Source organism: Cavia porcellus, unplaced genomic scaffold (assembly GCF_034190915.1).
Source record: "Cavia porcellus strain 051 isolate PalLab524CR breed Dunkin Hartley unplaced genomic scaffold, mCavPor4.1 scaffold_3, whole genome shotgun sequence".
NCBI lineage: Eukaryota > Metazoa > Chordata > Mammalia > Rodentia > Caviidae > Cavia > Cavia porcellus.
Genome location: NW_026947486.1, coordinates 40,540,313 through 40,612,401, shown reverse-complemented (window position 1 = coordinate 40,612,401; position 72,089 = coordinate 40,540,313). Strand labels below are relative to the sequence as shown.

The 72,089-nt window shown below is 37.5% G+C and overlaps 1 long non-coding RNA gene across 3 annotated transcripts; it reads left to right on the top strand.

The window, feature by feature from the left end:
• The first annotated feature begins 26,413 nt into the window (after window positions 1–26,413).
• On the top strand, window positions 26,414–57,366 carry LOC101789203 (uncharacterized). Of its 3 annotated transcripts, none has more exons than XR_010046596.1 (7): window positions 26,414–42,521; window positions 45,208–45,329; window positions 46,121–46,242; window positions 47,097–47,303; window positions 47,520–47,800; window positions 50,372–51,696; window positions 57,033–57,366. It is a non-coding gene; the product is annotated as an uncharacterized LOC101789203 (long non-coding RNA). The 3 variants fall into 3 exon arrangements; XR_010046595.1 differs by adding an exon at window positions 44,408–44,498 and having other exon boundaries at window positions 50,372–57,366; XR_010046594.1 differs by having other exon boundaries at window positions 26,415–42,521; window positions 50,372–57,366.
• Window positions 57,367–72,089: the final 14,723 nt, after the last annotated feature.

Genomic DNA, 72,089 nt, shown 5'->3' with positions numbered 1-72,089 from the left:
GGTCAGTTGCCTGGATTGCAGAGCTCTGTTTACCTGACTGTGAGAAAAAGCTTCTCTATTTTGCCACCATTCTGGAACCTCATGTGGCCACTGCCACCATTCTGGAACATGGCACTCTGCAGCTTTTCCCTCTGAGCAAATTTTTTCACCTTTACCATGAGGCTGCACAGGGTGGGGACCCACTTCCTGGGATGTCCCGGGTCCATCTTTCTTATCTCTCTGTTTCTCTTCAGGAATAAAAATCTCAACTCTGTCTTTACAATCCACAGCCTTCCTGGAATTTTCCTTCTGGCCAAACTCACAGTATTGGAAATTATCCTGCTGGGCTCTTTGCTCTTGATTCAAAACATAAAGCTGGCTGAAAGCCCCCAACAATAGCCATGCCACAGCCTCAATGTTTGATTGCTTTTTAATTTCTTTTTCAAGATTAATCAGTTCATTGCCCTTTGTCTCAGTCTCAGGCAAAGTCTGTTGGCAGGAACAAAATGTAGACAAACTTTCTGCCAAGCCATAACACACATCAAGTGGAGTCCAACAACCAATCCAGTCCTTCTTCTCAGCAGAAACCTCCCAAGCCTGGTCTTTACCATGAGGTTTTCTATCAGCCTTCTGGTCTCTGGAGCTCTGACCAGAATCTCCTCTACAGAACAGCCTAAGCTGCTCTAGCTGTATGCATCCAAGCAACATGTCCAAACATTTCCAAAGTCTGCTCACAAGCCATTTCCAAAGCTGCTCAAAAAACATGGTCAGATATAGTCACAGCAAATGACCCCACTCCTCAGTACCAAATTCTGTCTTAGTTACTTTTTACTCATCGCTGAGACAAAATACCTGAAGGCCAAGTTGGGAAAGGAAAAGCTTATTTCTTACAGTTTTTGGAGGTTTCAATCCACACTCAGTTGGCTCCAAGGCAGGCAGGCATGCCTGGGCTGCAGTTCATGGCAGCTGCAAACAGCAAACAGGAACCAGCAAAGAGCAAGACACACCTTGTTCCTGCCATTACATCACATTCTGACTCCACCCCTATGTGAGTGTAGCACTGACACCATGAATCCAAGCACTAGACAATGAATCAATCACAAATGCACAACACAAACTCATGAGGCCTGGGGACCACAGATACAAACCATGACACTAGTCTAAGTCTTTCCTGATTCCAGATGAATTTTAGGAATAATTTCTCTAGATGTGTGAGGTATTCTAGTGGTATCTTTATTGAAATTGCATTAAATCTGTATAGCAGTTTCAGGGTAATGGCTATTTTCACAAAGTTTGTTTTTCCTATCCATGAACAAGGAATGTCTTTCCATTTTCTGAGATCTTCTTCAATTTCTTTTTTCAGGGTATTATAATTTTCACTGAATAGATCTTTTACTTATTTTGTGAGATTGATTCCTAAGTATTTCATTTTTCTGAAAAAAGGATCCATTTTGACTTTAGTTTAATACATGGTGATAGACATGGGTCCAGTTTTAGTTTTCTATTGAGAAGGGTATGGCTTCTCATTTCTTTCTCAGTGAGTTTGTTGTTTGTGTATAGGAATACTATTGATTTTGAGCACTGACTTTGTAGCCAGATACATTACAGAATTTAGTTATTAGAGGTAGGAGTTTTTCAGTGGAATTTGGGGTAGTCCTCTGTGTAGAGTATCATGTCATCTACAAATAATGAAAATTTAACTTCTTTTTCTATCCTTATTTTTTTTTTTGTATTTTTCCTTTTTTATCAGTACCGGGGATCGAACTCACAACTGCCTGCTTGCAAGGCAGGCGCTTATGCCACTGAGCTAAATCCCCAAACCCCTTCTTTTTCTATCCTTACTCCTTTTATTTCTCCTTGTCTAACTGTGCTGGCTAGTATTTCCAGCATTAAATTGAATAGGAGTGATGATGGTGGACATCCTTGTCTTGTTCTTGATTTTAGTGTAAAATCAATTTTTGATCATTTAATATGATACTGGCCGTGGCTTTGTCATAGATGGCTTTTGTCATATTGAGGTAAAGACCAGCTGTTCTGATTTTCTGTAGAGGTCTTACCATGAAAAGTTGTTATCAAAAGTTTTTTCTGCTTCTGTAGAAATTATCATGTGATTCTTATTTTTGGCTCTTTTGATATAGTGGATTACATTTATTGATTTGCATATGTTGAACTGTCCCTGCATTACTGGGATAAGTCCCACCTGGTTGTGATGTATAATCTTCTTGATGATTTCCTGCATTCTGTTTCCCAGTATTTTATTGAGAATTTTTGCATCTATGTTCATTAGTGTGATTGGCCTGTAGATCTCTTTTTTGGTTAGGTATTTCTTGGTTTTGGTATTAGAGTAATACTTGCTTCCAGGAATGAGTTAGGGAGAATTGCTTCTCTTTCAGTTTCATTGAATAGTTTGAGGAGTGTCAGCATTAAGTCTTTCTTGAGTTTCTTGCAGCATTCCACAGTGAATCCTTTATGACTTTGGCTTTTATTTGTTGGTAAGGTTATAATCACATTTTCAATTTCATTAATTGAAATTGGGCTATTCAGCAGTTTTACATCTTCTTGATTCAGCTTTGGTAGTTCATATGTTTCTAGCAATCTGTCCATTTCTTCTGTGTTTTCAAACCTATGGGAGTAGAGTTTTTTGAAGTAGGTATTGATGATCTTCTGTATTTCCACAGGGTTTGTAGTGATTTCACCCTTTTCATTACTTATTGCATGAATTTTCGTTTTTCTTTCATTTTTAAAAAAAGGTTGTTGGGGCTGGGGATTTAGCTCAGCAGCATAAGTGTCTGCCTTGCAAGCAGGCAGTCGTGAGTTTGACCCCTGGTACTGATAAAAATGACAAAGACAAAAAAAATAAGGTTGTCTAGGGGCTTATCTATTTTATTTATTCTTTCCAAGAACAAAGTCTTTGATTCATTGATTCTTTGTAGTGTTTTCTTAGTCTCTATTGCATTGATTTCCATTCTGATCTTTATAGTTTCCTCCCTTCTTTTTGCTTTGGGCTTGAGTTGCCCTTCTTTTTCTAGACATTTGAGGTGTAGTATCACATTGTTTATTTGTGTTCATTCTGTTTCTTGGATGTTGGTATTCACTGCAATAAATTTTCCTCTGAGGACTGCTTTCATTGCACCCCACAGGTTCTGGTAAGTTGTATTTGTATTTTCATTTGCTTGTAGATATTGTGAAATTTCTTCTTTAATTTCCTCTGTGACCCAATATTCAGGAGTGTATTATTTAATTTCCGTTTTTTCTGGAGTTTTAGCAGTTTTTTTGTGATTAATTTCTAGTTTCATGACATTGTAATAAGATAACATGCATTGGATAATTTTAATTATTTTGCATTTGCTTAAGCATGCTCTGTTTTCTGTAGAGGTCTAGCATATGTTCTATTTCAGAGAATGTTCCGTGTGCAGCTGAGAAGATTGTGTATCTGATGTTGTTGGGTGGAATACTCTGTATACATCCATTAAGTTCATTTGTTCATAGGTGTGATTCAATTCTGTTATTTGCTTGCTGATTTTCTATCTAGTTGATCTATCTCTTTGGGTCCATGGTGTTTTAAGGTCTCTCATTATGATTGTGTTATTGTTTATTTTATTTTTCACTTCTGTTAATATTTGCTTTCTGTAGCAGGGTAATCCTAAATTTGGTGTATGTATATTTAAGATTGTTATCTCTTTCTCTTGCCGTTTTTCTCTGACTAATTTGTAGTGATCTTCTGAATCTCTTTGGATAATTCTTCGTTTGAAATTCACATTGTCTGAGAACAGAATAGCTACCGCTGCTTTTTTTGGGTTCCTGTTGCATGAGTTATTGTTTTTCATCCTTTGACTCTCAGTCTATGTTTCCTTTTGGATTTGATGGGTTTCCTGTATACAGCATATGGTTGGTTTTTGTTTCTTGATCCATTCTGCTAGTCTGTTTCTTTTAATTGGTGAATTGAGGCCATTTTCATTAATGGTTTTAACTGATATATATTGGCTTATTTTTCACATGCTATCTTTATGCTCTTGGTTCTTTACCTTTCTCTTCTCTTTGTTTGCCTTATTTAGTGGTTTTTTCCCTATATCTATCTAGAATGTCTTCCAGTGTTCTTTGCAGGTTTTTGTTTGGTGGTCATGAAGTTCTTCAGCTGTTCTTTGTCATAGAAGTGTCTTAGTTCTCCATCAATTTTAAGGAACAGCCTTTCAGGGTACATCACTCTCGGGTGGAAGTCATTTTTCTTCAGCATCTGAAATATTTTAGTCCATGCTCTTCTTGATTTCATTGTTTGTGTTGAGAAGTCTGCTATGATTCTGCTCAGTTTTCCTTTATAGGTGATCTGTCTCTCCTCTCTAACAGCTTTTAATATTCTGTTCTTATGTTGAATTTCTGGGATATTGATTATTGTATGTCTATGTGTAGTTTTATTTTGGTTATGGCTATTTGGAGTTTTATATGCTTCATTTATCTGTATTTCAGTTTCCATTCTTGACTATTACTTCTGTAAATAGTTTTTTATCTCATTTGTTTTTTCACCTTTTTCATTTATAGCTATCAATCTTATGTTCCTTTTCTTTGTATTATCTTGCAACTATTGAATTGTTATGTCCTGATTCCTAGATATTTTAAAAGATGTTCCCTTTCCTGTTTACTAGCTGCAATTGTGTCCTCAAGGTCTGAAAGTGTGTCTTCCCTTTCATTGAGGCAATTTTGCTAACTTTCAATGGAATTTTTGATTTCTTGGATTATTCTTTGCATCTGTTACATGTGTTCTGTTTGTTTCTTAGGTTTTTTTTTTTTGGTCTTTTTCCTTTTAATCGGTACTGGGGACCGAAATCACGACTGTCTGCTTGCAAGGCAGGTGCTTATGCTACTGAGCTAAATCCCCAGCCCCTGTTTCTTATTATTGTTCACTCCAGATTTCCATCTTTTTGCAGTGTTCCTCTACTTTTTGTAACTATGTCTTCTTTAGATGTGTTCAGCATTTCTTTCATTACATTTATCATTTCTTCTTTTACTTGGGAGATTATTTCTGATCTAAGTTCTTTTATGACTCCCTGGAGTTGTATCTTTATTGCAGTCACTATCATTTCAAGGGTTTCAGGTGTATGGCTTATATTTACTTCTATGTCCCTGTCTCCTAGGCTTGGTTGGGATGGGCCTGGGGGTTTGAGATTCCATTTTGGTCTTTCATTTTGTCATTTTCCTATATTCCCTTAGGGAAGCTGAAGGCAAGGTATCAATTGTCTCAGGCTGTAAACGTCTATCCCTACTGCGAGGAGTTTCCTCAGTTGAGTGGATTTTGTTAGGAATTACCAGGTGACTCCCAACCATTCAGGGTCACTGGGTGGGGACCAACTAGGCCAGGAGGACCTTCATTTGTGTCTTCTGGTGATGGAGGACTCTAGGTGTTGCACTACTAGTTGAGCAATGACCTTCCTGGGAGTTCTTCTGTAATGGGGGATACTGGGATGAGCCTTACCAGCTCTGAGCAATATTCCAATGCCCTACCATGGGATAGAACTTGCTCTGTGCAGTTTAAGCTCCATGAGGTGGGGCAAAGGCAGCTCTGGGACACTCCGGGTTCTCTGGGTGGGGGCCAACTAGGCCAGGTAATTTTTTTTTTGATCTTTTTCTTTTTTATCAGTACCGGGGATCAAACTCATGACCACACACTTGCAAGGCAAGGTGCCTGTGCTGCTGAGCTAAATCCCCAGCCCCTAGGCCAGGTAAATTTTCTTAAACATTTAGTGAACTGACCTGTGAACATATATGGGAATGGGACTCTCTTTATGAGCTTTTATTTGATTACTAATTCTATCTCTTTAAGTGTTAAAGATATATTCAGATATTCTATTGATTCTTGAGATAGTTGTTGGCCATTTTTGTTATTCTAAGAATTTTTCCTTTTTTTTTTTTTTTTTGATACTGGGGATCGAACTCATGACATTGCACTTACCAAGCAGGTGCTTATAGAGCTAAGCTAAACTCCTAGCCCCAAATTTTACTATTTCAATTAAGTTCTCCAATGTGTTGGCATACAATCATTCACAGTATATTTATTTCTACTCTAGTCTTTGTTACTTATTATTTAGTATGCTCTTTTTTTCTAGTTTGCTGAGATGGAAGGTTAATAATTTGAAATGCTGGGGGATTTAGCTCAGGGGCATAAGTGCCTGCCTTGCAAGCAGGCAGTCATGAGTTCGTTCCCTGGTACTGATAAAAAGGAAAAAAGACAAAAAAAATTGAAATACTATGTGAGTATATGTGTATGTGTCTGTATGTGCATGTTTTCAGACAAGATCTTATCTTGTAGGCTAGAGTGGCCTCAAACTTGCAATATTTCTGTGTGCTGGGATTATAGGAATGTGCCACTGCATGTAGGAAAGCCTTTATTACTATATGCATTAACAGCTATAAATTTCCATATAAACATTAATTCAAGTGTCATTTATAAGCACTGGATATGACATGTCTTTGCTCTCTTTCTTTCTTTGTATTTTCAAGAGAGCAAACCAAACAAAATAAAAATGCAATAAACCAATCAAAACAAAACAATGAAAGTGATACAGAACTTCCAAACAAGATAATAGGAAATCAACAATGGCTACCATAACATATCCTGTTATCTTCCAAATGGCTACCCATACCATCTGACATAATAAAATCAAATAAAACAAAACAATAAAATTAAATCAAGCCAAACAATGAAGGACTTCAAAACAAGATAATAGGAAATTAACTATGGCTTCTATAATGTCTTTGATATCTTCATAAAGCTGTCCAGACCATCAGACATAGGCATGTAAAATAAACCAAACAAGAACCAAGTTGTGGCCTGGGGATTTAGTTCAGTGGCATAAGTGCCTGCCTGGCAAGTGCAAGGTTGTGAGTTTGATTACCAGTACAAAACAAAACAAAATAAGAACCAAGTTGCTTCTTTACTTCAGTTGTTATCTTTTCAGAAATTTTGGGCATGTGAACTCTAATTTGTACTCCGGCTGTGTCTCCTGAACTAGTTCTGTGTGGGTTGGAGGCCTGAGATTGTATTTTGCTTCTTCATCTCAACATTTTCTTGTGTTCCTCTGAATCAGCCCATTGCTATATCTCAGGTGTTTCTTATATTGGCTGCCTGTCCCTCAGGGTAGTGGATGGAACTAGGCACCTGGGTTCTTCCAATCTGGGATTCCTGAAGTGGTAAAGAAGCACGGAGGATGGGGCAGTTCACTGACACTTCCCTGATAGTGGCAGGGCCTCAGCGTGTGGCTTCTTCTTCTGGCTTGTGCTGGGCTCACTGCATCTCTTTAGGCAGCTGGCCCAGAGCCTCGGGATGTAACTTCTTCAGGCCAGTGCTGGTCTCACAGGATGTCTCTAGGTCACTGATGTGTAGCCTAAGGGCATGGTTTCTTCCTCTTAACACCATTCATTCACAAATTTGGTTCAACCCTGATATTTCTTCCTCAATTTTCTGTCTAGTTGACCTGTGTATGACAATGGAGTATTGAGATCTTCTGTTACAACTGTGTTATTACTCATTTGCCTTTCCATTTCTACCAATATCTGTCTTATATAATTGGGTATTTCTGTATTTGGTGCATATATACTTACGAGATTTATGGTATTTATGCTATTTCCTGCTTTCTTATTGGCCCCAATCAATCTTGTGTTATTTTTCTTTGCTTTGTTTTGTAGCTGTTGAATTGATTTTTTATGGTCTCTTGCTATTTTTAAGATATCTTTCTTTCTATGATTGCTAGCTGAAATTCTGTCTTCCAGATCAGAAATTCTATCCTTTTCTTAGTTCAGTCTGTTGCATATACTTTCAGTAGAGGTTTCAATGTCTTGGATTTCTGTTTGGCTTTATTTCATGGATTCCATCTCTTCTATGTTGGGCTTTTTGTTTCTATCTTTTTCTAAGTCATCTATTCTTTTATTTTTCTTCTCTATTATCTTTTGATTTTTTGACCCATTGTTTATTTATGAACATATTTTTTAACTTCCATATGTTTGTGAATTACCCAAAATTCCTTTGGTTTTTACTTTCTACTTTAATTATTCTTACCATTTATTACAATCTCACCATCTAGTATAGGCTGGCTTTGAATTCGTTCTGTATCCCAGATTAGCCTTGAACTTGCAATCCTACCTGAGACCCCAGAGTTATGCAATTACAGGCATGTGCCATCATGCTTTGCTTTACTTCTTTTATTTTAAAAAAATTTTTATTTTAGGAGCTGGAGATTTAGCTCAGCAGCATAAGCACCTGCCTTGCAAGCAGGCAGTCATGAGTTCAATCCCTGGTACCGATAAAAAGGAAAAAGACCAAAAAAATTTTATTTTAAAGACAAAACCCAACAAAACAAAACAGAACAAATTCAATAAAAATAAAGCAGTTAAATTGGTACAGAACTTCAAAACAGGATAAATAGGAAAGCAACAATGGCTATCATAGTATGTCTTATTATCTTCACAATAGTTGTCCATCCCATCTGATATGGAATAAAAAACAAAACAGGATAAAACTAATCAAAGCAGAATATTGAATAAAGCAAAGCAATTAATAAGAACAAAACAAAACCATGAGAACAATATTGGATTTCAAAAACAAGATAGAAGGAAATTCCCCTTATTTGCTATACTGCATACTGTTATCCTATGTATAGATGCTCAGACCGCCAGCCCCAGTCTTGTAAAGTCAACCAAAGAATACAAGCATTTAGTTGCTTTTTGGACCTCAATTTCTTTCAAGTCAGCCACTTCTGGTGTGCAGGTTGGCAAACAAGAAGTACCAATGCCTCCTTCCTCCACACCATAAGTGACCAGTGTATCTGGAGAAACACAGGCTGTTATGATAGCTATTGAGGAGAAATGTAATTAGATGCCTGTGTACTTTGGTGTTCTAGTAACACTACAGGTCTATGGTCAGTGGTCTGATCATGAGTTTAGAGAATAGTGGTATGCAGGGTAACACTTGGGGGGATCTTCTGAGGGTTGCAGCCATTGTTGATTCCCTATGGGCTTGTTTTGGAAGTTTTATACCATTTCCATTGTTTTGTTGGGTTGGGTTTTATTCTCTTTTGTTTTGTTTGATTATGTCAAATCTGATGGCAGGAGCAGCTATTTCAAAGATAGTATGAAATATTATGGTAGCAATTTTGAATTTACTATAGGCTTGTTTTGAAGTCCTTTACTGAATTCATTGTTTTGTTTTTATAGTTTCTATCCTATTCTGTTATGTTTGATTTTCACTATATCTGAAGTTATCTTCAACTGTTTTGAAGACATCAAAAGGCATTATGATAACTATTATTGATTTCATATTTTGAAGTCTTATATCTTTTATACTAGTTTGTTTTGATTGGTTTTGTTTTATCCTCTTTTTAAAAACACCAGAAAACAATTGTCAAAATGACAGTAGTATGTGCTATCTATCAAATTCCCTTATATGTATATAAATTAAATTGTCCAATTAAAAGAAATAGAGTAAAGTCTGGCAATGTGGGTCAGTGACAAATTGCTTGCCTGTATGCAAGAGGCCCTGGGTTTGAACTCCACACAGAAAGAAAGAAAAAAAAAAGACAGTGTGGATGAATGGGTTAAAAAAGCAAGACCTATTATGATTTAGATTAAAAATGAATCCTATAAGCCTCACGTGTTCAGAGGTGGGGCTTTTGGGGAAGATTGGATCATAGAGGCACTATATCTGACCTTTCTGCAGCTAGTGCCTGTTTGAAGGTGGGTCACTGTGAACATGACTGGGAAAGGTGTATCTCTCTCCCCATCTCCTTCTTTCTCACTCTGCTTCCTGGCCACCATGGCATGAGTAGATTTCCTCTACTATGCCCTTGTGCTCAATCCTTTCCTCCTGTAAGTTGTGGTTGTTAGATATTATGTCCCAGGGGAAAAATTTTAAAAATTAGCAGGATATATAATAGTAACTTTTTTTGATTTTCTATTAACTTGTATTGAAGTCCTGTAATACTCCCACTATCTTGTTTTGACTGATTAGACTCTGTTCCATTCTGTATGATAGTATCAAGTTTGAGGGTATAGGCAACTACTTTGAAGGCAATAAGATTCACTAAGATGCCCATTCTGGTTTGACTATTGTCTCCTTTGGAAGTCCTGTAATGTTTACAATGCTTAAGTTTTATTGATCTTGTTCTCTACTGTTTTGTTCAACTTTATAATACCTAGTGAGATAGACAATTCTTTTTAAGGAAACAAGAAACATTATGGTAACCATTGTTGATAACCTTGTACTCTGTTTTTACAACATGTGCTATGTCTATGCTTGGTTTTGAATGACAGCTTTGTTTTGCCATATTTGACTTTATCCCCCCCCCAAAAGTAATAAGAACTAAGGAGTAATAAAATCCAAAATGTGTAAATTTTGTTGTAAAAAAGAGAAGCAAAAAAAGTGCTCTAAAGGATACAACAGCAAGTGTGTTTAGGGGTGTTAAGTAGCTGACCATATTAATGTTTTTGGTTGGATCATTGAACACAACTGTTTGCAGTCTCACTGTTTGAATGTCCACTTTGTATGCTTTGATACTGTGACTTGAGCAGCTATCTCTAAGATGATAATATATAATCTATTAACTGGTGATTTCTTACTTTTTTTTGTAGTTCTGTATTACTTGTAACCTTACATTGCTTTGTTTTGTTTTGTTTTTTCTTTTTCCTTTTAAATAAAAATTTTTTTAAAAAGGATGTTATGTCCCAGTGATGGGAAAGTGACTAAGACAGAACACAACTGTATACTACTTATGAGATATTTACTTCACATAGGTTAAAAATTAAAAATTGATGAATGGGAAAAGATATTTGATGAAAATGAAAACAAACAGAGAGGAAGGTTAGCTATACATATATCAAATAAAATAGATTCTGTGATATCTTGATCTCTTTTTCACCAAGTGATTTTTATTTTTGGTTGCCAGGTAGGTACTGTGTTGCTGAGCTATATCCCAGGCAGTTAAAACAGATTTTAAGTGAAAACTATAAAATTAGATAAAGGTAATATAATGATAAAAGGATCAATTATTCAAGAAAATATAAGAAAGAATATATGTTTTAATGACTTTTCTCTCATTGCTGAGATAAAATATTTGACACACAAAGTTAAAAGGTGAAAAGTTTATTTGGCTCACAGTTTGTAGTAGTTTCAATCCATAATCGATTGACTCTCAGGCAGAATGGCACATGGCAGAGTTCATAGCAGCAGAAGACAACAAAAGCAATAAGGAAAGGTGACTAGATGCTACCTGTCCCTTATATTAAATGCAGGCTACCCATCCTAGGGCAGGTGTAGTACTTGCACTCGTAACTCTAGCCAGAATGATGCCAAATCAGTAAGTGGGCTGATTTAATAATCATATACCCTTAATCCTAGCATCCACAAACTTATATTCAACCACCTATGAAAAGGCCCTATGACAGCATGAGGATTTGGGGGAGACTTAGACACAAACTATGATAATATATAAATGCAGCCAATATTGGAGTGTTTAAATATGCAATCTAAAGCAAATATCAATAAATTTGAAGGGCTGGGGATTTAGCTCAGTGGCATAAGCGTCTGCCTAGCAAGTGGGAGGTGGTGAGTTTGATCCCTGGTACCAAAAAAAAAAAAAAATCTAGGGGCTGGGGATTTAGCTCAGCAGCATAAGTGCCTGGCTTGCAAGCAGGCAGTCGTGAGTTCGATCCCCGGTACCGATAAAAAAGAAAAAGACAAAAAAAAAAAAAAAGTCTGAAAAAAACACATAGACTACAACGCATGAATAAATTTCAATGCTCTTTCAATACTTTCAGCAACAAACAGAAAAAAATTAATAATAAGACACTGGATTTAAACTTTACTTTAGACAAATTGATTCTCATAGACACATAAAGAACATTTTATACAAGAGTTACAGAACATACATTCTTCTGAAGCATATAAAGGAACATTCTCCAGAATTTCTCATGGTGTGCCACAAAAGGAATCTTAATAAGTTTAATACATTTTCTGACCACAATGATATGAGTCTAGAAAACAAGAATATAGGGCTAGGGATTTAGCTCAGCGGCATAAGCGCCTGTCTGGCAAGCATGAGGTCGTGAGTTCAATGCCCGGTAAAGCAGAGAGCTGGGTGTGGTGGCTCATGCCTATAATCCCAGCACTCGGGAGGCTGAGGTGGGAGAATCCTTGCGAGTTGGAGACCAGCCTGGGCTACAAAGTGAGTTCAAGGCCAGCCTGAACTGCATAGTGAGACCCCGTCTCAAAAAAAACAAAAAACAAGAATATAAAAAAAAGCATAAATAGATGGAAAATTTTTAAATGCTCCTGAACAATGAATAGTTCAAAAAAGGAACTAATAGAAATTTTTGAAATATGAGGGGCTTAGCACAGTTGATAAGCAGCTGCCTGGCCTGGCATTCATGGAGCACTAGGTTCAATTTTCAACAGTGCAAAAAGAAAAGAAAGGGAAATGCTTTGAGACAAAATTGGAAGCACTATGCATTAAAACTTATATTAAATACCAAAGCTTATAGAATGCAGTAAAAAGAATTCTAAGCAGAAGTTTACAGTGTAAATGCTACTTCAGAAAAGGAGAAAGAAAAGGGATATAAAACTAAGTTCAAAGTAAGCAGAAAGAAATAATAAAGGTCAAAGTAGAAAAACATGAAATGCTAACTAGAAAAACAAAAAAATCAGCAAAACTAAGAGTTGATTAGTAGAAAGATTTAACAATGCTCACCAATCTTTAGCAAGACTGACAAAGAAAAAAGTGAGAAGACTTAGGTAAAAAAAAAATGAAAGGAAGAAATAAAAACTGACACCACAGAAATATAAAGGGAGGAAAAGACTACTACCAACTGTTGTAACCTACTTCTAACCATTGCACCTCATTCCTGTTCTGTATGCGCCTCTCAGCCCCTCCCTTCCTATCTTTCTAGGTTAAGTTTCTATTTCCTGAGAAAGCTGTAAAAGCCTTAGATTTCAGTTTCCTGTAACCTCTTCCCCTACCCCTCATCCGGCTATCTGTAATAAAATGTGCTGTTCTTTAAGAAATGCTTAACTTCAAGGAAATTACAGGAAGTTTTTAAGCTCAGATGCTACCTAACTGTGTCAGCGATTACAACATTCCTGGGGTTTGCAGCTTTAAAAGCCTGATCCCCCAGCTGTGAGATTCGCAGTCTCCAAATTGGCTCCTGGAGATTGCATTGCCAGGCCTGGCCTAAAATAAAGCCTTTGCTCCCCAAATTTTAATTTCTTGCTTCCTTGGTTTTATTCTGGGTCTGAGCTATCACACCAACAATTATAAGACTGGGGATTTAACACAATGGCATAAGTGTTTGCCTGGCAAGTGAGAGGTCTTGCATTTGATCCCAGTACCAAACAAACAAACAAACAAACAAACAAAAACCAGCAAAGAAATAAATAAGTTCCTACAAAGACATGACCTGCCAAGAATCCAAAAGAAATACAAAATCTTTTTTTTTAAATACAAAATCTTTACAGGACCAATTACAAGTGAGGAGACTGAATCAGTAATAAAATATCTCCCAATGAGAAAAGTCCAAAGCTAGCACATGCCAATAATTCAAACACACTGGGAAGCTGAGGCAGATGGATCACAAATTTGATCCCAACCTCAGCAATTTAATGACTTAGTGAAACCCTGTCACAAATTTTTAAAAGAAGTCTGGGGAATGTTGCTCAATGTAGTTTGCAGCTTTGTATATTTATGTGTTTGAGAATGAGGAAATCAAAGGAATTGATGAATCTGTAAAAGTTCCATCTTGGGACTTAGCCATTATGGGAAAAAGAATGACTAATCTACAGAAAAATAATGACCAATTTCACAGATGAAATGCATGAATCCAGTCTGTTTAAGGTGGGTGATGTAAGATGTTTGTTTTGCTTGAAAACATTCTTTGAATTCCACTCAGTCTTTTCCTTTAAGATCATGTTCTTTCCCTTAACTTATCAACTACATTAATTTATGGATTTAAAATATTTTTTAAATTTTTGGGTGTGATGGGCCTAGAAGGAAAGAAGCATAAACAGACCTATGAACTACAGATAAGCATAAACTTGATTAATTTTGATTCTGTTTTAAAGTATCAGTCAGCCAGGTGTGGTGGCTCACGCCTGTAATCCTAGCACTCTGGAGGCTGAGGCAGGAGGATCATTGTGAGTTTGAGACCAGCCTGGGCTAGAAAGTGAGTTCAAGGCCAGCCTGAACTGCATAGTGAGACCCCCGCTCAAAAAAGACAAAAAAAAAAAAAAAAAAAACAAAAAAAAACAGTATCAGTCTTCTTAAGAGTAGTTTTAGAACTATGATTTTCATTGCCTCTTTTCTGTCTTTACTTTTTTTTTTCTGTTGTACCTCATCTCCTCCACCTCATACACTGATCTCTTATTTTGTAGTGATTCAGTGGAGATGAAGTTTTACCTTACATGTGCTTCAGGCCTGTGGTGGATGGGGGTGAGGTAGTGGCTGCAGTGGCAAGGTGGTGGTGGTGATAATCCTACCAAACCTGGGATCAAATGTCTCACTTTGACTGATCTAAAGGAGATAAAAGAAGAGTCTTGAATCTTTATTCTTAACGTAGAAAAAGGATATGAATATTAGCAAGTCATTAACTTTTGAATTCCATTTTATAAACATGTTTAACAAGCAAGGGCCAAAGAACTTTGAAGAATATAGGCTCCAGAAGATGATAGAAGTCAGAAAAAATTAGGCAGCATCCTGAATAAGGCTTTTATCTTTAATATTAAACTCTCTAAACTTATGTGGCTAACATTGCTGAGATAACATAGTGAAATAAAGGAACTAAAAGAAAATGAAATTACAGGCCAATATTCCCAGTGAACATATATACAAAAGTCAGTAACATATTAACTAGCCAAATTAAACACATTGAATGGATCATTCAGCATGGTAAAATGGTACTTGTCCCAGGAATAAAAAGATAGTTTAACATAAACAAATCAGAACAGCAGAATATATTGAAAGAATTGAGGAAAAAAGGCACATCATCATTTCAATATATAAAGGAGTTGTATTTCACAAAATTAAACATTCTTTTATGTCAAAAATTCTCTTTGGGTGTGGTGGCACACACCTGTAATCCCAGGCTGTAGTAGGGGGATCACTGTGAGATTTAGGCCAGCCTAGGCTACATAGTAAGTTCAAGGTCAGCCTGAACTGCAAAGTAAGATCCTATCTCAAAAAACAAAGCAAAAATAAATCTCAGCAAATTACACATATAAGTAATGTACTGCAATAGAATAAAGGTCATGGGCCTGGGCTTTAGCTCAGTGGCACAGCTGCCTGCCTGGCAAGCAGGAGGTCATGAGATTGATCCTTGGTACCAAAAAAAAAAAAAAAAAAAAAAAAAAAAAGACAAAAGAAATAAAAGGCCTTAAAACTGTAAAAGAAGAAGTTAATTTTTTTCCTCTTTTCAGATGACATGATGATATATAAATAAAATGCTAAAGATGTCACTATAAATACTTCTATTTTTTAAATTTTTTTAAATTTTTTTTGTCTTTTTCATTGGTAGCGGGGATCAAACTCATGACTGCCTGCTTACATTTATATAATATACCTTAATTTTTTCTTAAATCACCTTCCCTTCCCTTCTTCCATCCCTCAATCTCCTGGTTCCCTTTGCATATGTAGAAGACCTGTCTTACTTTATCTTGTGACTTACCTTTTATTGTGTTTTTCATATTCCATTGACTGATAGGTCCATTTTTTTTCTTTTTTGCAAATATCATGCTGCTTTTATTTTTCTAATTTTTATATTTATTTATTTACTTGTTTGTCTTTTTGAGACAGGGTTTCACTATGCAGTTTAGGTTGGCCTTGGGCTCATTTTATAGCCCAGGCAGGTTTTGAACTTGCAACGATCTTCCTACCTCAGTTTCCCAAGTGCTAGGATTAGAGGGCCACCACATCCAGTTTACCTCCATGCTGCTTTTGTCACTGTAACTGTGTATTTTAAATTGAAGCCCAAAGTCCTGATGCCCCCTGCTTTACTCTTGCTGCTTAGGATTACTTTTGCCATTCTAGGTCTCTTCTGCTTCCATATAAATTTAGTAAGATTTTCTCCAATTTTATGAGGAATGCTATGGGTATTTTTCATTTTGATTATATTAGTTTTGTTTATCCAGGAACAGGGGATATCTTTCCATTTTCTCATGTCTTCTTCAATCTCATTTTGCAGAGTACAGCAATTATTGTTGTAGAGATTTAGTTTCCTTGATTAGACCAGTTTCAACGTAGTTAATTTTTCCTGATATTACTGTGAATGGTATTTTCTCCTCAATTTCTTGGTGAGTTTATTATTGCTCTATAAGAGCGCTATTGATTTTTGTGTGTTGATTTTGCATCCTGCTATCCTACTGAATTTGGTTCATTCTTCAGTTTCACTTATGATATTGCGTATGGCAGTGTTTCCACCTTTTTAAAGCTAAGTAACTTTTTTTTTTAAGCAACATAGTATTTCTTTTTTCTTAATTTTATTTAAGGAGAAAAAGAAAAGAAAAAAAAAGCAGAGAAAGGGTACAAGTTATACAGATTTACAGAAAAAAATAAACAGTAGGAAATCACCAGTTAATGGATTACATTTTGTCATCTCAGAAACAATTGTTCAAGTTACAAAATTAAAGCTTACAAAGTGGACATTCCAACAGTGAGACTGCAAACAGCTCTGTTCAATGACCCAACAAAACTCAGTAATATCTTATACACTTAAATATACATGCAGTTATATCATTTAGAGCACTTTCTTTGCCTCTCTTTTGTACAATGACTATTACACATTTTGGTTTTATTATCCCACGGTTCTTATTACTTTTTTGGAAGAGAGTAAAACCAAATGTGACATAACAAAACAGAGTCACTCAAATCAAAAGGGTGGACATAATAGATAATGTAAAAACATAATACAAGGTGATCAGCAATGGTTACCATAATGCCTCCTGCTATCTCAAATAGAATTACCTATATCATCAGTTATAATAAAATTGAACAAAACAGTAAAGAATAAAACCGACAAAACCAAAACACTGGAGACATTATAGGTCTTCAAAAGTAGATAATAGTCAACCAGAATGGGCGTCATAATGAATCCTATTATCTTCACAGCTGTTGCCTAAACTTTCAAACCTGGTACTATCAAGCAAAACAGAATAGAGGAACATCAGTCAAAACAAGACGGTGAGAGCAATACAGGGCTTTAAATCAAGATAATGGAAAGTCAAAGTGGGTTACTATAATATATCCTGCTATTTTTAAATTTATTTTCCCTTAATTAAAAGGATAAAAAAGTAAATAATAAATTGGAGATTGAGATAAAACAGGGCATAACAACAAATCAGCGCAGATCAAAACATAACCATTTAAGCAGAATAGTGTTTCACCACAAGATTATCCCGACATAAAAGTAGTTACCATATTGTCTCTTTCCTTGAAATCTTTGAGCATAACTTCGTATACTGTAGCATCAAATATATCAAAACAATGTAAAACCATTCAAGAGAATGACAGTATTACGGGGTATTTAGAATCAACTAACAGAAAATAAACAATGGTTTCTGTATAATCTCCTTGTCTATAAAAGGTTTTGCTTACACTATCATATATAATAAAATCCAATAAGATACCACCTATTTAGACCAATGGAGACAGAATAACAAAAGCTTGATGAGACTTCAAAACATGATGATACTAAATCAGTATTACCTCTTAAGACATCATTTTCTCCAATATAGCTGTTCCTATCATCCAATCTTCTCTGCCTCATTTCTGTTGAGCTCTATTTCTGTCATTAGTTGTCAGTTTGTCTTCTTCATTTTGTTTTCTGCTCCATTAATTGTGGCCTCTCTGCTGCTACTTCTGGATTCTTCGTATTTTTCTTTTTTAGAGTATCTTGCAATATTTTCTGTAGAGTTGAATTGGTGGTTGCATATTCCCCTAGTCCCTCTTTATCCTGGAAGCACCTTGTTTTTCCATCAATTTCCAGGGACAGTTGTGCAGGATATATCAATCTTGGCTGGAGATTATTATCTTTCAAAGCTTGAATTATTTCCCCCCACGCTCTTCCATGATTTGATGGTTTGTGCAGAGAAGTCTGCTGTAATTCTGATGGGTGTTCCCTTGTAAGTGATCTGTTTCTTGTCTCTGACGGCTTTTAGTATTCTGTTCTTGTATTGGATTTCTGGGATTTTAATTATTATATGCCTGGGTGTTGCTCTGTTTGGGTTGTAGGTGGCTGGGGTCCTGTATGCTTCATACAACTGAGTATCTTTACCTTTTGCTAAATTAGGAAAATTCTCCTGGATTATTTCTGTGAGTAGCTTTTGTAGTTCATTTGTTTGTGTCCCTACTTCTTCTTTTATGTTCTTAATTCTTAAGTTATAGACCCTCTTATCATCTTCTAGTCTTTGTATTATTGCTGTTTGTTTCTTTGTTGTTTTTAAGAAGTTTTTCATTTCATGCTCCCATATTACAAATCTGCCCTCCAGTTCAGATAATCTGTCCTTAGTTTCTTTCAAGCTGTTATGCCAGTTTTTGATAGGGTTTTTAGTTTCCTGGTATTCTCTTTGAACCTGCTTCACGTATTCTATGCTTTCTCTGTTTTCTCCATCAACACAATTCTCCCCTCTTTTTCTGTTCTTCCATTCCACCATCTGTTTTTTCTTGGGTGGTGCTTAGCATTTCTCTAACTATTCTGCTTATGTCTAGCTTCAGGTCATTAATAACTTCATTCCTGAACTTGTCTATGAGGCTCTCGAGATAGCGCTTTATGTCTATTTGTGCTGTGTCTGCTGTTGCCTCTTTCTCAGGATTAGGTGCTGAGGACCCTTTCTTGTTGCTGCCTCTTCCCATATTCTTTGGTCCTTATATGCAAGCGTGTATAGGAGGCCCAGCTTCCTTCCTTGTCAGCCACAGTCTGATTGAATTGCGCCGGCTAGGTGTCCCCACCCACCGCAGTGCACCAGGAAGTTGCAGACCAGGCAGCCTATGTGGGCCCCGCCCCTCCAGGTCAATCTACCTTCAGGAGCTGGGACCTGGGCTGTGCTAGCCTACTGGGTCTCAGCCAGCAGTGTCACGTGAGCTAGGCACTGCTCACCAATCCCATTTGAGAGGCGGATTGGTGACTGAAGTCACTGCAGCGCCCTCTTCCCGCAAGTCTGCCCGGTCCCAGAATATCCTCTGTTGGAGTCTCCTAGACCATGGGGAAGAGACCCAGTTTTCCCTCACTCACCGGAGGTGGATGCATGGCTCCCCGCCTGTCCTACTCTCAACTCCGTTCTCAGATTCCCATTCTCAGAGCTTCCGCGCATCTCTCTCCCTGCCGAGCCAATGCAGATGCAGCCGCTGCGTGGCGGGAAACCCAAATCGCGGCTTCCAATGGTGCGGGCTCCAGCTTCCATGCGGAGGCTTTATCTGTTCCTGTTATAGCACCAGGATTGCATTCCCAGTTGGTTTCTCTCAACCCAGTTCATTCTTGCATCACCGGGGCATATCTCCTCTTGCTTATGATTCCTTACTCAGCACCATTCCTGAATTCTAAACTGGGTGTTTCAGAGAGCCTCCATAGCTGCTGCTATCTGTCCACCATGTTCTCCCGGAAGTCAAAGCTAAGTAACTTTATTGTGCATATATTCGATACTTTCTTTACCCTTAATCTGACAATTGATACCTAGACAGCTTTCATATCTAAGCTATTAGGAATAATGATTCAGTGAACATGAGAGTGCAAATATTGCTTCAACATACTGATTTCATTTTTTTTCATATATAAACCAGTAACAGAACTGATGTATCATATGGTGGTTCTATTTTTAATATTTTGAACACTGTCCGTATTGTTTTCCACAACGACTGTACTAAATTACATTTCCACTAACAGTGGGCATGTGATCACTTTTCTCCACATTCATGCCAACAGTTGTTATTTTTTGTTTTTTTAATAACCATTTAAGTGGTTATAAGAAAATATATCATTGTGATTTTAGTTTGAATTTCTTTGAGGATTAGTGATTTGAATACTTTTTAATATATCTGCTGCACAGTTTATGTTATCTGAGAGATACCTATTTTTGAGATCTTTGCTCACTTTAAAATCATGTTATTTGCTTACTTTTCATTTCTTTGAGTTCCTTATATATAGGCTATTAACAGCTTATTACATGTATGGTTAGCACGTGTATACTTACGTTGTATAGGTTGTCTCTAAATCCTGTTGATAGCTTCCTTTCCTATGAAGAAACTACTTAACTGTATGCAATCTTAATTGCCTATTTTTGTTTTATAGCCTCAGCTTTTTGGATCATATACAAAAAATTATTGTGTAGGTCAATGCTACAGAATATTTCCCCTATTTTCCTCAATAATTTTGTAGTTTCAGGTCTAATGTTCAAATCTTTAATCCATTTTGAGCTGATTTTTGCATATGATATGGGTTTAATTTCATTCCTCTATCTGTAGATATCCAGTTGTCACAGCACCATTTGTTAAAGATCTTACCTTTTCTTATTTTGTGCTTTCTTGGCATCTTTATGAAAAGTTAATTAACCACACAAATTTATTTCTGGAATATTTATTTGTTCCTTTGGTCTATGTATCTGTTTTTATAACATTGATATGCTGTTTGATTATTGTAGCTTTATAGTAGGTTTTAAAAATAGGTAGTATGGTGTTTCTAGTTTTGCTCTTTTTGCTGAAATTGTTTTGGTTTTTTGGGATTCTCTATGGATCTATATGAATTGTAGTTTTTTTTCTCTACTTTTGTGGCAAAATGTCTTTGAAATAGTGATTGTGTTGATTTGGTAGATCCAGTAGAATGGAAATTGTAATATTTTACAATTCATCAATATAGAATAAATTTATTTCTATGTATTTGTTTCATCTTTATTTTCTTCCATCAATGTAAACATTGTAAATGTTTGTAATGTACAGGTACTTTAGTTCTTTATTCTATTTTCCAAATAGAATATTTTTCAAACTTATTCTATTTTCCAAATAGCTATTATCAGTAAAATTTTTTAAAAAATATTTTCAGTGGGCAAGCCAGGAAGATAACCAGTCAGCATCTCCTGAGATCCAGCCATGCTGGAATTTAGGGCACTGAGCAAGAAAGCAATACACCCTCCTTCCTGGTAAGTGGCCATGAGCTTACTGGCATGTGGGCTGGGAATCAAACAGCTGGGGTTCAGAGGTCTGAGCATCTTTTGGGAGGAGGACTGTATGCAATACAGCAAATATGGGGGATTTTCTGCTATCTTCTCTTTGAAGGCAAATATTGTTTCCACTGTTTTGCTTTGTTCTGATTAATTGTTTTGCAATTAATAAGCAAAACTATCTATCATAAATGACTGAGACTTTTCCAGATACATGAACTCTGAGGCAGTTCAATGGCGGAAATGCTAAAGGGAGTTCTTCAAAGTGAGAAAAAATGACATTAGTTAGTAACATGTGAAAGTATCAAATTTACTGATAAAAGTCTGTAAGTTGTAAAATTCAAAATAATATTGTAGCAGTTATTTATAAATCACTTACAATTTTTGGCATGAAGCTTATAAGACAAAATTACCAAATAATAGCTTATAAAAATTCATTAGAAGATACACAAAATAAAAATACACAGATTGTGATATTGAAAAACTAAGAGACAATAAACTTATATAGGATTTTAATGCAAAGTAAAGTTGTTGTTAGCCTAAAACAGCCTGTTTTAATTATAAAGGTGTTTTATATATGCTGCATGGTAATCAAAAGTAAAAACCTACAGCAAATATATAAAATATAAAAAGTAAGGAATGAAAGCAGACTACCTCAGAAAAGTCAAATCACAAAGGATAACAGCAAGAGAAGAAAGCAGTAAAAATATTTAAAATAACCACAAGAGGTTGGAGGTATACCTCAGTAGTAGAGCATTTGTCTACCATATACAAGGCCCTGGGATAGAATCCTAGCATCAATAAATTAAGAATAAATAAATAAATAACAACCAGAAAGCAATTACCAAAATGGCAGTACCATATTCTTATCCTTATCTATCAATAATAGTTTGAATCTAAATGAGTTGAATTTTCCAGTCAAAAGAGAAGTAGCTGAAATGATTAAAAAATAAAAGATCCAATTATATGTTGCCTATAAGAGCCTTAGTTCACTTGTACTGACACACATAGAGACTAAATATGATAACATGGAAAAAATATTCCATGTAAGTAGAAATCAAAAAAGAGTAAGGAATATCATACAAAGTAGAAATAAAAAACTATTACCTTCTCTTTCCTGTATTTGGGTCATGCTTTCATGTTTCTTTGCCTCTCTTGCAATTTTTTGTGAATACTGCACAGTTTAAATATGTCAATAAAATGTAATATTTTAAATAGTATAACGTCAATATTCTGGAACTAAAAAATTTTCCTCTCTCTCCTCAGTTTTGTTAGTGTGCTTTTTAGTAGTAATAGGTACTTTTTGTTGTTGTTTGAGGCCAGCTTGGACTATGTAACAAGATGCTGTCTCAAGAAAAGGCTACTAAATAAATCAGTAAAATTTGACGACAATGGATGTAAAACACATAAGTTTTGTAGATAATCTTTATTGGATTGAGGAAGATTCCTTCCATTCCTATTTTGATATGACTTTAACATCACAAATGGAAACTGAAAATCATTGCTTTCTTTTTGAGGCAACTTTTGAGTAGTTTTCTTTTTTAATAGATGAATATAGAAATTAATAATTTTGAAAATATTAAACCATCCTTACTATTCTTCGGGAAAATCCAGCTTATTCATAATCTAGTAAATATTTTTAATACATTTCTTAGTTTCATTTGCTAATGTTGTAATTAGGATCTTCATAAAATGGACCTATGATTTTTCATATTTATAATACCATCATCTATTTTTTGGTAGTAAGATAATATTAACTTTTTAAAGTGAATAAAGTGATAGCTCTTTTCCTTTTTAGTTCTCTAGAAGAACTTTTTTATATTTGGATTTATGTGGTGTTTGGCTTTTAAGAGAACTTGTCCATAAACTTGTATTGAAAATCTGTTTTTTTTTTGTTATGGGGAATCAAACTCAGGATCTTGCATGCTTGCTAGGCAGGTACTTACGACACTGAGCTATATCCCTGGCCTGACATTTTTATAAACAGATTTTTCTTACTTTTTCTGGTTTATGTAAATTGAAAAAAAATCTATGTAAATACACAGATCTCAAGTACACAACTTGATGAATTTTAATGTGTATACTTGTATAATCACTACTCCAATTAAGATAAAAATCATCCTTCCCTTGTGCTCCCTTTCAGTCAATCCTGTGAGTGGATTTTTAACCACTGATTCTATTTCTTTATCAGTTATGAGAGTAAGGTTTCTGATTTCTTCTTCTTTAGTAAGTTTTAGCAGTATTGTACTGTTTTGCTAATAAGTGCTCCCTTTCATCTAAGCATCAACATTTATTCACATAAGCTTATTAATAAACTTCTAATTATCCACTGCCTTGAAGCTAGGGATTTTTTAGAGAGCTCCTAAAATTAAAAGAAATCAAGTTCTTTTCTTTTTCTGATACTGAAATTGTAGAGGAATACTTTCTCCTCTTTAGATTTCGTCTCCCTCAGGCCTCCTCTGACTGCCTATACTGTACTTTTAATAGTTTTATACTACCACCTGGTGGTTAAATCAGGCAGTGTGTGTTTTTATTCCCTTGTCTGAATATCCAGATTACCAAAATGAAAAGCCTAGAATTAGGATAATCCAAACCTTTAAAAAATAATATTTGATTTATTTCTATTGTGTGCTATGCATTAGGGGTCCCAAAGTAGAGGATTAGTGACACAGCTAAAAACATAGCCACACAAATATTCCTGTATATCCCCATTTGAATCTAATTTAGGTAACTAACTGACTGTGAATAAATCACTTTTCCTTTTAGTTTATCAATTTGCAAGTCTGTGATCCTAAGGGTCTTATAAAATGGAGCCAAGCAATAAAGAAAATGAAGCCAGGTAGCTAAGGGGAGGAAGTAGAGGATTGAGAGTTAAGTAAAGTCTGAAAGTGACAAATTGCTGAAGAAGGCAGGGCTGCTCCAGGGTACTAAGACAAATATTTTTGAGGAATACAGTAGCATTCTAGATAAACACTTTGAGATACAGTGACTTATCAATGAAAATTTAAAATTCTGGGTAGAGAGGTGATACATATATGTTTATTGAACAGTTCATCTTAAGATTCTTTATAATGTCCACGCACCCTCATTTCCTTTTCAACTCCATAAATCATGTCTTTGTGATTTCTCTTGTTAAGTGCATTATTTTTGATTATCTGTTTTTTAATGTCCAACAAAATAAAATGAGGACAATGTTGTAACTATTTCCAGTGCAATGGCTGTTTAGAATCTGCAGTGAAACCACATAGAATTCTTGGTTTTTCTGTTCTTTTAGCCTAAAGTCAATAGCATACCTTGGTGGCTCAGAGGTCCTGTGTTCACTGTGAGTGTCTCTGATAATCATGCCAGTCAGTGACATTTTAGAGGCCTTATCTCATGAGTTTCCATGAAAAATATACTATGACAATCAGTGAGAGTGATCTACTAGCCTGATTGCCACTCCTGGAATCAAAGCTTGGCCACTGAAACCCAGAATAATCAATTTATAACTTGGTCTCTTCATTTTTGAAGATATTTTTGTGAAACCCAAGGTTTTAATTTCAAAGTGTCAGATTTATCAGTCCTTTATAGTCAATGTTCCTTGAGCTTTAAGAAAATTTTGCCTATTCCAAAGTCTAAATATATAAAACATTTCCATGACTGTAGAAATTTCAATTGGATAACAATGTATTAGAAGTACAGTAATCCTTTTAAAAAGTACAATAACTCTAATCATTCAGATGACTACTTTTTATGTGCCACTGTATATCCCTTATTTGGAATGACAAATCAGATTTTTTTTTTAATCCCAGTACTGGTCTGGTACTGGGGACTGAACCCAGAGCCTTTGCACTGCTGAGCTAAATCTTCAAATCCTCAGTCCTTTTATTTATTTATTTTTTTTAACTTTTTTTTCTTTTTCTTTTTGAGATCAGGTCTTGCTAAGTCACTGACTTGTCCAGGCTAGGCTTGAATTTAAGAATTTGAGGAACTTTCCTTTGCTTGAGCCTCTGGGAGTGATGGAATTACAGGCATGTGCCCCCTCAGATTGCTTTTGTAATGTAAAACAAGGGTATTTAAGCGGTAGCTTTTGTGGCTGAGAAGAGATTTGCATACATTGTTATTTATCAGTGGCCCCACCCAGGGCATGTTTATTGGTGGTATTTGGGTTAAAAAATAAGCTTTGCATTTGAACAAGCCTGCAATATATCCTTTGACTTTCTAATTATACCTGGTTTCTAACCTCTCCCTCTAAGTCTTTGTTGTTTCTCAAACAATGTAAGAATAGTTATGAGGATAATTGTTTCTTAATGAAATAATCAGGTTCCTGGGGGAAGCTTTTACTTTTTATTTTCCTAAACTGAAGTGTTAGAGATGGTACCCTGGGCCTTGCCTCAGGGTGATACATCCCCACCGTAATTTGGCTTTACCAGTTGCCAGTTACTGCCAACCAGTCACTATTGTGCTTTTAGGATTGATTGCTCCATTGTTATGATTGATTGCTCCATTGTTATGATTGATTGTTCATGGAGGAAGAAATAATAAAGATCAAGGACTAATAGCTTTAAAAATAGAAACAGGTCACAAACAGCACTTCTCGATTAGAGACCTCCTTAGTTACCAATTGAATCCTAAATACTTATGGTCTGGTCTCCATGAATAGGGGCCACCCAAGGTAAGGTGTTGAAAAAGTAAATACACTAACTTGGAGTCATGGTATGTGACCTAGTGAACTTCATTTAACCTTTATGGATTTCTGTCTCATAATGTATAATCCTCTAGTATCAGATAACGGAAAGGAAACTCCTTTGAGAATGGTCTTAATCTTAATGTGTTATTGTTTCTTAGCTTCTTGGGTCCAAAAGTTTGGTGGTAGAGCTACAAATGCTGGTTGAATGAGGTTACTTCCATCAACACATCAAAATTCTATTTTCCTCACCCCATAATCTCAAAATCAACACTTTCATATTTGCTATATAGCTTGTGGAGAATTTTAGAATCAGTTAATCGATTTGGTTTCTTGTTTCCATTTTATAGATGAAAATTTTGTAAGTGATGATTCTTAGACTTAAAATGAAGTCTACTTCCGGTCTAGGGTTCATTGTACATGTTAATTTATTTTTATTTTTATTTTTCATTTTTTGCAATTGTGTAAATTTTGAACTGTCTAAACTTCAAGAAGATGTCAAACCTTTAATTTTCTAGGCCACTCCTCTTCTGTGTTCTCCGCCTCCAGCTCCCCCCTCACTTCTTAAAGCCTTGCAGTTCTCTTCGGCGGCCATATTTCTTTCTCTCCGGGGGACAAGAGCTTCCTAACCGTAGGTCTCTCTCCATTTGTTATTCTTTCCGGGACATTTTGTAGCTCTCTAACTCCTTTTATAGGGTACTTAGCAAACAAAAGCAATCAGAATTACATAAAATATTTAAAAAAATTCTGTCTTTTCTTGACACCTCATTTGTCTCAATTTTCAGATATTGGTAATATTTTTGGGACATTTTTAATTTTAAAATTTTTATTTGGAATGAAATTTGTTTGATACCTGTGGCTTAATTTTTTTCTCCATTTTATATATTTTGCCCATCGGGGCCGTGGATACCTGCTTTAAATTTATTTGCCCATCGGGGCTGCGGATACCTGCCTTTTTTCTTTTTTTCCTCTTAGCCCATCGGGGCCTGGATACCTGCTGGTACACTAACCCTCCATTTTCTGGCCCATCGGGGCAATGGATACCTGCTTTTTTTTTTTTTTTTTTTAATTATGTGTGTGTTTGTTTGTTTGTTTTGGCCCACCGGGGCCCTGGATACCTGCTTTATTATTTTTTTCATTGCCCATCGGGGCCTCGGATACCTGCCCTAATTTTTTTTTTTTGCCCATCGGGGCCTTGGATACCTGCTTTAACTTCTTTGATTTCTTGTAGAAGCTCTTTATGTATGGAAATATGTCGTTTTCGTGGGTTATTGTGTTATCTGGAATGTCAGCATTTTTTGGTTGCTGTTTGTTGTGTGTGGTGTGTGAGTTTTATCTATGGCTTAGTCAAGGGAATGACTTTGCATTTAAGAGGGTGTTGGGCTGTGGAGAAAAAGTGGCCGCCATTTTAGGTTCGCCGCTGAGTGCTAGTTAGTTGTGCTATGTATAAATTAGGGAGGTGAAGTGGATAGTGAGCCAGGCGAGGTAGTCATTTGTGTTACATGACGGTTTTGCATGAGTAGGTTTGGAATTTTTTGGAGCTTTGCATAAATTGTGGTATCTGAGGCAGAAAACCAAGATCGTGTTCTGTATCAGTACTTACTGTTAGGTGAAAACGGCAGAGAGCTGATTTAAGAGAAGGGCTCAAAATGGCGGTTTGGACCTTGCGGCATGCTCAGCATGGCTCTCTGTGCTTTGTTGATTGCACAAAATGGCGGATCCAGTACTCCAAAATTTCAAGTGGCGGGAAGGCCACATTCCGATGCGTCAGGCTTTGTTTTAATGTACAGGAAGGTGGCGGATAATTTTGGTCACGTAATAAGAGGATGGCGGCCGAAGTGCTTGCTGTAGTGTAAAATATGGCGGGTTTTCTTTGTTTTTGACACGTTGATTTCATGGTGAATTTTGCTTCAGGGCAATGTGGCGCACGTTGTGAATGTTCATAAGATGGCGCCTCCTCACGTGGGTAACATGGCAGGTTTTGGTTGGTACGCTCTTGGCGGGTTTTGCACAAGGTGCATCTGCCCCATTGTTAAAGATGGCGGACGTTACCGCCTAGGTCACCCCATTTTGCCTTGGTAATGGTGGATTGCTGTGTGTTTTAACCAATCAGAAGTGAGAGTGGAACTGGACCTGGCCAATTGGAACAGAACATAGAATTAAAACTGTTGATGACAGTACCTTGTGAGGATTTGAGTGAGCCAACATGGCTCCTCACAAGTTTCCATATTCAGCCATTCAGAAGTGGAAAGGCCACATTTTATACCCCTCCTAGTGGATCACACCCAAGACCCTTCCAACGACATTTATCCTTTACATCTCCCTTCCCTCAAGTTTGAACTCTCATTTCTAGCAGAGCTTCTTGGAATCCTATCCTATAGGCTAAACCTCACCCAATTCTCTGTATTGGTGCCTTGACCTAAAGCTCCTTCCTGGTCTCTGGTCTAACATGCATGTGGCCATGGGCAGTGTTCAAGACCTTCCTGATCTGGACATGGTGGTAATCCATGGCAGAGACCATAAATGGATCTCTGATAATGACTGGCCAATGGGGGGCAAAAGAGGAACCCCTGCTTTCCTCAAGAGGAATGCTAAACCCATGGCTAATGCTAGAGTTGGATTATGATTTATATTAATTGTTTGGCTATCCATCAAGTATCAGGTTGTTTGGTTTGCTTAGTGTTTGAATTTAAATCTTAAGGAGCTATAGGGGCTGGGGATTTAGCTCAGCGGCATAAGCACCTGCCTTGCAAGCAGGCGGTCGTGAGTTCGATCCCCGGTACCGATAAAAATGAAAAAGCCAAAAAAAAAGGAGCTATTACAGAAATGGATTAGCAGCTTTATTTATAGAATTCACTTACTTGCCATTAACGAGTTTTAATTTCAGATTCTTTAACTTCAGTTTCATTTCATAAATCTCTTTATATTGGCAGTATATAGTCAAAGTCATTATTTGGCATTTAAAATTTTTTGCTGGTTATTTTTTTAAAAATTGGCTTGACAATGTATTTCTCTTTAAATTTTAGAAGCATTTTGTAGCACAGAAATAGTAAATAAAACATTTAACTTAATGACTGAGTGTAAAAGAATATCTGAAGGTTAACACCAGCCCAGGCTTTGCTTTGTTGGCCCCATCCTTGATACTGCACTAATTGACTAATGACCTGCCTGTTAGGCATTAAGCATGAATTGCTGTGGTCTGATGTTCTCCAATTTATTATATTGGAGTATTAATAACCTTATTTAAATTTTCAGTGATTTCATGCCTTTCTAGCACCCAGCTCCTCCCCAGCCCTGATCCCAGCAATTGCCCCGTCCCAAACCCCCTAGGTATGCCCATCCCCCTGCCCCTGCCGCTGCCCCTTCCCCATGCCCCAGCCCCAGCCCCAGCCCCAGCCCCAGCCCCAGCCCCAGCCCCAGCCCTGGGTCCAGCTCCCTCTCCCCATGGCTGCTTCTATTTCTAGAGTTATTCCAATCTTCATTGATTCAGAGACCAAAATAAATTGTCCATTGCTCACCTTGTTAGACCGAGATATCCTATCTGCCTGTAGCTTTGGAATCTCCAGTGCTGACTGCCCAAGACACCACTTTCAGGTAATGCGTACATGATATCCATGGCCTTATGTTATAACAAAGAATTCTCAATATGTTAATGCTAGAAAATGTTAATCAAGATCTTCTATCAAAGAAGTACTAAAAGTACAGTCCATAATATGACTCATCATCTTTTCAGTCCTTTGTCATTAAGGTAGGAGAAACCATTCTTTTGTCATTGCTGCAACAGTCTCAATTTTTTGAATAGTGCTCAATGATCTATTCTCATGAACTGTGTTGACCACCTAAAACTTTGTACTGAGTGTGTGTTTAATCGTCCATACTTTGTGCACTGGATTAGAACCCAGTGCAAACCCCTTTTAGATTCAACAGAAAGCCTTACACAACCCAATCTTCTGCTGGACAGTTAATATACTTAGTTCCAATTGTCAGAGCCTTGTCTATTAAACAAAGGCACCCAAGTACCCTTTTTGCTTTGCTGTGCTTTGGAGAGTCCTGCTGTTCTTTTTTTCTTTTTTTTAATTTTATTTAAAAGGAAAAAGAGAAAAACACAAAACAAAACAAAGTGGTGTAAGGGTACACGTAATACAGAACAAAAAAAAAAAAAAAAAAAAAAAAAAGAACAGCAGGAAACTCCAGGAAGCTGTTCTTGATAAAGTACAAAACAGTAATTTCATTGACTCATTAATCACAAAGATCTCCAATCCCCCTTTGCACTTGCTTTGAGTCAGTGCTAACTCCCTGAGACCTGTTTCTTAAATTATTGGATAATATTTCTTTTCACCTTGTTTACACAACCATAAGAGTGCCTATTTAATTTTCTTTGAGATATTAATGTATACAATCATAACTGTCTGCCTAACAAAAGAATCACTATAAATAATAAATTTATTAATATATGCATAATCCTAATTGAGTAGAATGGAACTTTTATGTAAGGATCTCTATACCATCTCTACTTTGTACCAAGAGATTGCTAATTACCTAAGGCACCTTCTCCTGAAATTGCTTTATAAAATTTCACTTGTCTTAAATTTTGGTTAGTCTGGAAACCCATACTCTTAGGCTCTTTATTGCATTGTTGGCACTGTTAAATTTGCATTATTACAATTGTAGTTCATTCTATTAAGATCTCACGGGGGTACACCTTATTAACATTACAGTTGAGCATTATAGTTGAGGGTGGTGAGCACTAAGACTCCTTTTGTACCATTAATGTGCATAATTGCATTTGGCCGCCTTCTGAGTCCTGATATCCTTAGTCTTACTTTGTCTGGTACTGAGCAGTAGATAATCTCTACTCCAGACTTCTACATAGGATACTTAACGTGAATCATTTGGCCAAATTATTACAGCAAGGGGTGTTAATCAGCTACATCATTACCTTCTTGGGGCTATGAATGCGTAAAATTTCAATATTCATAGTTCCTCTTTTTAAAAAAGTAATAATAATAATAATATCCCACCCTTTTTGTATTAAAGCAAGTAATGCTAACAACCCAAAGTCCTTCTCGGGATTCTTAGGTATTTTCAGTTGTCTATAATTCCATCCAATAAGTCAATATCCTGATTTTTCTGATTATAGAAAGGCATAGCACTTACCTGAATTCCTTCTGTCGACTGAGTTGTTGAGAAAAGTTGTCCTATCCAGCCCTCTATACTTCTTTGCATAACAGCAGGAGGCACTTCTTCAGCGCTGAAATGCACTTGATTAGAAGCAGTTTAAGCCCTTTTATATTAGAGTAAAAACCCCATTTCCTATCTCTATTTGCATTACCACAAAGACTTTTCACTAGTTAAGATTCACACTCCGACCGTGCATATTTAAATTTACTCCAGTTGTGTCAACCAATTGAGAACCTCATTGCTCTATTTATATTCCAGCAGGAAGAGGCTACTACTTCAGACTTTTAAATTAGTAAGGTCAATGTGCACAATCTTAGTTTTTCTGTACAAGCTCTGAATTGTCCAAAATTGTGCCTTTTAGGTCAGAACTCTAGTATTTATCAAAGCGCAGAAAGCTAACTAACATAAAGCCCTGCTCTTAAGACTCTAAATAGTACATAATTGCAGTCCTCACTGGTCCTTCAAGCTCGACTTTTGCCCTTGACCCCTTTTATATCTTCTTAAACTCACTGTGTGAGGTGGTATTTGCCTAATGCTCTTTTCTTCAGCTTTTTATGTGCATAATGGCAGTTAAGGTCTTTCCCTTTGATGCTTTGTTTGAAGTACAGCAGGGTGTCCTACATCCCCATTTTGGAGCCTGGGAGTGTATTTGTATGGAATTCTTTGCATTAGGAAAGGAACCCACCTCCCATCCGCCTGCCTTTTCCTTCCAGCAGGAACTGCCCACTAGGAAAGACCTTTACATTTGAAAATTTGGGTTCCGCATTGTAATGATAACCATACACCTTGAATACTAGTATTCATGACTTCACATGGCTCATCATTTGAATAAGATTCTGCCCTAACACTCACTTTACATTACAGCAGTGGTGCTTATTAATAGGACTTCTGTTATTGGCCTATTATACAGGTGATTTTATTTATTTAGGTTCCTGTATATTAGACAAGGAACTACCCCAAAGCCTACCCTGTCTATCTCCTTTCCTTTGCAAGTGGTTATGCTATAAAACCATTGCAGTTACACAGCTAAATTATACAGCTGTACTGACTGTGTCTATGCACCTTGAATACTAATGTATATAGCTCATTCCATTTGAATGAGATCCTCCACTCAGCTCCTTTTGCATTGCAGCAGGGATGCTGATCACTAAGGTTCCTATTTCTTGGTTTCTTATATGAGTAATTATCTTTGTCTGAATTTCTATGTACTAGACAAGGAACCTTTCCTTCAGCACATCGCTTGCCCTCAGTCTCCCCTGTTTGTCTTCCTTTCCTGACCAACAGGGACTTCCTATTCCATAAGAACTTTAAAATTGCACATTCAGAGTGCACAGTTGTAATAACCACAACCACGCACATGGAATGTTAATGTGCATACTTGCACATGAATCACTATTTGAATAAGATCCTATTTTTATCTGCTTTTTTAATACAGGAGGGGTGCTGATCACTAAGGCTACTATTTTTGTCCTGTTATGTGGTGATTGACTTCTTATGTTCTAGACAACCCCAGCCCAAACCCTACCTTCCTTTCTGTGTCTTCATTCATTCCCTTCTAGCATCGAATCCCTAAGTCAATGTGACCCTTGTACTTGAAAAGTCAGGGTGAATAATTGTAATGACTACAACCCTGAACCTTGATATGAATGTACCTTACTACACAGGACTCATTTCATTGGAATAAGATCCTACTCTCAGCCTATTTTGCAGTACACCAGGGGTACTGATCACTAAGGCCCTAGCCTTGGTCTTATATATTGGTGATAATATTTGTCTGGGTTCCTATGTACTAATGAAGAAAACTTCCCACCCTCCAACTCTGCCTTGTCCTCCCCTTTCACTCTTCCTTTCCCTTTCAATAGGGACTGCCCATACATAAAACCCTTATAGTGAACAGACACCTCAAGGGGCACAATTATAATGATCAAAGCCATGCACCTTGAATACTAATGTACATTATTGCACATGGCTCATCTCATTGGAATAAGAACCTAGTCTCAACACCTTTTGTAGTACAGCATGGGTGCTGATAACTGTGTCCCTAATCTTGGCCTCTTATGTGGGAGACTGTTTGTCTGAGTTCCTATGTGCTAGACAAAGGACTTTCCCCACAACCCTACTTTGCTCTCCCTTATCTAACTTGCTTTGCCTTAGAACAGGGAGTGCCCACTGGTAAGTCTCTTGTATTTGACCCATCAAAGGGCACAAATATAATGATCAAAATCATGCACCTTAAATTGTAACGTGCATGACTGCACATGGCTCATCTCATTGGAATGAAATCCTACTGGCAGAATTTCTGCAGTATAGCAGAGGTGCTGATCGGGAAGGCCCTTAATCTTAGCTAGTTATATGGGTGATTGTGTTTGTCTGAGTTCCTGTGTACTAGACAAACAAACTGTCAAACACGTCATACACCTCTGTATCCCACCCTCCCCTCTCCTATCCATCTTCCATTCCTTTCCAACAGGGACCACCCACAATAAGACCCTAACATTTAACCCATCAAGGTGCACAGCTATAATGACCAGAAGCATGCATCATGAATGCTAATGTGTATAACTGCACTTAGCCCCCTTTGCAGTACAAACAGGAGTACTGATTACTAAGGCCGTAACCTTGGCCTGTTATATGGATGAGTATGATTGTGTTGAGTTCCTGTGTACTAGACAAGTAACCTTCCCACCCTCAACCCTTCTCTGCCCTCCCTTATCTATCTTCCTTTCCAACAGGGACTGCCCACTCATAAAACCCCTTACATTTGATGCGTCAAGGTGCATAGTTGTAATGACCAACCAAAACCATGTACCTTGATTACCAATATATATAACTGTACATGGCTTACCTCATTGTAATAAAATCCTATTCTTAGCCCCTTTAGCAGTGCAGCAAAGCTACTGATCACTAACGCCCTAAACTTCGCCTGTCATATAGGTAACTCTGAGTTCCTGTGTACCAGTCAAGGAATTCTCGCACTGCCTAACCCTGTCCTGCCCTCCTCTATCTCTTTTCCTTTCCCTTCAAATGGGACAGCACAATCATAAGACCCTTACACTTGACCCATCAAGGTACACAACTGTAATGACCAAAACCATGTACCTTGAATATTAATGTGCATAACTGCACATGGCTCATCTTACTGGAATAAGATCCTATCAGTCCCTTTTGGAGTACAGCAAGGATACTGATCGTTATGGCCCTTATCTTGGCCTATGTTTGTCTGGGTTCCTGTGTACTAGTCAAGGAGCCTTCCCACCTACCAATCTTGCCTTGCCCTATCTATCTTTGTTTCCCTTAGTACAGGGACTGTGCCTACAGGTAAGACCCTTACACATAGCCCATCAAGGTGCACAACTGTAATGAACAAAACCATGCACCATGAATACTAAAGTGCATTACTGCACAAGGCTTATGTCATTTGAATAAGAATACTAAAGTGCATTACTGCACAAGGCTTATGTCATTTGAATAAGAACCTATTAACAGTCCCTTTTTTTTTTTGCAATACAGCAGGGTTACTGATCACTATGGACCTAATTTTGGCCTTATATTATATGGGTCCTTGCGTTTGTCTGAATTTATAAGTACTAGATAAGGAACCTGCCTTATCAGCCTTGCCCTGCTCTGTCTCATGAAACTTCCTTTCCCTTCCAACAGGGACTGGTCACTCATAAGACTCTTGTACTTGTCCACATTGAGGAGCACAACTGTTAAGACCATAACCATATACCTTAAATGCTAATATGCATAACTGATTGTGACTCATCTCATTGGAATAAGATCCAACTGTCAGAATTTATGCAGTATAGCAAAGGTGCTAATCATGAAGGCCCCTAATTGTGGCCTGTTACGTATGTGAGTGTGTTTAAGTTCCTGTGTACTAGACAAGGAACCTTCCTCAACCTCCAAGCCTGCCTTGCTTGCCCTTCCCATCCATCTTTCTTTCCTTTCTAGCAGGGACTGCCCAATCATAAGACCTTTACGCTTAACCCATCAAGGTACACAACTGTAATGACCCAAACCATGGAACTTGAATACTAATGTGCATAACTGGACATGCCTTGTGTCATTGGAATAAGAACTTGTTCTCAGCCACTTTTGCAGTACAGCAGAGGTACCAATCACTAAGGCCCCTAATCCTAGTCTATTATGTGGGTGATTGTGTTTGTCTGAGTTCCTGTGTACTAGACAAGGAACCATCATTTCCAACCCCAACCTGCTCTCCCTCATCAATTTCCTTTCCCTTCCAAGAGGGTCAGCCCACTCCTAAGACCTTTATACTTAACCCATCAAGGGGCACACCTTTGCTAATGTATGCTAATGTATGTAACCGCATGTGGTTCCTCTGATTGGAATTAGATCCTATTCACAGTCCCCTTGGCAGTATAGCAGAGGAATTAATGACTATGGCTCTGATCTTGGCCTGTTATATGGTTGATTGTGTTTGTCTGAGTTCCTAAGTACTAGACAAAGAATCTTCCCACTCTCTAACCCTGCTCTTCCCTCCCCATCTCTCCCCTCCCCCATCCATCTTTCTTTCTTTCTTTTCTAACAGGGACTGCCCACTCATAAGACCTTTATACTTATCAAGGGGCACAACTGTAAGGACCAAGACTATGCACCTTAAATGGTAACATGCGTAGCTGCATGTGGTTCATATTACTGCTATAAGATACTATTTTTAGCCCTTTTGCAGTACAGCAGGGGTACTGATAACTAAGGCTCCTAATCTTGGCCTTTTACATGGGTGACTGTGTCTGAGTTTTTGTGTACTAGATGAGGAACCTCCCCACCCCCCAACCCTGTCCTGCACTCCTTTATCCATCTTCCTTTTCTAACAGGGGCTACCCATGCATAGGACCTTTATGCTTGATCCATCAGGGTGCACAATTGTAATGACCCAAACCGTGTACCTTGAATACTAATGTGCATAACTTAACATGCCTTATATCACTGGGATAAGATCCTGTGCTCTGCCCCTCTTGCAGTGCAGCAGGGGTACTGATCTCTGAGGCCCTAATCTTGGCCTATTAAATGGGTCATTGTGTTTGTCTGAGTTCCTTAATACTAGAGAAAGAAGCTTTTATACCAACCCCTCTTTGCTCTGTCTCATCCAACCTTCTTTCCCTTCTAACAGGGACTGCCCACTCGTAAGACCTTTCCACTTAACCCATCAAGGGGTACAAACAAATGGAAGGACCAAAGCCATAAACCCTGTATGCTAATGTGTGTAACTGCACAAAGTCATCTCACTGGAAGAATATCCTGTTCTCAGCCCCTTTTGCAATACAGCAGGGGTACTAATCACTAAGGCCTCTAATCTTGGCCTGTTATGTAGATAATAGACAAGGAACCTTCCCACCCCCAAACCGTACCCTTCCCTCCCCTGTCCATCTTCCTTCATTTCTAACAGACACTGCCCAGTCTTACGACTTGTATACTTAATCTATCAAGGTGCACAATGGTAATGATCCAAACTACGCACCTTGAATGTTAATATATGATAATGTGCGTAACTGCACATGGCTCATCTCTTTGGAATAAGATGCTATTGTCATCCCCTTTTGCAGTACTGCAGGGATGCTGATCACCACGGCCCCTAATCATGGCCTGTTACATGGGTGATTGTGTTTGAGTTCCTGTGTACTAGACAAGGAACCTAGCCACCCCCCAAACCTGCCCTGCACTCCCCTATGTATCTTCCTTTTCTAACAGGGGCTACCCATGCATAGGACCTTTATGTTTGATCCATCAGGGTGCACAATTGTAATGACCCAAACCGTGTACCTTGAATACTAATGCACATAACTGGCCATGCCTCATGTATTTGGAGAAAGAAAGTATTAGTTCCTTTTACAGTACAGCTAAGGTACTGATCACTTGGCTCTAATCTTGGCCTGTTAGTATGGGTCATTATGTTTGTCTGAGTTCCTGTGTGCTACACAAGGAATTGTCCCTCTAGGCCTCATTTGAATAAAGTCCTACTGTCAGCCCTGTTTGTCAGATAGCAGGGTTAAGGATTATAAACCTGTATGTAGTATTGGCCTGTTTTATGGGTGATTGGGTCTGTCTCAGTTCCTGTATAGTAGACCCTCTCCCCAACTCTTCTGTTCCTTCCTTTATCCAACTTTCTTTCTCTTTCAAAAGGGATTCCTTACTCCATAAGACTCTTACAGTTGGCCAGTAAAAGAGCACAATAGTAAGCACTAAAATCATGTGTCTTGAATACTCATGTGCATGACTATATGTGGATCATCTTATTTGAATGAGATCCTGTTTTTAGCCCGTTGTTGCCATATAACACGGGTGCTGACTACTGAAATCTTTATTTTTGGCCTTTTATGTTGGTGATTATATTTTTCTGAGTTTCTGTGCATCAGACAGGAACATTCCTTCATAACTCTTTCCTGCCTTCTCCCATCCAACTTCCCTTCCCTTTTACTGGGATCTGTCTATTCCATAAGACCTTTATACTTTGCCAGTCAATGTGCATAATTATAACGATCAAAGTCAAGCACCTGGCACACTTAACTTTTGTAATTGCATGTAATTTGTAATAAGATCTTACTCTCAGCCCCTGCTGGAATACAGCAGATGTATTGATTGTTTGCTAAGGTTGCTGATCTTGGCCTATTGTATGTTGATTATGTTTGTCTGAATTCCTGTGTATCAGACAAGAAACTTTCCTCCTCAGCCCTGCTCTCTCTTCCCCCGCTTCAGCTAATGTTCTCTTCTAGCAGGGATTACTGCGTTACAGTTGAACAGGCAAAATGTATAATTGTAATAACCACAACTGTGCATGTTGTTTCCTCATGTGCCTTACAGCCTGTGGTTTATCCCATTTGAAAACGAGCCTACTTTCACCCTCCTGATACGCCAGGCGTGCTGATTATTAAGGGCATTAATCTTGGCCCATTATATCAGTGATTATATTTGTCAGAGTTCCTATGTACTAAATAAGGAACTTTTGCCTCCCCCATCCAACTTCCTTTCCCTTCCAGCAAAAACTGCTTATATGAAACCCTTACAATGAATAGTAAAGGTGCACAGTTCTAATTATGACAGCTATATACCTGGAATACTAATGTGTGTAACTGCATATGGTTCATCCCATTTGAATATGATCTTTCTTGCAGTCTCTTTTCCAATGCAGCAGACATGTTAATCACTAAGGCCCCTATTCTCCGCCTGTTACATGGGTTGTGTTTGATTTCCCATGTGTACTAGACAAGGACCTCCCTTCAAGTTCTCCCCTGCCTTCCTCCAGCCTACTTTATAGGACTCTTACACTGGCACAGTCAAGGTACATAACTATAATGACCAGAGTCATGTACCTTAAATACTAAGGTGTATAACTGTTCATGATTCATCCCATTTGAATAAGATCCTACTCTCAGCCCCTTTTGCAATACAACAGAGATGCTGATTATTAAGGCTCCTGTTGGTCTGTTATGCGGGCATTTATGTTCATTTGAATTCCTGTGTATTCGACAAAGAACCCTCTCAACTCCACCCTGCCCTCTCCCATCCATCTTTTCCTTTCTGAGTAGGACTGCCCAGTCCATAAGACTTATATTTGAATAATAAAGGTGACCATTTATAATGATCATAGTCATAAACCTTCAATACTAATGTACATAGCTGCACCTGGTTCATCCTATTTGAGTAAAATGCTTCCCTCAGGCAAGCCTTTTGCTGTGCAGCAGTGTTGATCACTAATGCCCGTATTCTTGGCTTATGTAGTCCTTTAAACTTGTCCAGGTTGTTGTGTACTATACAAGGAAGCTTGTGCTCTGATCCGTTTTCCAACTTCAGAGATGAGTTCCATAAAACATTATACTTAAACCATCAAAGTGCACAGTTACAATAACCACAACTATATATATTGAAAATTAATGTGTATAATTGCACATGGTTAATCTCACTTGAACAAGATCTTTCTTTCCAGATGCCTTTTTCAGTAAAGCAAGGATTCATTAATATAACTGTCCACCCCTATTTGGCATATTATTTTGATGATTATATTTGTCTAGGTTTCTGTGTACTAGACAGTGACCCTCTTCCCTTGCTTCCTCTTCCCCTGACTTCTAGCAAGATGAGGGCTCAGTAACCCTTAGATTTAAATAGTCCAGATGCACAGCTGTAATGGCCACAACCATGCATTTAGGACATTAATGTTTATAACTGCATGTGGCTCATTCCATTTGAGTAGATAAGATCTTATTCTCAAGCCCTTTGCAACAGAGCAGGAATGCTGTCCCTAAAGCCTCTTTCCTTGTTTTTTGTTTTGTTTTTTTTTTTCATGTTTTTAGTTACTGGATAAGGGTACTCTATCCCCCCCTTTTACTTTTCAAATGATAGTGCCCGCTGTTATAAGATCATTATACTTGTGCAAAATATGCAATTTTATTTGTCGCAGCTATGTCTCTGGGACAGTAATACATATCATCAGGACATAGTTCATCTATGTAGCTAGTACTTCCCTCTTGCCCTTCATTTGTAGCATACCAAAGTTTCTTACTTCGAAGTCCCTTTTTTGTGACCTGTTACTTGCAGTTTCATCAGTCAGGGAGACAAGAACACTCCATTGCTTGACTTCTGTTTTTTATATGAGCAGTGGTGCTTACTTTTTAAGACTTTTACTTTTGGACAAGTAATGTGCAATTATTGCAGTTGTCCACAACTCTGTTATTTCTAGGACCATTGTACCTCCTTTGCACTATTGCAGCGGGTATATACAATTGAAATCTTCTTTTGTCTTTGTCAGGGAAATAATAACCTCCACATTTTGTTTGGTTTACAGCATAATGTTGATAACCAAAGTCCTGATTTTAGGCTTTTAATATATATAATTGCATTTGTTCTTGTATTGTTCACTAGAAAATGACCCCACCTATTTTCTTAGTGTTTTCAGCAGAAAGTGCCCACTACTCAAGAGTCTTGCACTTGAAAAATTCATGTACAGACACATTTTCTAAGCATGTATTATATCAAAACTCTTGTACCTTTGCTTTAAAGCAGAGAGAGATGCTTTCTTCTAGTATCTTTTCTGTTGGGCTTCAGTGTGCATTATTAATATAATTGTCCCTCCCTTTTTTGGACTAGAATTTTTATCTTATACCCTCTTTGCATCAAGGGCATGTTAATGATGAGCAAACTTTCTCATGTGAATAGTAACATGCTTAACTACCTTTGAGGATTTGTGTAGTAAAAAAGGGACATGTTAGAATTTCTGCCTCTTGATGACTGCTAAGGAGTGCTATTTATAACTGCTGCCCTTGAACAATTAGTGTACAACAATAAGCAACTATAATTATCCTGAGCACTGATCATTAGATAGGAACCTGGGCCCTCTGCATGCATCAGAGGTGTTGATCAATTAAGACCTCTTGGATTGTTAGTGTGAATATTCTCAGTTACACACGCCTAGGTTACTATATCCTTATTACCCCTCTTTGCTTTACTGTAGGAGCTGCTGACCACCCAAAACATTTCTTGAGACTGATAACGGCACAATGGCAATTATTAATGTATTTTTTTTCTCCTAAAATTATCTTGGGACTGTCAATAGGTACAATGGCAATCATAAATTGTTATTTTTCTTTCCTGGCCCTATTAAACAATTCTCTCCAGTTTCCCATGGCATTAATAAAGTACAAACATTGCAGTATGCCATGTACTTATGCATTAAACAGTCATGCATAGTTTCATACCCCTTGTTTTGGTATATAAAATCCCAAGTAGCCATGGTCTCACCATTTATACAAGGTCTTCCCTCTCCTGGCCCTTTGTCTGCCTTGTATTCCTTCTTATGGACTATTATAAATGCTCATAATCTGGCCATAGATATGATTATATCCCTCTCCTTTTCCCTTAAAGCAGCAGAATACCCTGCCTCTTTTGCCTCTTTGCTGGATAATACTGACTGGGCAAGTACCTTTCCCTTGGCCTTACTAAGTTTAATAATCCCACATGTTACTGGTTTACCCACTTGGTATGGCTGTAATGTCTCAGCTATATCTTCCTTGGTCCTGCCCATTATACATGTAGTTCTCCACTTCTTTATATTTCTTCTGAGTAGAGCCAGTTACTCAAAGCCCTTGTGTGTGATTAGTGAAAATAGTATATATTGTTCCATTTTTTTACCCCATCAGTCCCAGATCTCCCTATAATTTGATGTGTTGGTGCAGTCTTAATTATTAAAAGCAGGCCTGACCTAGGTTGGGTGAGCCTTCACTCTTTATTCTATTTGTTAATTATCTCAGTTACAATTATTGGCATATTCTGGGGGCAGGAACGATTCCTGCTGACCCCTGTTACTGTTTTATTGTGGAAAAAATTCAAGTCAAGTGATGCTTAAAGCACTGGATTTTGCCACCTTCTAGTTGTGGTTTTCAGGTTTTCAGTATACAGTATCAACTGAAAAACTCCCCAAGCAGGAAAATTAGCACTTTATCTGCATTTTTCCTCTCAGAGCAAATTACCTCCTTAGGAATCCCAAGTCTTGTCCTTTGTGTGTTGCTGTTGTATAGTGCTAGTGGCCAGGTTACAACCAGAAAATTTGCTCTTGTTTTTATTTTTAGAGAAGGACATTTGGAATAAAAAGTGGAATTGATTACCTGTTCACTAGCTTTTATTGGAGCCAAAAAAAATCTGTTGTCTCATTTTACTGGGTTAGATCAATATGAATCTTACTATCTTAGTATTGTATTACTACAGGAATTCTCGAGTGAAACTTTTAGCACCAGAATGTTTGTTGGGGCTGTACTACAATGTAAGAACCGATTTTTCTTTGGGCTTTACCATGGTTCACTTTTAGGAAAATTATCTCAATTTTTCATCCTTAAATATCTTCATATTCAGCATTAGTCCTTAATTCAAGAAGATTGCTGTAAATGGATTAAATGAGAGAACATACACTGAGATGCTTTTAAAAACTATAAGGCACCTTATTTGATTAATCTATTATATAAAATGCACCATTTAATTCTGCTAATAATTTGAAGTATTTTGCAGAACTAACCTAAAGTAAAGACTTACTCTAAAATGATGGGAGCTGTTTCTCCATTTTAAGACAAATGAGTCAAGATCTAATCATTCTACTAAGCATAAACTTTTAACAAGTGTAATACATGCTTAGTAAGTAAAAAAGAGAAAGTATCCCATCCTCTAAGTGTCTGAGACAGTGATGGCAAACTTATGGCACACTTGCCACAGCCTATTGTTATCATTGAAAGCTTTAAAAGGTTCACCATCACTGCTGTAAGGTATTTGGTGGCAATTCAGTATTTAGAATGAAACAGATGAAATCAAATAACTGGTCACAACAGACATTCTTTTATAGTCATTGAGAAAAGATACTATTCCTCAAGAACAGACACACAACAGACATTCTTTATAGTCATTGAGAAAGAATACTATTCCTCAAGAAGGACATCAAAAGATCTTCTCAGCTTGGGGTGCAATTTGCACTACTAGCTACTTGAACAGCTATAAGAAGAGTTGCTGACTTTTTAGAATACGGTAAGTACCATTTTGTAGCTATTAACTGATCTTTTTCTCTTAGATGGTACCCATTGAAAACTCAGGTTTTAGCAAGTTTCTTTGCTTCTTCTCAAATTATCTGCAATATATACATACATAATACATAATTCATATATATGTTAACCAGCAATTTTATAGAATTAAATATTGTGTACCAAGCTCTATGCTAGGTTAACCTGAAATGAAAGTTAGAAATCATATTTTTATGTAACTTCATTCCTGGGATGGTTGTATTGTTGAAGAGCTAATACAAACACACTTGCAATAACTCTGGGAAATGGTGATCAAGTATTACCTTGAATGAATTATAAGTACTAGAAGGGTGTTTTTTTTTGGGGGGGGGGCTTTGAGACAAGGTCTACTATGTAATCTAGGCTGGCCTTGAACTTACTATGTAGCCCAGGCTGACCTCAAACTCAGTGATCTTCCTACCTCAGCCTTCTGAATAGTGGGATTACAGGCATGTAACACCATGCCTGGAAGTTATAGAGTTTCTAAAAGGGAGATCCTAAGGTTTGCAGTTAATAGAGTAAGTTTATTTATTTATTTATTTTTATTTATTTATGTCTTTTTGAGACAGAGTTTCACTATTCAACTCAGGCTGGCCTTGAGCTCACTTTGTAGACCTGGCTGGCCTCACTCAGTAATCCTCTTGTCTCAGCTTCCTGAGTGCTGGGATTACAGGTGTGCATCACCATGCGCAGCTGACAGGAGTTTCTGTTTTCTCTTTGAGCCAGGATGTGATTAAAACTGTAGCCATTAGATGGTCCAGTTGATTTATTTTAATGTCTTTTTAAAAGCCTGGAGACATGGAAAGATATTAAAAGGACATAGAGCCTAGCCATTGAGTTTAGCTGTGTGTCAAGGCTGGCAAATAGGTAATCATTAACTCATGCTTAAGCTTTTTAAAGTCTAGGACTTGGGTATATAATTTTGATATTTTGACTGCACCATTTTATTGTATTTTTGCCCAAGAAGAGATGGCTGGATAATCCAAATCAGATACGTTTTAATCTGAAATCTTGGCCAAGAGGGCAGTGGAAAAATACAAGTTTTATAAGTCTTGATCTTGTTTACTTTATATTATAGTTTGTTTTATACCTTTTTCCCTTCCCCTCTTTCAACAGGTACCACGGCAAGCTAAAACAAGTTTGTCGTTGATATAAATCAAACAGATATCCAAATTGAGGAAAAATGCTCTTTCACATAAAATTTGAACTTCTTTTGTTGCACATCTATACATTCTAGCAGGAGCAACAAGAGAACCATATAAATAAATTGGGCTTCTTTTACTGCCCCTTTCAATGTCCACAGTTTCTAAAAGCTTGCCCCACCCCCAAAGCCTAACACTATTGTCTGACTAGCCAAAGGAAATATATGTTTGCCTTGAATCTTTTTGGAATGTGGTCTGTGGCATTATTTCTCTACCTCTAGCTCTAGCTGTGTTTCAGAATGAAGTACCTTTTAAAGAAACAGTTTTCTGAGGTCTTAAAGAGTATGTGTTTTGTGGATTGCTGATTTAAGAGAGTTAAGTATAAACAAGTTTTCAAATTTTAAGTTATCTTTGTCAAAGACATGATTTACATACCTTATCTAGAACTTTCAGAGATGCATGACAATATATCCACTGCACCCTGAGAATTCTTATCACCCCAATTTGAGAAAAAGTGATCTATGTTTATTAAAATGCTTTCTTGGGGCTGGGGATTTAGCTCAGCGGCATAAGCACCTGCCTTGCAAGCAGGCGGTCATGAGTTCGATCCCCGGTACTGATTAAAAAAAATTAAAAAAAAAATGCTTTCCTGCTATTCATGAAATTATTATTCAATATCACCTATAACTATCATTGGAATTTGTTTTAAAAGGATGAATTTGGAGCTGGTTTCTGCACCCTGATTCAAGAGGAAGGATGACTTGATTTTAGGTGAATTGGTGACTGCTAGATAGCATCCTAAGGTGAATCTTGGAATTGCATTTTAATTCATTGCATAAAATAATCTCTGTAATTGAGAAAATCTGGCAATTGTCAAAAAAGTTGTGCGCATTTTGAAAATTGAGATACCTGTTTTAATTCAAATATTGTGCCAGACATTAGGATAACTAACAAAACCAAAAACATGATTTCTGCCAAGGAATTTGCTTTCTCATGGAGGATGCAAAAATGAACAAATCATAATGGTGGTGTACAAACTTTAATGAATAAAACAAATGCATTAAGAAGTTCTTGAAACATAGAGGAAGATGACAGCGGAATCCTAAAATGCTTGTCAATGAATATTGCACACTAGATTTGTAGTTCTGAATCACTTATAGAATTTAACCACTTTCTCTGGAATTAGATCTGTCCCTTTAAGGGAAAGGGCATGTTCTTTGAGCATGTCATTACCATTATAAGACAAAACTAGAGGGTTGACACTAACATTAATGCAGCCATAGTCCTTCTTCAACCTAACAAAATAGCAAGGTAGTCTAGATATACACTGCAATAACCTACCTATACACTGCAGTAACCTACAACTTATATAACATTGAGGGAGTCAGAATATCCACTGAGGCAGTCAGAATATCAGGTGTGTATGTGTGTAATATTTATTTCCTTTTAGATACCGTAAGTAGTCTATAAATGAATTTGCATTTGGAACTGCTAATTTAAAAATTTTTGCAGGGTGTTTTGGCTCATGCCTGTAATCCTAGCATGTGGGAGGCTGAAGCAGGAGGATCTCTGAATTTGAGGACAGCGTGGGCTACATAGTGATCCTACCTAAAAAAATGAAAAAAATTCTTTAGGTAAGTTTGGTAGCACATGGAGTGTTTATTTCCACTCATTAATGGGGGGTTTCAGGAAGGAGCTGAGTAAATACACATATGTATGAACTTCCTTAACTGAAAGCCTGGATTTGAGGGTGTATTGTCTAATCTTAGGTGTATAAGGATGGGGAAGGACATTTCCAAGAGATGTTAAAACTTGTTTCGCTCATTTTGAGAATATCATAGAGCACTGTTTCATTTTACAAGACAATTTATTTAGACAATAGTTGAGTAACTCATCTTCTATATACTAGTTAATTTATTTGATATTAACATAAAGGCCTATATCATTGGTCACCCTAATGAGAAATCTTCAGCCCTATGTTTATTTAGATTTCCAAGGTTTACCATCCTGGTATCCTCCACATCATATTTTCCAAAGTGTTTACATGGTTGCAGATTGGGTTTAGACCTGTTTCACCAAACTTGTCCTGTGATAAAGGTAGATAGCCAGTTATTAAAAATAGTCAAAACAGCTGCTCTGCTACCTTGTATAAAAGTATGTCTAGCAATAGGATGGCCTTTAGCTATAGATTTAGTCAGCCCTTAATGTTTGACTCATATTTTCATAGAGTTCTTTTTCTTCATATGCCTAATCCAGTGCTTTGTTATCTCAGGACCATTGGAAAACCAGACAGGCTAGAAAGTACAAACAGGAGACATTTACTGTGTCTAATACTTCAGGTTGTATATTATAGCCTTCCATCTCCAGTTAGGATTTTTTAAACAGTTTTGGTAGTTTACTGAACTTTATTATCTTTTTTGTCAAGGACATTCTAAGCATGTGAAACCTGAGGACTATGGACAGCTAGGCAAGACTCCAAATTCAGATTTTTCCTTTTGAGAATTTGGACAAGATTCAGCTACTCTTGCAGGCCATCTGGAGAAACAGGTAGTTTGAAGACCCTATTGCTATTAGATTTCCTGTCTTTTTTTGAGACAATTTTGCTATACAGTCCAGGCTGACCTCAAACCCCTGGTGATCCTCCTGCCTCAGCCTCCTGAGTGCTGGGATTACAGTTGTGCATTACCATACCTAGTTCTATATTCCATCATTTTTTCTGTGTTCTGAGGCATATAGCGAAGTCTTCTTTTGTGAGTGTCATTAATTATGCTTTGGAATATTCTGAATTGATTTAAGACATTTTCCTTTCATAGTCATTTCAACTTTAGGGAAGAGCCAGGAGTCACATGGTACCAGATCTGGTGAATAAGGAGGCTCATGAGGACACATAGTCATATTTTTACAACTGTGCCCTTCTGTTGGGTGGCATTGAATATTGGAATTCAGTATATTTTTTATCACACTTTGTAAAGATAGTCAGGAAAGAGAACTTTTTGAACTACCTCAGAAGGTGGCAAGAAAGATGGGATGAGTGAGGCAAAGTGAGGGGAGTAATACCAGGGGATTAATAGTAATCTTTCTAAAAATGAAATATGATCATTATATGCATCTAAAGTATACCAGTAAACTTAATTAAAACATTAGTAATCTTAATTTAAAAATTAATAATCTTCCTTTTCCTTTCATAAATTAAAAAAAATTTCTAAACATTTATCATGTATTTTGATCCCATCTTGTAGAGATCAATATAGCAATAAGGGAGGGTACACTCTTCAATACATACAAAGTGTAGATAATGAGTTAGATCAATCACTGGTTATACTTTGAGATAGTTTGCCAGTGTACTTGATTTTAAAAATTCATTCATTCATTCTTTTTGTTGTTGTTGTTCTTTTTTCCAGATCTTCTTTGGGAGAATAGACTTGTTGCTTTGCCGTGCTAGTGACCTATTCCCTTTGATGATCCCTAGGTGGAGATGGGGCATGAGGATCCTCCAGGGGAAAAGCTCACTATCACTAGGCAAAACCCTAGGTCTGGAGTTTTACTAGTTTTCCTAGACCCAGATAGAAAGATGAAGATGCGAAGACAGCCAGCATACATCAAGATGGGTAAGCTATCCTTAACAGTGTAATAGATACTTCAGTTTTCCACTAAGCTTGTACTTCATTGTGTCTGCTTTGATGAAAACGGCTTCCTGATGTAAAGCAATTGAGTGAGACTGGTGAAAGTGATGGTGTGAAGGCAGCAGGCTTCATGAGTTAGGATGTTTAAGGTAGAATTGTTGTGGAATCCTACTAAATTGTTCAAATTGTTGTATCTTTTAGGAGAACATGGACAACAACTGCCACATCAACAATACTGATTTCGTGAGCAAATCATTCTTTCACCTGGTCCTCAGTTTCCTTTGAAGCCCTCTTTACAGGAGAACTTTGCCAATCATTTATAAACTTAAGGTTCCTTGTGATGTCCATGGGATATTACCCACAATAAGCTGTTTGAAAAGATAAATGAGAATTGTGTCTTTTTATGTTATGCCTGCTGATTAATGGACGCTTCATTACTACAAATGGAAACCTAACCAAACACAGCACACAATTATTATCAGGTGAGATCTATTGAACTAGGATCTATGCTGTTCTTCCTATGTGAGACTGGTTATAACTCAAGATTTTTGTGGAGAGAACTAGGGCCTTATATTCTATAGGTCAGTGATGGGATGAGCTGATGAGGGAAGTGAAAGTTGGGAGATGAATGTCACTATCCAGTGCAGTAAATCCTTACTGTGTAAGCATTCCCTTAATACTTTTCAAAAAGAATGAGTACTATATAAATTCCATGAGATATTTTCATGGGAAGGAGCCTTTAATATGCTGTATTTAGCTGGGCGTGGTAGCTCATGCCTGTAATCTCAGCACTTGGGAGGATGAGGCAAGAGGATCGTTGCGAGTTCGAGACCAGCCTGGGCTACAAAGTGAGCCCAAGGCCATTCTGGACTGCATAGCGAGACTCTGTCTCAAAAAGACAGAAAAAAAAAAGCTATATTTGACTAGAAAGATCTATGAATTAGAAATTGAGAAAGTTACTAACAATTTGTTAGCCTAAAAAGTTAAAGTTAAGGTAAGAGTTTTCTAAGAAAATTTGTCTATTGTACTTAGAATTTTTTTTTTTTTCTTTGGTCTTTTTCGTTTTTATCGGTACCAGGAATCGAACTCACGACTGCCTGCTTGCAAGGCAGGCGCTTATGCCGCTGAGCTAAATCCCTAGCCCCCTGTACTTAGAATTTAAAGACCATTACCCTATGTAGATTTTATTATTGGGAGAATGACTTCCTCCTAGCAACTCAACATTTATAGCAGTTTTGGAAATGCTCTCCATGGTTGTCTTTCAGTGGTTCTGAGCAGTTTTTATTTGCTGAAAGCTAACTTAATCAGGTGTTGGTGTCACATGTTCCTGTAATTCCAGCTCTCTGGAGGCTGAGTTAAAGCAGGAGGATCACTGAGTTTGAGGCCTTCCTGGGTGACATAGTGAATTCAAGGCCTGTCTGAATCACTGAGACCCTGTATCAAAAAACAATACTAACTTGGATTGAATTTTTAGGCCCTATTCTCTTTTTACCTTTATGTTTACTTTTGTGATCTCAGTTATTAATCGTTTAAAGGAACTCCTTCAGCTGGTTGATATTTTAAACAAGATTTGTCTTCAATTTAAGGTATAAGTCTGACTGGTGATTGTCCCTTCAGTAACTCATCAAGTCTTTAGTGATGATCTTTTTCCCATTTAGGTCATAGTTTCTTGTTCTACTGACAAAGGAAAATTTTTTTTTATTATGACAAAGGAAATTTTATTCATTATATCTCTAGGGACCTAACAGCTTTAACTTTTTTCTTATACTCTATGGAAGCATTGTTTAATAGCTCACTAATTGGAATCTTTTATAACTATAGCATAGTACTCAGTACTTCTTTATAACATTTACATGGTTTCCTCTCTTGTTTTTTTGTACCTCCTGTCATTCCTTTCATATCTTTTAAATCATTATCCTTTCCAAAAGTAGTGCAAGTGCTGGGTCTTCAGCAGGACCAGGAAATGTAAACACATCAAAGGAAGCCACCTTTCCTATCTGAAGATGAACATGCCTAGTACTATAACATTTTAGAATAGCAGAATGAAGTAAGTTGATACTGCAATCCTATAGCTGTTTGGAGTTGGTATTAGATGGAGTATGGTGGTCTAACATGAAGTAGGGCCAGCTATGAATGAGATGGGAAGATGACTAACCTCCCTAGTCTCCCATATTACCAACTGAGTTTACTGAAATAACTCAAAAGATACTACCGTCTGCTTACCAGTTATATCAGAGAAATTTAGCCTCTATTTGTCCTATTGTATATCTTTGTTGCATTAAGTGCTCTGCTATTCTTATAGGCTTAAACATTGAAAAGCCTAAAAGATAGGTTTTGCTTTCTATTGAAAGCATGGCTCTTTCTCATCTCCATCTGTAAGAGAATCTGTTTATAGTTCAGATTTAGTGTGAAAAGAAAACTAGGTCTTGTAATAGCCATTTAATTGTGTAGACGGTAAAAGCCAAGTTAGTTTCTTAAAGGCATAGGGGAAGAAAAACCAAAAAATGAGAGTGTTGAATAAAAGCCCTTTATTAAAATATTCACTCGTTTGTGAAATCTCATTTGGCTTTTATGGAAATCCTTGTAAGTAGTTGTAGCAGAGTGTTAAAAAAAACATGTATTTTGTGTTTTAATCCATTTTGCTCCTTGGTAGATATGACTTTTGAGAATTTAAAGTTTCTAATTAGATTTGTCTGTTAATGAGGGTTAAATGAAATTGTGAGTATAAAATGCTTAGTGCAGTGCCTGATACATGGCAAATAAAAGGCAACCCAAGGAGTTCCTTAGACACAAAACAAGTGACCGCTGACAGTCTCTGGTGACAGGTGAAATGTTTTGGTTCTGTGTAAAAAATCCTAAAGCTAAAAGTTTACTAGTAGAAGAGCACCTGTGTTGTTTTTGGTGTTATTATATATTTTTATTATCAGTAGTAGTATTGGTAGAAATAATCACTTGTGATAGTTACTAACTGCAATTTTTTTCTTTTTGTGTCCCTTGTGCTCCTCTGTCTTCTCTTACTTCTTTTCTTTTCTGTTGGACTTTGCTTATCTTAGTCATAAATGTGTATTTCTCTGCTTGTCCATGCCTTCCTTGAATGTCTTTGTGCTTCTCTACCTTGAGTGTGTCTTCTTACTCATTTCCATGTTTGTCTTGTTAATTTTCTTTGTGTCTTTTTCTCATTTTGTTCGTAAGTATGGCCTGTGCCTTGTCTTAGATGTATATATCTCTTTTTTTTTTTTTCTCATTTTGTTTGTTTCTCTTTGTTCTCCTGGATCTGGCTTTTCTTTTACTTACTCTTTTATGTCTCCTCTTTGGTCACATGTTGTGTGTTTTTCTTGCACTTTGCTTATTGTTCATACCTTGCTTCTTTTTGTCCTTGTGAATTGTGATCGTCACTTTCCTCTTTTCTTGGTTTGACATTTCAGCTTTTTTTCTGATCCTGTCCTCTTTTCTACTCTTTCTATTCTTTTTCTCACATTTTTCTTTTCTGCATTTCCTTTCTCCTTTTCCTTTTCCTCCTTTGTGTATCAGTGTCTCAGCTGTTTGTGATTTTCTATTTCAGCATTACTGTCTGATTGCTTACATTACTTTTCTGCTTTTTCCTTTTCTCTTTTCTACACTTGAATATTTCAGCTTCTTCATGATTCTGTGTCTGCTCTTTGCTTTCATGTAATCCTCTCTTGGATATTGCTTTGTTTTTATGGCCATATGTACATGTATGTGTGTGCACTATGTGTGACAGAGGAGCTCCCTAGCACCTTTCCAATAGATGCAGAATGTTGGCTATCAAAACAAGAATTGCAGAGCTGTTCCTCGTGTCAGGCTGTCCGGTAAAGATGATCTTACACTAAAATACGTCCCTCGGATCAGGACTGAAGTGAAACTCAAAGCCTAAGAGGAGCAAGAGGTAGACGGTTCAAAATGGAAGACAAATGGTTGGACATGAAAAGTCCATGTTCCAAGACAGGGGGAAGTCACAGGCCTGAGACCATTATAAATCTCAAGAGCCAAGATACATAGAAAGTAACCTCAGTTACATAGAAAGTAACCTCAGTTGGATGGAAGGTTCAAGTCTTGAGTTAGAAGGCCAGAGATCTAGGATAACAAAGGCTCTTTCTGCAGGACAAATGGAAAGTTTAACAATTGGGACCTAACACAAGGCCTAAGAACTGAGTCAGCCTAAATGGCATGGTTTCAAGACATAAAAGCCAAGGATAGAAAACTTGATACAGATAAAACCCAGAAATCAAGCCTCTCTACATGGACAGATGGGCTAAGAAAAACAGATTTCAAGGCTAAAGACTGGAAACTGGAGGACTGTGACTCAGAACTCAGGAAGGAGAAACTCCAAGAACAGGGAAATTCCAAGATGAGAACTGTAAATCCAAGCTGTTTTCTATTGTTATACTTCTTACTCTTGGACAATTTTAGTTTCCCCCTTCCATTTGTCTTATTTCCATCTAATATTGCTTCTTTTGAGATGTGTTTTTTGTTGTTGCCTTATACCTTAAAAGAATGTGTCTTTAAATTAACAGCATTATGGATGACCAATCTTGAGCCCATTTTTCATCACAGATTTTAGCCATTCATTAAGGCTTTAGTGTTTTATAGACTTCCATTTCTCTTCACATATATTCAAATTGAGAAGGGCACCAAAATCCAGTTGCTATGGATTAAGCCTTTTGTTACTTCACTCAAAAGCAAGCATCCATTTAAATATTTTTCAGTGTTTTCTATCCTTGAAGCCCTAGCTGATGAAAGAGTAAAAGCCTCAGGTTGTGTAGGGAAGAAAGTGCCAAGCTATCTAGAGATAATGTGAAGAGATACTCCAGGATAATGAGAACAATTAGACAAGTAGACAGATGTTCCAGCCTTCTGAGAAGCACCAGCTGGCTCACCACCCTTCTTTAGGCTTAAGTGAACAGGATTCCTCTTAATTTCTAGTAATGGTTATGAAAGGGTGATTGGGCCTTGTACAGAGTGAGATCTGAATTCCCTGCTCATAATAGTGGTCAAATAATTAAGGCATTGTGCCAAACCTATGCCTGGGTTTAACACCCATCTCTAGACTTCAAGATGAGAGAACCTGAAACTGTTGGGTAACAGGGTTAATCTTTTCCTTGGTTTCAAGTTGATTTAGAGAAGTTGATGTAAATGATTGACAATATATATGAAGTATAAATAACAAGAAAAAAAGTATGGTGTGCTCATTAATATAGTATTGGCAATAAGGCACAGCTAATATTTGAATTAGCGATCATCACATTTTGTTCCGTAGGGGGTCAGAGTTTAAATACTTTAGATTTTGCAGGCTATATGATCTTTGTTGCAGAGTATTAATCTTTTAAAGAGATAAGAACCGCTTAGTTTCTGAGCTAAGTGGGTTTGGCTGCTACCCATGCCAGAGAATCTTTTCAGATGATATAGGTTTCCTTCTTGGTGCCTATCCCTGTCCAGGTAGTAGGATGCAGTGACGCTTTATGATCAAATCTAGGTGATCTGAAGAAAAATACATGAGTGTGCTTTATAAACTAAAACACATAAAAAACTTGTGAATTTCAGTGTTGATGAATTTAACGACATACTTTCTACTGTATTATGCTCTATAGATATGAAGATTAAAAGAAGCATAAATAAAAAACGAATATAATGCTCTGTAGACATAATAAGTGTTCAGTAAGTGAATAATTTTGTATATTTGAGGCCAATGTGTTTCTAATGCTTTGATGATTCCAGTTAGCAGAAAATAAAACATATGAAAACTGATTTAAACTGGAAAATATACTGCAAATATAAAGCATTTTAAGCCATTGTGGTAACTTCTAGTGTGAAAGTTATCATGCTAAGCAATAGAACTACCAAAGTGACAGATACTCTCCTGGAAAAAAAAATTTCAGAAGGGAAGCACATATTAAAGTACATATTGAATTAAAGCACCATAGAAATAAAACTTCCTTACTTGTTTATGAATGAATGAATATTAACTACCTCTTAATACATACCTACTATTGTTTGGATACATGAAATTCTAGATAAATTCTACCAAGTGATTCTCCCATGTAATAAGAGGAAAGCTCATGCTCTGTATTATTTAGATATAAGGAAAGAGAACTTACTGAGTTTAATCAGTCAGGAATTTACTGGCAAAATCAAATTAAATTGATAACCAGTGTATTTTCCCTGGTGACAGAGAAAAGATAAGGGAATATACATGTGCTCTATATACTGTAAGGTGCTATGAAAGACATTTTAAATATTTCTGTATGACTAAAACATTCCTGTAATATAGGCATTTTTTCTATAAGATTCTTAACTGTATTCTGGACTCACAATGAGAAGGATACTATAAATAGTTACACCAGCTTCGTGCATTGGTATGTACATCTGGTTCCAGCACTTGAGAGATTTAGGCAGGATCACATGAGTCCAGCCTGGAAAACATAATGAGACTAAAACTAAAGACTAAGCAATACATATGTCTTAAGGTTCTGTGAACTTGAATATACCATATAAATGTAACTATTGACTTACTCATTTGGTGCTAAATGCTAGGTTTATGAAATTGTATCACAGCTGTTATATGATGCGAATAAAGCTAAAATTGTTAAGTTTTAGCTATTGAACATTCAATATTAATATGTAAGTCATCCAATAATGAATACAAGCATGGATGATTATCAATTTTGTGTCAGTGTCCTTGATAGGCATTGAGGATGCAAAGATAAATTACGTATTGTTTCCTGGAAAGCAGTAGAAATTATGTGTAAAAAGAATTTATAATTTGTAAACTGCCATTCATTTATAAATAATATCTGGTGAGTAATAGGGATTATTTACTGTTATCCCTAGAGGTAGTAACTAAAAGCACTAAAATTGATTTTTGTCTTTAAACCTGCAACACAGGTCTGTGTGTAAATATACAATTTGGCATTAACTGTCGGTTTAATCAGTGAACATGATTTCTGTCTGTGAGATACAGAACTGCATACCTTGGGATATAAAAATGATTTTATTATTACCATCCTTTTATTATCCATTTTATTATTATCATCCTGTGGGTACAGAGTACTCACAAGAGAGAAATTCAGTAGTAGATATGAGATCCAGACCAAAAGTCCACTTCACCACTCCTTCCTTACTCAGTGATGAAGTCAGGAAGAAAGTAGAATTGATGAAATGGAAAGGTGATAAATTCTAAGCTAAGTGGAGGAATAAAATTTTTTCTAGATTATTTACCATCTGACTTGATTGAGAAAGTGGATTTAAAATACAAAATCAAGATGTTATGATTTTCCATTCAGTTTCTTATTGAGTGCTGCTGATCAAGGTGAATTAAAACCCCCTTGGCCTGGCTTAGAGAGCTTTATGAAGTGGTAATCATTTTAATTTATTTGATATACAAAGCTTTGTTTATGTGGGATATGCCTTCTAGGTCCTAACTATAAATTAGGTGAAATGGACCTAATAGAGGGAATAAGATCATTGATCATAGCTGAAGGCAGTAAACACCTTTAATTTGATTAAATAATATTTGGCTCTTCAAAGTAGCTTGATAAATTAAGTAGGTTTGTTCCAGAGGACCCATTGACTTGGATATTGAAAATCAAAAAAGGCAATATTCATTCAATACAAAATGGAGGCACTTTTTATAGCTCCAGAAAACCACAAGAAGCACTTACTGTCCTAAAGTTAAAAGGTTTGAGGAGAATCAAGATGAAACAACTGGTTTTGGAATGCTTTTGCTCATTCTGTGACTCAGATTCAGGACAACACTTGAGCAGTAAAAAATGTATTCAGTTACCATGTTTAGTTTTTTAAAATTTTATTAAATCTTAGTGCTATTACTAGATGCTGAGGAGAATGAACAAATTTTAAAACCAAAACCAAAGTACAGTTTATCTCTGTAGCTTAATGATGGGAATATGACACAGTGAAAAATGACAATTCTTAGTTGAAAAAGTATTAAACAACTATAATATGTAAGACACGGGTATGATGAGATAGACCACCTTGTTGGCATGTTTGGTATAATGGGAGTCAGAGGAGTTTCTATTTTCATTCATAGAAGTATTGCTAAGATGATGCTAAGTACTAAATGAAATTATTCAAAGAGCCACCTGGTCTGACTTAGAGAGGGACTAAAAAAGCACCATCTATAATGTAAAGCCAGTGTATTATTCCTGGACAGAAAATAAAGATCCTGACTATCACTTGTTTATTGGCTCAGGGATTAAGACTATAGGATGAACATGACCAATGATTTATTTATTCATCCATTCTACAAGTGTATTTGGGTATCTATTGAATATAAGATTCTTAGATCCTTTCCTGGCCCCAGAGACAAGAGAAAAGTTCCATGCCTTCACAGAGAACTTCCAAAACTTTCCTCTTTGTGAGGTTTTCTGGTTATGATAACAGCTTGGTCCCTAAATAGTGCTGTGTAATTTAGTTCCTACTTATATCTTCTATTCTGGCCACTATGATGAGCAGGTTGCTGACTTTAGAGGTGAACTTGTTCCTTAAGTTGCTGGAACCATTAATATAGTAGAAAAGTTTTTGCTAGTCTTCACCTCATGTAAAATTATTGACTAATGATGGCAAGAAACATGATGGCCAACTAGTTCTCAAACCCCAGTCTCTGGAAATGACCCATTCTTGAGCTGGTTATGAAGTGCATTTAAAAAAAATCATTTACAAGTTTTGTCTGTTTTTAGTTCTTTTTTATAGACTGGTGCGTGTACATCACCTCAGTAGGCTTTTCCCAGAAATAATGCTCAGATGGCACATAAGTAGATTTGAGATAGAGGCATGGTTTCTCTTACAACAGCTCAATTTGTACTTTAGAAATGTTCTTGCAGGGCCGGAGATTTATCTCAGCGGCATAAGTACCTGCTTGGCAAACACTCCGGTACCAAAATACAAAAAAGTTCTGGCCATTAAAATATACTTAAGGGCTTGTTATGGTAAAATATTATCAGTGGATGAAAATAGCTGAAACATTTACTAAGCTTGCTTAAAATTTATAGTAAAATAAAAATTGGAAATAAGTGACAAAAATTCGAGGAAAAATGCCCTCTAAATGCGTGCTTGACTGGGCTTTGATCTTTTCTATTTTGCAATCACTCACAGAGGGTGGGGCAGGAGGAAGAGTGAAGGAAAAGGTCAAACCTCTGCCAGGGCAAACTTCATTTTTTCTGGATTGGTGTGAAGAGTATTACTAGCTCAAGGTCTAAATTGAGATTGCTTTTCTAAGTTGAATGCAGTTCAAAAACTGATCATTGTTGACATGAGGAACTGACCTGTTACATTCATCTAAGAAATAATTTTGTTCAAATGGTTGCCACCTAAGCCTTGGGTTAGATAAGAATGTCTTAATTGAATCAGTGTGACCCTTCTATCATAAGGTAGTCTTAAAAATCAGAATTTTACTCCAAAATAAGAGGACCTTATTGTTCACTGTTGGTCATACATACATTGAAATTGTCTAAACTGTAGTTTGCACGGCAAGCCAAGAATGGCATCTATAAATGGAGAAGGAAATAGATAAATGGCAAAGGGTAGCTGGTGGACAAAGTTGAAAAAGGTCTGGGGGTGAAATTTTCTAGTGGTGTTGTCATCTGGGCCCAGGCACATTCCTTTCTTTAACTGGGGTGGTGATTTCCTGACTGACTGGAAAATAAAAATGAGAAACTAACTGAACCTTCCTTTCAACAGTTTCTGCAACTATTGATTAAGAATGAAAGAATGTGCACTCAACACCAGCTTTTGTCATGTTAAACTGGGAACAAGTCAGTTGTAGAGGAAATGACTTTGCATCTTCCTTTCTACCTCAAAGAAAATCTACATCAAAATGCTAGAATTCAAAACGTTTTGGACTTGCAAACTAATGTATAATACAGACTGTTGAGTACTGCCTGTTTGCAAGCTTTGAAAATCTTGCTTGGCATAAATGCCCATCAAAAAGGAATGTAAAGTTACTTACTTACCACATCTAGATAAATTTGGGAGTTTGTTTTTCAGTGTAAAATAAAATATTTTGTTTTGAAAACTTTGTGTTTCCGTGTGACAATTTCTAAGTTGTTCATTCATTAATACACTAATATCTGTTTTTCCTTTTTTCTATTTTTAAAAAACACTATAATCATCTTGATAGGGGAAATAATTTTTATGAAGGATATGAGCACACAAAAAATGCAAGAGGCAAAAGAGTATTGCTGGAGTAGGATGTTAGTATAAATAAACAGTAAAGTGGGAAGCGTTCTCAGACAAATCCATTTAGTTAAGTAACAGCCTTTGACCTTGGCTTGGAGAAGAAATCTTTGATTTTTCTTGAATTCTGAATTAGGTACTAAATAGTAGATTGGTAATCTTTATGCTATGAATCTATGCAGTGTTCTATGAACAATATTTCCACTGCTTTGTTTTTGACAAACTGAAAGCTGTTGCTGTGGGGAAAAAGAGCCTTAAGCAATTATGAGCCATGGGATTCTTCAGGATTATGTTCTCTGAGCCACTGAAGCTGGAATTTGACCACACCTATGGGTGCCAGGCAAGCTGGGTTTCAGAACAAAGATGACCTAGGATGAGCCACAGAAACTAGTGACTCCTGATCTCAAAACATCAGGCCCTTAGGTCGCCATACATGCAGATTACTAGGCAACAAGGTGTCATCTGACATTAACTTGCTAAATGAATATAGTAAATACTGCTTTGGGAGAGTTAATTCCTTTCCTCTAGCTGCGGGAAATTTCTCAATCAAACCTGAAAGTTTTCGGCAATAAAAGAATATAAAGTAAAAAACAGCCTTTATTCCAAGGACATGGAGAGGTGTCAGTGACCATAGATAGTCTAGCCACCTCTGACTGGACCGTGGGTTATGGGGTATGTGTGTGTGTGTGTATGTGTGTGTGTGTGTGTGTGTATGCATCTTCCTTTCTACCTCAAAGAAAATCTACATCAAAATGCTAGAATTCAAAACGTTTTGAATATATATATATATATATATATATATATATATATATATATTTGGTTGGTGCTTAGGATGGTCATTGATTGACATGCGAGGACTGGAGGAGCTGATTGGGGTTTTCTTCACGTGAAAGCAGGAAGGGGAGTTACAGTTAGGCTGAGGAAGAAGTAGGAAGTAGGCATTCCTGCTTTGGCTTTTTACCATGTTAGATCACCACCATAACTATACAGTAAGTTATACTAGGGCAAGGCCCTTTCATTCTCATCTTTGTATTGTTAGGAAAAGGGTGAAATCTCTTATTATTTCCTGCTGAATGAGGGCACCGTATTGGGGTTTAGGAAGGTTGACAGGACAATGGTACCAGGTGTTTTAGCCAGGACAACTTCATCATTGGTGAATGTCTGCATCTTAGACTGGAAAAACAGAGACAAGGTACTATGAGGAGGCAGGCCACTATCATATTTAAGGACCTAGGAGAGGTAGAAGGAAAGGTGTCTGATTTAAATATGCTGTTCCATCAGGACCATGGTAAGGTAGAATTCTGAAAAATAAGTGTGGGGTTAGGAGGAATGAAGTTATGAGAGGTAATTATTTCTCCCATTTGAAAGGGTAAATTTTAAAAGTGTAGGTAGGTAGAGCTTTTCTCTGGTCCAGGAGTTGAACTGGAAAGAATAAGAGGCATGAGAAATATAAAGCCCGATTGAATCATATTTGGGAAATTAGAGGAGGGGAAGTCCATGACTGTGTCAGTCAGTATAAAGGAGCTGAAAGCCTAAACCCACAGTGATTTCATGTTTAACTAAACAACTGAGGATAGAGAGAACTAAGACAAATTGTCATGCAGAGCAACATGACGATTTAATGTATGATGTGGAAGTCTTTGGGAAAGTCTGTTAAGAGGTCTGCTGTAAAAAATCATTAATTAATAGAATATAAGGGATTAAGAACCAAATTGGATAACAAAACATGAGTTAGCCTGAGAGTTGTGGCTCTGAGGTCTTGGTGAGATAGACATGTGTGGAAGATAAAAGATGAGATGACCTCTCAGAATGTGTAGGGTCAGGGGAGTTAGGGTTAGGAGGGCACCGCTTAGCTTTAGTGATTTGGAACCAGGATGGCAGTCTAGCAACTCTGACCACCCTTGAAGTTCTGAGGAAGACTGAGTAGGAGCCACTTTATTTTAGTTGTAGTCCTTGGGATGATTTTCTGTAACAGGACTTTAGTAACTACATCAGCAGTCTCCCTGGTTGTGGGAAAGGCTTTTATCCATCCTGAAAAAGTACAAACAAAGGTGAGAAGATATTTGAGAGTTTTGTGGCAAGGCAAGTATGTAAAATCTACCTGTCAGTCCTGACCAGGGTTGTGTCTGTGAAATTGACGAATAGGAAAGGAAAGGGGTGGTATGTGTTCCTGAGGAGAGATGACAGGTATAAGTTGTTGAGACCTGAGAGTGTCTGGATCAGTCTGCATAAACACAAAGGAACAAAAAAATAGACATTTTAAAGATCTATGACTGTAAATTGAGTGGTGGAGGGAGCGAGGAGGCATATGAGAGAGCATGGTATAAGGGTTTGGCACCATTGGGTGGACTGGGGTAATGGCATTATTGATTACCCCAAGGTCCTGCACTAGATGATAAGACCCATCAGGCTTAAATACCAGGAAAATGGGAGTATTATGGGGTGAATGGGTAGGTTTAGTAAAACCATTGTCTAAAGGGCACTTGATTATAGGTTTAAGTCCCTGTAAATGTTTGCGAGCTCTGAGATATTGGGGAATGCAAGGAAAAATTGGATGATCCCTAAGATGAATTAAAATAGGGGTGGCATGGGTAGTGCAAGTGGGATTAGAGGTATCTCAAACTATGGGATCAACCAGAGAAGAAGGGAGTCTGGAACCTGCATGGAATAGTCCCTGTCTCCACAGGCTGCATAGATTGGCTGTTAACACCCACGACAGAGACTGAGGACTTAATATAGCAGCCTGAAAACTCAGGAAGAACACCATACCTGGTCTCTATGTCCACAAGCACAGAGAATGTCTTAGCAGACACCTTCAGTGGGACTTGGGACTCTGAAAGGGATACCTTAAGGGAGGGCTATGGGCCCCAAGCCCTGTCAATCTTCAGCAGGAAGTCCTAGTAGATCAGTCAGTGATGAATCTGGTGGTTATGAGATCTCCTATGAGGGCAAGGAGTTAGAGGGTGGCTTACCTGCTCTTTTGCAGCTAGGACAGTTGCTCTTCCAATGATCCTTGAGATTGAAGTAGGGCCAAAGCCCCAGAGAAATGAAGGAGTTGGGGCACTCTCTTGCCCAATTTCCTTCTTTGTTGTGCTTGAAGCATGGTCCAGGAGGGGCTTGGCTGGCTCCACCTTTTATCAGTTTACCTGTCTCAGAGCTCCAAGTGTCCTTGCTAAATGATCAAATTATTTTTCCTTTTGATTATTTTTTTCGTCTTTTTCATTTTTATCGGTACTGGGGATCGAACTCACGACTGCCTGCTTGCAAGGCAGGTGCTTATGCTGCTGAGCTAAATCTCCAGCCCCTTTCCTTTTGATTTTTATCTCTGTTGTTGAAAACATGAAAAGTCATATTAAGAAGGTCTCCTTGTGAGATTTTAAGGCCAAGTTTAACCTTTTGTCTTGAGATCTATCTGTCTCCTCCATAGTCACGAGACATCTGGTTTTTATCTCAGGTAGGTATACAGCTTTAAGTCTAAACAAGACAGAGGCAAATAATCAAGGAAGTATGTAGGAGTGAAAAAATACAATCAACAGAGTTTTTATGATTATAATTTTAGTAATGGCTCCCATAAGGAGGATAAGGATAAAGTCCAGGGAACTTGAGAAACTGACATGTCCTTCATTTGTCATACACATTTAGGTTTTACAATTGTGTAATGCCATCTGGTTTTGGGAGGATGGCCTGTTTTATTAACTTTACCTTTTTTATTCAGGAGAGAGATCAGCTGTGGTGTCATTTAATGCCAGTTGAATATAGTTAATTATGGCCCCAATATGCATCATATAACCTTTTATTGGAAAAGATATGGTGGAGCCCAGCAAAAGGAATCGAAAAGGAATTTATAATTATCTCTTAGTTTTAGTTGTTGGCCATCCAGAAGATTGATAACAGTACAGGGGAGTAGAGGCAGTATGATTAACATAGAACATTGAATGAAACTATTATCATCTATTAACCATGGGTGTAAGACTGATAACAGTACAGTGTAGTAGAGGCCATAAGCTTAACATAGACCATTAAATGGAACTATTATTTTGTATCAACAATGGGCATTTTAAAAGTTGAACACTGAAGAAATTTGTGACATTGTTTGCACTGCTCACTATTTAAGCATCTCTAAGTGTTTATAACATGCACATACATAAATTTTTGTTTACAAATTATTATTTGACTTCTGATTTCATGTTGCTCTGACCTGAATCTCCTGGCTAGAGCCTAAGAAAAAGGCAGATGTCTGATTCTGAAAGAAAACACTTCTCATCATAAACAATCCCAGTTTTATATTTGAAGGCATGAATATATCATCAGATCAGCAACAATGAATTGTCTTAGTCGTATAAACTTTAGTTGAGGTGTCTCCCATAGGGCTATGGAGATTATTATGGCCTCTAATTAATGAAGAAGAGTTGGTTAAAGTTACCAAGTGGCCACTTTCTCATTCATTAACGGAAGTCCGGCCCAATGTCTCCTTACCCCAAGGGATTTTGTTTAACCAATTTTAGCATCATTTTGACCAGCTGACAGCCTAGGTGGAAGTTAAATATATAACCCAAATGAACCTTGATTAAGTGATCTGAAAATGTAAAAAAGGAGGAAAAAATTGTTGAGCTCAAATAAAAAGGAGCAACTGTTTACAGAGTGGGCAAATGGACAAATAGACAACAGGTATATAAACTGACAATCATCTTATAAAATCAAAGTGCATGCAAATATATTTGGCCAATTTGAACTATAATAAATAGAGTAATGTGAATTTTTTTGTAGATCAATTAATAGAGCTCTCTTGAAATAAGAATACCAAAAAAGGAACCTAATTTATAGCTAATCTGAGATAGGTCAGAGAGGGGAAAAGGAACATGAGTATTAGCTATTCCTTCAAGGCCAGCCTGTTTTTAAAGTGGGAGTAGAGATTGAGGCTGAGAACGTTGTGGAGTAGATGGCCACTGAGCGGTGAACCATCCAGCAGGCATGTGTGGGTAATTACCAGATCATTGGCTCTAAAATGTTGGAGAAATGGTGATGCAGGGAAAGGGGACAATAGAGCTATTCAATAGAACAGACAGCCGGGTGGGGAGATTGAGAAGTTGGAGACTAGGGAGAGAAACTAAGGGAATGGCTAAAGCTTATTGGGGGTGAGGAAGGGAGAGAGGACAGCACAGGGGGTAAGCCAGAAATATTGGGGCCATTATACAAGACAGAGTGAGAGAAGTACAAGTCCTTAAAGTGCCAAAGGCCTAAAAATGAAGAGTTTTGCCAACTTGTTGTCATTGTGGCAAAAGCATAAATAAAAGATCAGCTTTATGGTTTTTATAGCTTTCTTGAGGCTAAGAGCACCAAGGTTATGAACCAGGCACCCCAGAGGTGTGTTTTTTGGGGGACAGGAAGTGTCAGGTCCCCACGACAGAATTATAAGTGAGCTGAGAGAACAACTTTGCCTCAGGACGTAAGAGCTTTAGCTCTCTCCCAAGGAATTGGAAGCTGTCCTGGATCACACCTATCAAAAGAGATTGTCACCAGTTTTGAAAGTGTGACACAGAAAATTCCAACACCCATTTTCCTCGGGCCAGTCACTGAAAGAGTGTGGGATGGTGTCCCAGGGAACAAAAATAGCGGCTTTGCCTCAGGCTATGTGGCCTGAGGAATGTGAAAACTGGTATCCCTGTTCAGGGATAACAGGATAGGTTTTCTGATGCAAGCTTGTGTAGGAACAGAAACAAATAACCCCATACAGCAGCTCACCTGCTATGAGTGAGGAAGGTTCCTGTTGCATGTGGATTAACAGAGGCAAGTAAACAATCCCGGAGGAAAAATAAAGGTAGTTCTTAGGCAGGGGAGCTTCAACTGGGAGGGATTTTTTTAGGAGCTAACACACTCTGCCATCAGCCACAGAGCACCATTATGAAAGAGTTTTCCATGTGATAAAAGGGAAAATACAAAGTTAAAAATAGCCTTTATTACAAGAACATGGAGAAGAGTCCATGACTATAGATGGTCTAGCCACTTCTGACCAGAATATGTGGTATGGGATATCTATACCTATATCTATATCTATAACCTCTGATCAGGGTGGTGCTTAGGGTGTGTATTGATGACATGCAAGGAGCTGATTGAAGTTTTCTTCTCATGCAAACAGGAAGGGAATTTGCAATTAAGGCTGAGAAAGCAGGTAGGCATCCCTACTGCCATAACCGTACATTAATTTATACTAGGGCAAAAACCTCTCAAAACCAAACCAAAAGGAAGACTGCATCAAGGAGATATGTGGCTGACAAGTGAGAGGGCATAAATTCAAGCCCTGTTACAAAAACAAACAAATCTAAAAAACCCTCCCCAAAACAAAAACAAAACAACCCCCACAAATCCAACATTTTAATCTTAACACCAGTGGACTGTTGTAGGGATAATTCCTCCAAAGTAACCAGCCTGAATCAGGAAGGAGTTTGGTCTATATAGAATTAGAAGTGGGAGGTACAAAGCAAGTGACCGAACATTACATACATTGACTCATACATTGACAGAGAGGCTAGTCTTGAAAGAATAGAACCTGTTAGAGTTTTCTGATGCAATAGAGAAGTAAAAAGTAGAAAAAAGAAAAGAACAGTTCTATTGAGGACATGGAAAGGAGCACACAACCCATGGTGCTTCGGCTGTCTCCTTTGACCAGATACAGAAAGGCAGAGGATTATATGACCTCTGATCAGAAGCAGCACATGGGGCAGATATTGATGACATGTAAAGAACTGATTGAAATTCTTCTTGCATGTAAACAGGAAGAGGAGTTGCAACTAGGGCTGAAGAAGAAGGAGGAAGTGGTAAGCATTCCTACTTTGGCTTTCTGCCATGTTAGAACACTGCCATAATTGTACAGGAATTTATACTAGGATGAGAACCTTTAGTTCCCACTTTGTATTGCTAGGAAAAAGGTGAAGACTGTCTCTTACAACTTCCTGTTGGATGAGGGCATCATGTTGGGTTCTAGGGGTTGACAGAGTGCCAATTGATGCCATGTAGCATCTGATACCAGGTATTACAGTCAGAACAAGGAGTTTCTTGTTGGTAAATGCTCACATCTTAGATTGGAGAAATAAAAAAACATGGGACAAATGTTTCAGTGAAGGAGCAAAGATATTTACAACTACTCCAAAGCCTGCTTAAACACTCAGGGGCTCATGTACCAAAGAAAGACTTTACAAAAATTTTTAGACAGGTAACCATATGTAATCCATGGTTTCCTCAAACAGGCACTATAGAAATTGGTATTTGGGAAAGAGTTGGAAAAAAATCTTAAAAAGGCACACAGGGTGGGGCAAATCATTTCCCCTGAGAAGTTCTCAACTTGGAATCTGGTCTATTCAGTTTTAAGTCCCTTAAAGATCTCACAGTCAATAGTCTCTGATTTGGACAGTCTCTGAGGGAAGAGCGCTCCCTGCTGAGGTAACTGCCACCAAAACAAAATCACTACAGGGATTGCCTCAGCAGGGGCCAGAGCCTTTACAAAAATATTTCATATAACTCTATCTAAAAACTTACAGGTAATGTGGCAAGAGGCAGCTGCATGGGGAGAAAATAATACCCTCCCTACTTGCTTCCCAGTTGCAATTGAAAGAGATGCTAATGACGAGTATTTTGTTCACATGCCTTTTGAAATACAGCTACTAAAAAAAACATAAACAAAGTGTGGTTAACAATGGAGTCCAAAGTCCATTTATTGTAAGACTCCTACAAAATGTTTCAGATACATATCAATTGACACCTTATGATATCAAACATTTGGCACAAACATGCTTGTCTCCTCAATTCCTTCATTTTGATGTAAAGCTAAAAATTCTTGTTTCTGAGCAGGCTCATGAAAACTGGATGGGTCCCAATCCACGTCCAGCAATAAATGAAATACTTTCTGGGACAGGAATATATGCACCACTTGAGGAAAAGATTTGATGTTTTGAAGAGCTACTTGCACAATTGGCAGAATTAGTAACAAAGCATGGACAACTATTCCAGATGATGGGGCTCTGGTGATGTCCTTTTTACATATTTTGCAAGGACTCTAGGAGCCCTTTATTCAATTTGTGGCAAAATTACAAGAAGCTATTCACAGACAGGTTTCAAATAAAGAAACTGTGAACATTTTAACTTTACCATTAGCGTATGAAAATGCTAATTGGGATTGTAAAAAGGCTTTAAATTCTGTAAAGTCAACTAATGATTTAACAACATATATTTGAGCATGTCAGGACGTTAGAACTGAGTCCTATAAGACAACTATGATGGCTCAGGTTATAGCTGGTCTTGCAAATGCAAAAAGGAGTAATGTGAAATGTTTAAACTGTAAAAAAGGGACATACTAGAAAAAATTGCAGAGTTCTTGATAGATGTAATAGAACAGATACTGCAGCTGCAGCATGACAAGAGAGAAGTGCCTCTGGTAAGAAGCACTCAAGTTCCACGCCTTGACTCTGTCCAAAATGCCAGAAAAGGAGGCTTTGGGCCAAATATTGTCATTCTAAATTCCATAAGGATTGCACACCTTTGCCAAAAAACAAGATGAGGGCCTTTCCTCAGGCCAGCAAAACAATAGAGGAGGCATGGCCTGTGAGTCAAAATGGCAGTCACTTTTACCCAGTGCAAACTCACCAGGAAATTCAAGAATAGCATCAGAGTTTGCTTTCCAGAGAGATGTTAACTCACTCACCGGGGGAACTATTCAAAGTGCAGGATTAGATAGTCCTGAACTTGTAGAGTCATTCTTTTTGGAGGTGACAAGCCCACTCCAATTCCCACAGGAATTTGGGGTACCCCACCTGAAGGAACAGTTGGTCTTATACTGGGAAAGGCTGATCTAAATTTAAAAGGAGTAACTGTTGTGCTTAGTGTGATTGATAGTGATTGTCAGGATGAGAAACAGGTTCTTGCATGTGCTATGGATCTCTAGGTTTTTGAACAGGAAGGCTATGTGGTGCAGTTGATTTTGTTACATATAGAGAAGCCTTTTGTTAAATATAGACAGCTCAAGAGGGAGCAAGATCCTCCGAGCAAGACTGCAAAAACAGAAATTAATTTTACACAGGAAGTAACTAAAAACAGGCCTATGCGTTTTATAAAGATCAATGGAAAAATACTTTGAAGGCCTAAGAGACACTAGTGCAGATGTGTCTGTAATTGCATTAGAACAGTGGCCTGCTGTGTGGCTGATGTATAGGGCTCCTATGTCCCTTATTGGACTGGGAACTCCTTAACTTGCATTACAAAGTGCCTCAACTTTTCCTTAGGAGGGACCAGACCAACAAATTTTCTTTTTACCTTATGTGTCACCTATTCCAGTTAACTTGTGGGGAAGAGATTTGTTACAAAAGTGGAAATTAATGCTGACTAGTGATTCTGATTTTAAAGCCAAACAAGTTCCAATTTGGAAACTGAAAAAATAGATTCACATGCTAAAATTAAGAAAATGATGATTAAAATGGGATATCAGAAAGACGAAGGAGTAGAAAAAAACTTACAGGGAATCAAAGAGCCTATTAAGATTACACCTAAAAATGACAGGCAAGATATTGGATATCAACAGGTTTTTTTGACAAACGCCATTGATGCTTCTTCCCCCACCACAGCTCTGTCTTTACAATGGAAAACCAAGGAGCCTGTTTGGGTGGATCACTGGCCCCCTAAAAAGGAGAAACTAACTCCATTACACAAATTAGTTGAATAACAATTATAGCAAGGACATTTAGAAAGCTCACTTAGCCCTTGAATACTCCTGTCTTTGTTATTCCAAAAAAGTCAAGCAAATGGAAATTGTTACAAGATTTAAGAGCTGTAAATGCTTGCTTACTTCCTATGGGGGCGCTGAGACCAGGACTGCCAAATCCAACTACAGTTCCCAGAGACTGGCCTCTCATCATAATTGATTTAAAAGACTGCTTTTTTAACATTCCTGTTTTTTCCACAGATAATTATTATACTTTTTCCATGCTTAGTTTAAACTTTAAAAAACTAACACATCTAATAATGTGGAAGTGAGTTTATGCTTATGTCTTAACAGGTGAAACAACCACGAGAAATATGCAGCTTTGATAGAAGACACAACTAATGCTGAGGACAGCCTTAGGTGATGGCTCCACCAAGCTGGGCCCAGGGAGACCTGTCAATCAGCCAGAAAATCAACCTCCAGCTCCCCCAAGAGACTGGGAGACAAAACAGGAGATTCAGTGGAACAACATCCAAGCAACGATTCATGAGGCCAGAGATACAGTCACGAGAAGGGGAATTTCACCAACCCTTGAAAATCTTTTGGTTAACTTAATGGCTCTGCTGGAAGTATCTGTATGTATTACACCTGTCTCAGGGCTGCGGTAAGGGACTTATGTCCCTTATCCACCACTACTTAGACCTATTACTTGTGCAGATTCTCTATCTGAGATTTATCATAAACTAGACTTTTCTTCCTAAATTTTGCCATTACAAGGCAACTCATTTCTGCATAACTCCATTGCCTTATGACAAATCTATGCATCCTTTGGAGGATATAAAGAAGCACGTATAGGGAGCTATCCATCAAAATGTTACAATGGATATTGATGCACTCCTGAAAGAAGTGTTGTTAATGTTCCAACAATTCAAAAATTTGACAAACAAATTCAAGATTGGGATAAATTTTCTGATGCTTTACCTCAATTAAATCCATTCAACTACCTGAAGGCATACTTCTGGCTTTATGGTGATGTACTTGGAGTAATCTGTGTGTTTCTCCTTATACTATTCATAGTCTGTTGATGAGGAGCCATGATGGGCTGACTCCTAGTCATGACTGACTTACCCTGATTCAACTTTATTACAAAAACAAAAGAAAGGATATGTTGGAGACCACTAGTCAGTGGCTCTGAGCAGGATTTAAAATTAACTAATTGGCTTTCTGTGTTTATCTGTGAGTCTGTCCTAGGCCTCGACTCCTTGCCTGTCAATGGGAGCTGATTCATAGTAAGTGAACCTCTAGGAATCACTGGTCCTGGCTGAGGCCTATAGTGGCCTGTGAGGCCAGAGATACCGCAAAAGGTAAGATAAGGCCACAACTGAAGACACCTTGGCTCCAACACTAATTAAGTAAGTAGAGACTGCAGCTGAAGGAATTTCACTGTTGCAGTCTCAATCCTATTGTAAATGTCATTCTGTGTATAAAATGGTTCTCCTAAATTGGCATAAATTACTATTTGGAGAAGTCTTTGAAATGACTGCCAAGGTCATGCTCATTTCTCATGCTTTCCTCAGCTTCCCATTTTATTGTTGAACCTAATAATATGGGTGGTTCAGAGAAGTCTTTGTCTTAGCATTCAGAGTCCAGAGCTCAGCTAAAGGGTTTGACCCTCTTGGAGCCCTGAAATTATACCATTTGTCTCATTTTATTTATGTCTCCACCATTCACTTGTTTGGGAGATTGGAGATCTAGGTTAGGACCTGATAGGGTAACTGAGTCATTGATTATCTGAAGGCCTTGTAGCAAATGAGAGGACCCATTATGCCTGAGTATCAGGAGAATGGGAGTATTGTAGGGTGATTGCACGGGCTTAAGAAAACCATTGTCTAAAAGATGCTTTATTAAATATGTGGTAATCATGATTCCCCATTATGTGGCCTTGAAGCCTTATAGAATTTTCACTTATTAATTAGAAAGGCTTTATTCTGGGCTTCTTGATATGGAAATATTTGAAGCTATAGTATATGAAGTTTTATCCAAATATTTCAAGGAAAAAGACAGACACTATGGTAACTACTATTCTTTAAAAAAATTATTTAGTTATTTCTTATGTTTATTTTAATTAAGGGAAAAATTAAAAAAATTAGGATATATAATAGTAACTCTTCGATTTCCTATTAACTTGTTTTGAAGTCCTGTGATACTACCACGATCTTGTTTTGACTGATTAGACTCTGTTTCATTCTGTGCGATAGTATCAAGTCTGAGGGTATAGGCAACTACTTTGAAGACAATAAGATTCACTAAGATGCCCATTCTGGTTTGACTATTGTCTCCTTTGGAAGTCCTGTAATGTTTACAATGCCTAAGTTTTATTGGTCTTGTTCTCTACTGTTTTGTCCAACTTTATAATATCTAATGAGATAGACAAATCTTTTTAAGGAAACAAGAGACAACGTTGATAACCATTGTTAATAACCTTGTACTCTGTTCTACATCATGTGCTATGTCTATCCTTGGTTTTGACTGACAGCTTTGTTTTGCCATATTTGACTTTATTCCCCCCCCCCCAAAAGTAATAAGAACTAAGGAGTAATAAAATCCAAAATGTGTAAATTTTGTTGTAAAAAAGAGAGGAAGGAAAAAAAAAGAGCTCTAATGGATATAACAGCAAGTGTGTTTAGGGGTGTTAAATAGCTGACTATCAATGTTTTTGGATCATTGAACACAGCTGTTTGCAGTCTCTCTGTTTGAATGTCTACTTTGTATTCTTTGATACTGTGATTTGAGCAACTATTTCCAAGATGATAATATGTAATCTATTAACAGGTGATTTCTTACTGTTATGTTTTTTTTTGTAGTTCTGTATTATGTGTAACCTTACACTGCTTTGCTTTGTTTTGTGTTTTTCTCTTTTTCCTCTTAAATAAAAAAAAGATGCTTTATTATAGTTTTAAGTCCCCATAAATGTTGGGAGCTATAGAATATTGGGGAATGCAAGAAACAATTGAAGGATCCCTGAGACCAATTAAAACAGGCATGGCACAGGGAGTGTGGGTGAGGTTGGAGGTATCCCAAACTATGAGATGGACACATGAAAATGGGAGAGGAAGAGATGGGTTTACAGTGCATTGTGATGGTGTTTGGAGGATGAGAGCTGTGGGGGAGGGAGAAGGTAAAGGTGAAGTTAAGCTTTTGGTGGATATGTCTACCTAATAGGAGCATGGGACATTTTGATATTATCAGAAAGCTATTAATGATGAAGAGAGTTTGGAACCTGCATGTAATGGGCCCTGTGTGTAAAGGCTGTGTAGGTTGGCTGTCAACACCCACTACAGAGACTGAGGATTTAATATAACAGGCTGAAAACTCAGGAAGAACACTATACATGACATTCTTGTCTACAAGTATAGAGAATGTCTTACCTGAGACCTCCAATGAGACTTGAGGATCTGAGAAATTTGGTTGTAGTCCTATTGAGGGATCTGAGAAGTAATAGGGGCTGTGAGCCCTGAGCCCCATCAGTCTTCAGCAGTAAGTCCAAGTAGATCAGCCAGTGATGAATTTAGTGGTGATGAGATCTCTTGTGAGGGCAAGGAGTTAGAGGATGGCTTACCTGCTCTCTGGCAGCTAGAATAGTTGCTCTTCCAATGGCCCTTGATATTGCAAAGGGGCATTTTCTTTCCAGCATCCTTTTTGTTGCACTTGAAGCATGGTCTGGGAAGGACTTGGGCAGCTCCACTTTGTCTCCTTTTACCTGTCTTACTGCTCCAAGTGCCACTGTAAAAGATAAGATTTTTATTTTTCCTCCTTCTGAGTTTATCTCTGTTGTTGAAAACATGAAAAGCCATATTGTGAAGGTCTCCTTGTGGGGTTTGAGGGTTAAGTTTAGTCTTTTGTCTTGAGATAGGGGCAAAAAATAAAGTTATATGCTTCAATTAAGATCACAAGGTATCTGGTCCTCTGTGGTGGCTCCTTTAATGCCCTAGCACTCACTGAGTGCCTGTAATATTTTTAACTGATTCAGCTGCCTGTAGCATTTTTCCCTGTGAAGAAGTAACCCAAACAGACTTTGCTCTTCCTCTTCAAGATTGTTTTGGCTGAGATAGTAGCAGCTACGGAGGCTCTCTGAAAGACCCAGCTTAGAATCCAGGAATGGTGCGGAGTGAGGAATCCTAAGCAAGAGAGGAGATATGCCCTGCTGACCCAAGAACGAACTGGGCTGAGAGAAACCAACTGGGAATGCAATCCTAGTGCTCTAACAGTAACAGATAAAGCCTCAGCGTGGAAGCTGGAGCCCGCACCATTGGAAACCGTGATTTGGGTTTCCTGCCGCCGCAGCTGCATCTGAATTGGCTTGGCAGGGAGACAGACAGGTGAAAGCTCTGAGAATGGGAATCGGTGAACGGAGCTGAGAGCAGGATGGGCGGGGAGCTGTGCATCAACCTGCGGTGAGTGAGAGAAACTGGGACTCTTCCACAATCTAGGAGGCTCCAAAAGAGGACATTCTGGGACCAGGCAGACTTGCCAGAACAGGGCGCTGTAGTGACTTCAGTCATATATCCCCCTCTCAAGCAGGACTGGTGAGCAGTGCCTAGCCTATGTGATGCTGCTGGCTGAGACCCAGTAGGCTAGCACAGCCCAGGTCCCAGCACCTGAAGGTGACCTGGAGGGGTGGGCCCCGCATAGGCTGCCTGGTCTGTAACTCCCTGGTGCACTGTGGTGGGTGGGAACACCTAGCCAGTGCAATTCAATCAGACTGTGGCCAACAGGGAAGGAAGCTGGGCCTCCTATATACACTTGCATATATAAGGATCAAAGAATATGGGAAGAAGGAGCAACAAGAAAGGCCCCTTGGCCCCCCAATCTTG